The following is a 72,089-nucleotide window of genomic DNA, read 5'->3' as shown; positions in this document are numbered from 1 at the left end:
AGTTCTTGCAGAAGATAAGAGTGCAGCCCAGACTGGGATCCACCTGGCTGGAGAGCAGCTCTGTGGAAAGGGACCTGGGGGTCCTGGTGGACAGAAAGCTCAACACAAGCGAAGAGTGTGCTGCTGCGGCCAAGGCCAACAGGATGCTGGGTTGCATCAAAAAGGGCATCGCCAGCAGAGATAAAGAAGTCATTATCCCACTCTACTCAGCGCTTGTCAGGCCACACCTGGAGTACTGTGTACAGTTCTGGTCCCCACTATACAAAAAGGCTGTGGACAGGCTGGAAGGGGTCCAGAGAAGGGCCACCAAGATGATCAGAGGACTGGGAAGCTGCCATATGAGGATAGGCTGGGAGAACTGGGCTTGTTCAGCCTTGAGAAAAGGAGGCTCAGAGGGGATCTCATCACCATGTACCAGTACTTAAGGGGTAGCTACAAAGAAGATGGAGACTCCCTTTTTACACAGAGTCACATGGAGAGGACAAGGGGGAATGGACACAAGTTGCTTTTGGGGAATTCTGATTGGACACAAGAGGGAAATTTTTCACAGTGAGGACAGCCAACCATTGGAATAATCTCCCCAGAGAAGTGGTTGACTTGCACACTTTCAAGAGTCGTCTGGACAGGGCGCTGGGCCATCTTGTTTAGACAGTGCTCTTCCTAGAGAGGTTGGACTAGATGATCCCTGATGTCCCTTCCAACCTGGGATTCTGTGATTCTGTGAGGAAAAAGACAATGTTCTATTGTTATTTGTCCTTTTATCACCAGAAGATCAGTATGATCCTTCATTTAATTTTCATTATTTTCAAACAATCTATTAAAACGCTCTAGACATTAAAAAAATATAATTGGGCTTTCAATTTTGACATTTGGGATTCAATTTAGGATATTTTTCTCAGTAATTTTTTTTCCAAAGTAATTTGTTTTTCTTTTTGTTAAACTATATTTTTATTATAATACACAGCAGATTGAATGTATTCTTAAGATAACAGGGTATTAAATGACTCTGTAATTTAACCATTTTTGAAACCCTTGTACACTTCTAAGATGAACATTTTAATAAGAAATGTTTAAGACCAGTTTGCTATGTAAAGTCAGTCACAAGATTCTAGATTGTTTTTCACTTTGAGAAGCTTTTTATTTTAAAAAGTATTCTAAACAAACCTATGAGATTAAAAAATAAAGGATTTCTGAAGGCATTTTTCCCCCGTTTTTGTATAGAATACAGGAGACTTGGATTTAAATCCTTCTTTTCTTCTTTCTCAGTCTCAATGAATTATATTGTTCCATCCTTTAGCAACTTTGGGGCAAGCTAAAGAAACTATTTCCCCCCAGATTTTAGCCATTCACTGTATTTTTTCTGGGGGGATGGTGTGGAAGAGGGGGCAGGATGACTACAGGATGATAGCCCTTTGTAACTTCTTTTGTATGGTCACAGCTGTATGGTCCATGCTTCTGCTTGGTAGTTCAAGAAGCATTTATCACTAGACAAAAACAGTAGGTGATACCTGACTACACATGCACTTCGACTTATTAGACACCTATATGTGTTACTGTGCACTCATTTTAGAGCAAGTGAAAAAAACCCCACTCTGTTCAGAACAAGACTCATCTCACCCAAATTAGGTGTATGTAGGAATGATTACTGTAAAACTCATGACTACTTTGGCTTTCCCCTGAAGATGCATCATACCTCAGACTTTCTCCCATTCAATAAATGGTTTATGGCTCTTTAATTACTTTAAGTATCAAGTACTGATTGTTTCAACACCAGCAATGCCTGTAATCTCCATTTCTCTGAAGGCAATATATTAAAGAATGAATAAAAGCTTTTGTAGCTAGTTTCTGCTTCTTCCTGATACCTTGCAGCGTATAACTCTCTGTATTCATTGATGTAAGTCCAAAAGGTATTTTAGGTCATATATTCTAACTTCTGTTGTCTCACGTGTCATCCAGCCTCATCTAGTCACTCCTCTGTTGAATGTAGTAACTTGTATTTAATGTAAGGATAACTCTGAAGAAAATCTTTGGGAAGGAATGTAGTTTTAATGAGGAGATAGACAACCCAGTGCTGCTACTCTCAGACAGTGCTTTTATTTACACAACGCACTGTGCAGAGCAGAGCAGATCCTGTCTGCAGAGAGAAGGTCTCCCTTTTAGTCATTTGAGATAATATATAATCTTCTTACAGAAAAAAAAACCAACCTCCTAAAGCATGTTCTCATGAGAACTTCTTGTGCACATTTAGATAAAGGCAAGGCCATGCAGGTGGCATAATTGCCAGTACTCAGTGGGAGCTTCCTGCAGGCTCCTCTGAATGAATGGCTGAGTTTATCCTGCAGCCAAGGACTTTGTGCAGCACAACACAGGCCTGAAAGCCACGCTATATGTGCAGTACAGCACAGGCTTGCGCTTATTCAGGCTAACTGTTATATGGAATGCTAATGCCTAAACATGCAATGGTTTCTTGGTCAGGATCAATACAGTCCCCGAATATTTAAAAACATTTAATGAAAGGATTAGCAGAATAAAGAAAACACTGAGCATTAAATCAGTGTAGCAATCTCAGCTCATCAAGATCAAAGCCAAATAGTTCCCTTCTATTTCCTCCCTGATATGTTCACTAGACAGAAGTTTGGAGAAATTGTCTGAAAAGGGACAAGATCTAATCCAATACAGAGTACTACCCTGATGCTGGATGATCAGCTACCCAGAAAGCATTGTCCTTTTGTTTATAAAATTAAAGCTTTTTTTTTTTTTTTTTTTTTTCTATATTACACTTACAGCCTTGATCACTGACTTGGGACACATGGGGTTATAGAGAAATCCAACAAAATACCTAGTTTTCCAATTGTACATCTTGCATAGATGTGGGGATGGAAATGGTGAAAGACTCTTGCTTCATCTCTCTCTACTTGTGGATATGGTGAAAGATCTTATTAATTTAGTAATTAATATCCCAGAAAAAAGCAGGCTTATTTGTATAATAATATAAGAAAATAATAATAAGAAAAATGCATCTTCTTCTCAAGGTGCACTCTAAAAAATCAAGATCAAAATACATATTTTCATAAATATACATTTTTTCATAAAAAGCTGACAGACTCTAGATACTGAAAGAATTATAAATTACTGTATTTAAATCCATTGTTCATTTTAACATTATGCACATACACAGCATTATTTAAGAGCTGTAGAAAGCCACTGCACTGAAGATATTAATGACATAAAGCTGTCATGCAAAGGTTAACATGGGTTTTCTGAGGGTGATAAATATCCTATGGCCCTCTCTGACCAGCTTCAGAAATGAGTATTAGAGAAAATGAAGTTTTATATACATGTTTTTCTCACCTTGGCCTATACTTACACAGCCTAAATTCTTCCTATACCCCCACACCTATAATTTCTTTTTGCTGCCTCAGCTCAGCTGGAATATAGACTGGAGCCTGAACTACTTCTTACAGCTCTTCTGCAGACATGATGGACTCTGGCATTTCACATCTAACCTTGCAAATTTTGTTACTTATGCCCTTCATTGCTGCACACCTTGAACTTATTTAAATTGGACCTGTATGGTTTTTACTCTGAGCACAGAACTGATGATTGCCAAATTCCTACTCTTGTTATCCAGACTTTCGGAACCTCTGTTCTCCTCTGGGTGTGCTGTTGGCCAAGCATCCTGCAGCTGGCATGAGTAACAGCTATAGAACAAGTAATTTATGATTTAACCCCTCCTAGACCTTTGTTAATAACCAGAAGAGTAGCTGCCATTATATGATTTAAGATTCCTTAAGCAAACAGGAGGAGATGAAGTGAGCTTGGGAAAGTGTTTTTGGAAAGGCATAAGAAGAAACGTAATAGCTAAGGCAGGTGAAGAAAAAGCTGAAAGAAGTGGTTTATCAATGCCAAAAAGAAAACTGAAAGGACTCTCAAAGATGACGAGAATAACAAAACTGATTGTGTGAAGACTGAGTGTAAAGTAGCTGAATAATCATGGGAAGATGAAATACAAAATTCTGAGGTTCCTAAGACTCCCAGCAAGCCAGCATGTTCCCAAAATCTTGTGATATGGGGTAGTTCTGTATGTGTCCACTAATTTCACCTGCTGGAACATGACCTCTTTTTACCTCAACTGCTAAGTCCTAACTCCTCATTGCAAAGGTCTATCACTTTGGAAACTGCATTATTTCATACTGAATTCCTGATTTTTCTCAGGGTCTATCCAGTTGTTTCTAGCCTGTATAGATAGAGTTGGGAGGGATGTCTAGAGATCATGTGGTCCATCACCCTCTGCTCAAGCAAGGCCACCTAGAGGACGTTGCCCCAGATCAAGTCCAGATGTTTTCTGAGTATATCCAAGGGTGAAAACTCCATAATCTCTCTAAGTAACCTGTGTCAGATGTTCAGATGGAGCTTCCAGTGTTTCAGTTTGTGCCCATTGTCTCTTGTGTTGTCACTGGGCACCACTGAAAAGAGCCTGGATCTGTCTTCTTTGCACCCTCCCTTCAGGTATTTATATACATTAATTGGATGCCCCCAAGCCTTTCCTTCTCTAGGCTAAACAGTCCAAGATCTTTCAGCCTCTCCAGTCCCTTAATTATCTTCATGATCCATCACCGTAGCTCCATCTCTTTCTTGTACTGGGGAGCCCAGCTCTGGACACATACTCCAGGTGTGGCCTCAGCAGTGCTGAATAGAGGGGAAAGGTTACATTCCTCGACCTGCTGGCAACACTGATAAAAATGACTATAGCAAACATTATTGTTTAAACCACTTGTGTACATAGGAAGAACAATTTTATCCTAATAAGAATCTAAGAGAGAGTATTGCAAGACCCATAATGTAAACTTTAACACAAAGTCAATCTGCCACTCTTGGTGGGAATGGTGACTCTGACAGATTAAGACTGAAACAGTGATGATTTTAAGGATAAGTACAAAAAAACCCTTTGCAGTGCTTCAGCGAACCATGTAATATATATTCACATTCTGAGAAGGTGTTGCTGTCATGAAAGCTCAGTCCTGCTCAGTGACCTGCATATTCCAAAAGTATATGCCAAATCCATGCTCTACTAATATTATGCTTTAAAAAGCAGGTGGGGAGATCTGTACCCCTATTCCTCTTCAAGACGAGGATTCTGGAAAGGACCCACATGAAATCACTTTATGTTGGCACTTGTCCTATGGGACCTTCCTGGTAAAGGTGGCATGTTTTTATCTCTGGAGAAGTATCATACAACTCATCCATAAAGCAGAATCCCTCTCAAATCCTCACTATGGTAAATGGTTCATTCCAGAATACAGTATGTCTCATTTACTAATATAAGCATTTCTCACTAATATGCTTACTAGACAGAAATTTTGGAGAAATTATCCGAAAAGTTACATGATCTTATCCAATAAAGGATATTACTTTGATTCTGGATGATCAGCTACCCATATTCAAGTTGGGGAACAGCTAGCTAGGCAGTAGCTCTTCCACGGTGATTGTGATGTAGGCCAAATAAGCATCAGCAACATATGCTGTAGAAGGCTGACATAATTTTCTTGTGTACAAACAAGAGTACAACTTGCGAGGCATCAGAAACAATTCTTTTGTTGCTCAGCACTGGAGACTGCACTCCAAGAAAAACTCAGAGCCAAATGGAAAGAGTCCTGAGGAAATCAGAACCAACAGAAGCCTAGAAAATGTAATTTTATGGTGTTCAGCCAAAGAAGAAAAGCCCAAGGGAGAACATGAGAGCAGTTTTAAATTATGTAACACTGCTGTAAAGATGTAGGGAGTAATCTGTTTTCCATATCTGAGAGGGAGGTGGCAAGAAATAACGGTTTTAAATTGAAGCAGATTAGATATGAGGAGTATGAACTAGTATATAAAGAAGTTTTGCTTGTAAGAAGGCCTTCCAAAATGGTAGGTGAGGGCTCAGTGTATGGCATGTGTTCCAGCACCGGTGAAGACCTTTGAAACAGAGGCATGACTTAACAGATAATGATTTGCACTTTGAGTGTGATGGCTGTCACCACATAGACCTGACTGAATCAGGTGGGGTAGAAAAAGTCTACCCAAACTAGGTACACTGGTCCCAGCTAAAAGACTGGTTCCAACTGATGTAGCTACTAAAGTCCAAGTGGACTGGGAGGAGTTTGGAATAGTGTTGGTGTCAGGAAACTTGTAACCGGATCCAGCAGTGGTGCAACAGTCCTGGTATGTTAAAGAAGATAAATGCCACACAATTACATTATGTGCACAATGTGTATAACCCTGAGGTTTTATCTTCCGGAAGAACAAAATCGAAAACTAAAAATTTAAAGTTCCCTATCCAGTTCTACTCGTGTCAGTCTGGAACGTAAAGCTTATGTCACAGTTTGCTTATGGATAAACGCTGGGGCAGAGACACATCTAGCAAAAGCAACAACCTTTGGCTTGTTAAAAGGATAGTCATATCACTGCCATTTGCAGTAGTAATATGCTCATATGCTGTCAGCATGTGGTGGAGACACAACGATGGTTCAGTTCTAGCCATGGAGCAGTTCTGGTACATTTCTCATCATGCTAGTAACATATGCAGAAACAGTTCTGGTTGTGCAGATTCTGTTCCCACATGACTATTGGAGGGTTGGAAAAATTAATCAATGTACTTATCATAGTGCGCTACTAAAACCAGAGTAACATTTAACCACACAATTTGGTTTTAGAAATGTTTCTTGGTCACAGTGTCAGACACACAAATCACGGTTCTTTCTTCCCAGTGTTTGTTCCCCACTCCGATTTTTATAACAACTTCTGGAAGCATATAACTACTCTTATCAGTAGAAAAGAGGAATCTACTACCCGCTTCATCTTCCTATTAAGCTGTCATCAGGAGAAATGGCTCACTATTTTTTTTTAAAAGCCGTTTTCATTTTCAAAACACATTTCCATATCTAAAATATTATGAGACTCTTAATGTTAACGTTAAGACATTAAACAACATCTTTCTGCCTTGGGGGTAGGACTATGAAGTAAATACACTGTTTTGCTGCTGTTGATTTCAGGGCAGTCATTCTAGGTTATGGCTACTCCGACATGTAGCCTGATCTCTCTCTTTCCTCGGGCTGTCAAAAAACTCCTCTGTAACTTTGTCAAACTAAGCCGGAAGCAAACAGCTTAAGTATATATCACATAGCAACAGTGTGCTTCTTTTGCTTTGTTTTGTTAACATTTTTCATTAAAATAATAATTTCAACTCTTCTAAAAAGGTTGACAAATTCTATTCAGACAGATTTTCAGTGTAAAACTCACACTTGGTAAGGTCTTGATATCAAACCTCCCCCTTTTAATATATTTATAGCCCTTCACAATGTATTTTTCTCACACTTGTCCTTTTGAAATGCTGATCTGCTCTGCAGAACAGTTTTTTAAAAAATTAGTTATTCCAGGAGAATTGATCATGATTAAGAAGTGTTAAGATCTACCACTTGTCACTAATCACAGGCAGCATTGTTTGGTTGAGGCTAAGGGATATTACAAATGTCATAAAACCGGGCTAGGTAATGTAATGCCAAGATTTCTGCATCCCAATTAAACTGTATTTGATCACTATGGGAAGCCCTCATCATACATCTATAACCAGACAAGGTGAGATTTTGTTATGACCTTTCTTAAAAAATGGAAGTGCCAGCAAATTCTATTTCTACTGTAGAAGGTATTCTCAGAGGGACTATTTCTTCCCAAAAGATGTCTGCTCCTGTGCCTCTAGGCATAGAACAGGGAGTTGGGAATTGAACTTTATTACAGAATTCCTTCAAAGGGAATGTCCTAACCATGAATTTGTAGACTGCTTTAGGTGGGCTTGTGTGTGAGGAGGAGAAAATCGAGCTTCAGAAGTAATAACATCAGAGATAAAGAGAAAATGAGCACAGGCACCAAATCTGGTGGCTTCAGAACAGCTTAGGGCTGATGTATTTCTAAATCTGTTTAATATAAAATACACTGAGAGTCCTAGAAACAGATGCAAGAATCTATGGTTCCTTTTCCAATACAGGTCCCTGAACACCTGGCCATACATTTGTTTTTGGCTGAGGGCAGCTTTAAGTGTTCCATGCAAGTGGAAGATCTCCAGTGGGAGTGATGGAGTCAGCCACTTCCTGGTCTCCCTTTTTCACATGGAATTTTACAGGTCTCTCTTCTGTGCATGCCCAGAAGTGTTTGATTCCTAAGCAATCTGAGCAGTGCAAAACTTGCCTGGTGCCCTATCTCCCTGGGGGAGTTCAGGGCACTTTTCCGGAGAGCCTGTGGTGACCCTGTCAATGGAATGTCCTTCAAGGGAAATTCAAAGAAAATTATATTCATCCGGGCGCTAAAGCACAGCCTGGGAAAGGGAAGATATAGCTTAAGTTCCCTCAGACAGAGAGACCATGTTTTCCACTTCCTAGCAGGTGAGCACCTCTAAGAGTGTGCTATGTAATGAGTAATAGTGTCAGTATTTTAATAGGAGAGAATGTTCACTGATAAATATTATGTGAAAATCTGCAAATGTTTCCAAAATGAGATCCTCAGATATGATGCACAGAAATATGCCTAAAGATACTCATGCTGGTTGGACAAGAGCCAAGCATAAAAAACTTCTGGGCACACGATTTTAGGAGTGTGGGGACTTCAGTGTAAAAAACAAAGGTGCTTATTCTGATCAGGCATACCCTGGTTCTGATAGCAACTGAGTGTGCATTTTCAAGAGGACACTTTTGAAGGTAAATGCCTGGATTCCCCCTAAATCCTACATTAGATCTCCTTATATCTCGTTTTGAGTTGGTACTCTCAGCTCTGTGTTTTCACAAGAATGCTGAAAAAATAAATAAAGATGAGACAGGAAAAAAGCCATAAACCCACCTAAATGATGGAGGACACCTTTTACAGTGAGTGTTAAAAGATCTCTTTCACTTAGGTTATTCAAATAGTGTATGAAGAAGCAACTTGATTAAGTTTGCACACACCCTCATGGACAGAAAATACCAGTTAGAGGTACTGGTTAGAGGGTTAAAGGGTCTCTGACAGTGTCACAGAAAGGTGACAAAGACCAATTGCCAGAATCTGGAATCAGATACATGCAAATGAAATATTTGGTACATATTTCTGACATGATTGATTGGACAGTCTATGGAGGGAGTGTATTTTGCATCTCTTGATATCTGCATATGAATGTTATCTACCTTTTGGAAAGCTATGCTTACATTTTGTCAAACACAAGGTGCAGAAGTAACAGGAAGTCATTTAAAAAATGGTGTAATGGTCCATTCTAGTTTTAAATTTTAAGAATCTAATATCTTCCCTGTGTTTTCCTCATTCTGTGCTGAAAAAGCTCTAAAGCCGTGCAAGACAGAGGACTAACAGTAATATAAATTCATTGGCGAAAGCCATGTATAGCAGTTTTGCACACCCATCAAATTGCTCTGAATTAAATCTCTTTCCACTCTGAAAGCATAATATTTAGTGAAGTGATACCCTGTCCCCAGTATCCCACTGACATTGCACTGAGTGTGGCTCCAGGGACTGGGAATTTAGATTTACCCTCAACACGGCTCAGAGCACTGGGAAAATAAGAAAAAGTTTTTCCTCAGATTCTTAATGATATCTCATATATTTTTTATATATACAGGTTGTGCAGTCGTGAAGATAACACTGCAGTGCAGATTTCAAATTCAGTTTTCCAGTGCTGAACAATGATAACTTTAAATTGAGCAATGACAGCCGAGCAGATCAAATTTATTTGAAGAAGTGGGAGCTGCAATAAACCTTTGAATGCAGAGTAACTATCCTCAATACTAGAGTCTGGACTTGCCTATGATGAGCTAAATCCCGCAACTCTTACTCAAGACATTGATGGAGGTGGTTTGGGCTTTTAGTAGAGCAGCTGGTTTCCAAGGCGTGGGAAGAAACAGCCTCTGGAAAGCTGCTGCATATGCTTCTAGGCTCTTGGCTGTCCACACGTGGCAGGTGAATCCTTTCCTTTCTACTCGCCTGTTGGAAGTCCAGTGCCAGTCTCAGTGCCAATGCCTGGCCAGCCGCCATCCCTGCCCCCACTTCTGCATGCCCTGCTCTCAGAACCACTTTTGCTTGCTTGAACAATCCAAGTCTTCCTAAAACAAGACAGTCAGGTATCTTTGAGACCTCATTTATAAATCCACCCTCTCTTTCTCACCTTAATGATCGTATTTTGATGTATTAGTTGTTCTGGACTGGAGGTGAATCACTTGAACGAGTTAAGACCTGTCTTCCATTCATAATCTCTGTGGCCAGTCCACAGACCACTGGTGTGTCTGTAACAGTGTTGTCTTCACAGCAAGGCTCCTTAATAAGCTTGTGGTTTATACAGAAAAACAGATTTAATTTCCAGTACCTTTAACAGTGACTCCAAGCAGCATAACCCAGGAAGGCAGAAAGACTTTATTACACCCGTAAATCATGTCCACATGGGGGTTTTGTCAGTTTAGTGGTATCACTAGTCCTGCTAGTCAAGCTGTGCAGTGGTGCCATGGGCAGTCATGTGCAATACTTGGTTCAGGGTGTCAGAAGTATTTACTCTTAAAAAGATGGTGTTAATCTACCCTTGCAGATCAGGGCATGCTTTAAATATCTTGGCCTTGGGTTTTTACAGCGTCCCATGGAATTTTTCTGATGTAAAAACATTTGTCCAGGCTGAATGGTCAGGATGCAGGAGCAATTCTCTTGGCTTCAAATTGCAAAAACTACCTTTGTTCCAGACTTACAGTTTTAGAGAGAAAGGATGCCCTGGCCATTTATCATCAAATGTCAAGTTAAAATACTCAGTTGTAACTGATTATTATGACAATCGTGTTCAGTAGGTTTGGCTATAGATTTCACACAACATGATAGCAAATGGACATAATGAAAAATGGATATGGCAGAAAGTGGATATGGCAGACCAGGACAGTTAAAAAGGACAAGTCCCAAGCTGCTGTGCTTTGCCAGGGCATTCTGATAGCAGAAGGTATCCCCAGATCTGACCAGTTGTTTAGTGACTGGTCATTAAGTGGGATGAAATGTAGTAGTGTATGATCAAATGTGCAGTGTTCTTTGCAGCTGTGAGACAGGTGTCCCTGTCTTACAGGTTTATTGTTACAATCTGCTTAAATCTAAATGTTCATTTCATATGTCATTGAAATAATTACCAGCCTTTTCCAATATTTACTTTCCCATATTTTTAGGAACACTGAGGTAAGTCTTCTGATCCTCCACAGTACAGATTAGCTCTTATTCTGACAACACTTGTTCCATCTGTCACTGAACATAGTTTGCTTTTCATAAGGTCTGAATTAGCATTAGGATTTCTTTTCACTTCACCAGCTTACACTTTTCAACTGGTTGCATATATTAGCACAAATTAATTTTTTAAACTGTCTTTCTTTGGCTAATTTGTTTTACCTCGTAAAGCTGTAATAGTGCACCTCATTTGCCCCATGGTACAAACAGCTCAGCTGTCTTCACAGAAGTCTAAATGCTGTGACTGACCAGCCCCACCTGCTGAAGGAGGGAGCCCTGCAGAACCTGTGGGCTCTGAAGCACATTAAGCAGCTCCACTGAAGTCATATGTGTAACGGTAAGCATATGCTTAAATTACTTTTTGGAATTATCCCAGAAAGTTCAGTACTTTGGAAGACCAAGTCCAGAGCATTTTGGTTTACACCACACAGGCGAACAGGAACAGCTGTGGGGCTGCAGAATGCACAAGCATTTGCAGTGTTGATCTTAGCTCCTGGAGGCACTTACACTTTCTATAGGGAGCCTGGGTGAAAGATAGAAGGAGGGAGGGCAAGCCTTCTCCTTAACCTGGCTTCCAGGAACAGAAAATCAGAGAAACTGCTGTCATTGCCATCACTGCGGTCATAAGAAGGGACCCTAAACTGTGATCTGGCCCTTAAAATTACATCCTCCACCTCCAGTTGACAGAGCTTCCTCTCCAATCTAGCTAATCAGTAAACTTAATGCTGGATCCCACTAAGTGTGGAAGAGGCCAAGATGTGCATATATTTTCTCTCAAAGAGCTGCAGAAAAGGTAATAGTAGATTCTTTCCAACCAGATAAATATTTCAGTATTCAATGTAATATTTATAATGCTAAGATGTTGTATTAGTCTGTTAACTCAAGACATTTTTATGGGCCAGGCAGAGGGAAGACTATCTCTTCTCATATTCATTGCTGTGATCTTGCAATGGGGAGGAGGCAAAGGCCAGAAGTGTTTGACTTTTGCAGGCTGGTTGTGCCTAACATTGGACCTCCAGAAGCTGTGGACTGATTTTCAGGTGTGTTATGCTGAAACTACTGCTTTCCATGCAATCTAATATTTTCTCATTAATCATGTATTTCTTAGTCTAGGCATAGCTAGTTTTTTTCCTTTTTTTTTTTCTTTCTTTTTCTTTTTTTTTCTTTTTTTTTCTTTTGAGTAGGTCGTGACCCACAGCAGAGTCTCTTAGAGATCATAATAAATAATAATAAATACCAGTGTAAATCATCAGCTATTAAAAATCAAGCTATTTTTACTTACCTAACCACTTAAAAAGTGCTTGCTTATTTCTAGGCGTCCAGGTGAAAAGGATTGGCATGTTTCTTCTCCTGTTACACTTCCATGCACCTAAATTCATCCATGCAAATGAAAATATATAAAAAAATATTTTGAATGTACTTCCTAAATTTGCATTTCATGCAATACATTTTGTCAGTTAAAAACAATTATTTTATGCTAGACAGTAGAGGAGTTCATTTGAACCACTGGATTTTTTGTTGGGTAGATTCTTCAAAGCTATTTACTTGATCTTTTTTATGTGCATGCTGAAATGCATTTCACAAAGTGGCACGCAATGTTATAAGGTCTGCTTTCCCAAGCTTAATTCCAATCCCAGACTTCAAGGATCAAATGTTTCGAGCAGATAATAAGTCAGTTTTTGTTTTGTTAACTAGAGTTTTTCAGGACCCAAAAATTTGCTTAAAAAAAGTTAAATCACCGTAGCCATTGTATGATCATGCCTGCATAATTAGTATAAATTCTCTCGCACTGTATTCTGTTCTATTCTGATTTCAGTGCCATCAAGATAGCATCTGAATGCTAATACTGCAGTAAATGGCATAATATTTAGTACATATGGGTAGTCTATACATGTTCTACTTACAAGTAGACATATCAGGTGTGATTCATCTAATTGAATGCTGTGCATGTGATGCATGTGTGTAATCTGAATGGTCCCCTTAGACTTTTATAATCAGTGGAAGAGCAGTAACAGGGTATGATTCATCTCATTCTAATACAGATGTCTATAATAAATCATATTAATTGCCCCAGACATAGATTTTCCCCTCCTTAGCTCTAAAGGTCATCAGAAGGATGACAAAACCTTATTGCCCATTTCACCACAAATCTTCTACTGCACTATGTTAAATTACATGTTGGTGAGGCATGAAATAACAAATGGTGTCTTGGTTCAAAGTGCAGTGCTGCTTTTCTAGGAGCAAACAATATTTCCCAGTGTTACTGACTTTGAGTAGTAGTTTGAATAGACCTTTTAATATAAATAGGATAATTCCAGGAATACAGTATGAATTGATTTATGGCCAGGTATTATATCAGGTTACCTATAAAATATTGCTGAGCTGCAGCTGAGAATAAGCGAAACACTTGCACTCATTATTGCTGTTGGTCATCCTTCTATGGGGCACGACAGCCTGGTTCAAGTCTGCTGTGGTCACAAGCTAAGGATGGCTTTCCCATACCCCTAGGGGAATGTTGGCATTTAAATAGTGTTTAAACATAAAGTAGAAGAGGCAGACTCCCTTCCTCAATCACTTGATCCCATCACAACAGATCTACATACTTGAAGATTGGGACTGCACCAAGGTTTTTCAGAGATTACTGAGTGCTCATCACCAGACTGTTCATTACCAGACTGTTCATTAGTGTTGTTTGCAGCTTGCACCCACTGAAAATGTCATTGCAACTTGTTTCTTCTCCAAGAAACAGATGGTATTTTTCAACAGAAAATAATTCTCAACATTTTGGGAAATTCTTCTAGTAAAACAGAACAGTTCTTCAACCTACAGAACATTTTTACTTTATTGGAGTTTTGAACTGGATCCCTGAAAATACTCTAGTTTTTGAAATGTTTTCTTTCATGTTGATTGTTGGAGAAAATGGCTGGTAACTTAGATAGGTGGCTGCACCGTGAGCACTGCCTATGCAAAGGGTCCTCCATTGCAGAAGATGAATGCTCAGAAACTTGTAATATCTGTCTCCCTTAAGATGTATAAACTGGGGGCTAAACTCACAACAAATAGATCTGCAAAGAATTTCTAAAACTGTACTGTGCTGCTTTTCTATTTATTTAGACGCAGCTCTGATAGGTGGCTAGTTATCTTACGAAAAGTGAATTAAATGTACTGCCACAGTGTTATATTTAAAAAAGCTCATATTTCAGAATTAAATATTGAAACTTAGAAGAAAGGTTACTAAGACACAGAACCACAGAATGGTAGGAATGGGAAGGGACATCCAGAGATCATCTTGTCCAACCCCCCTGCTACAGCAGGTACACCTTCAGCAGGGGGCACAGGAACGTATCCAGGCAGATTTTGAACATCTCCAGAGAAGGAGACTCCACAACCTCTCTGGGCAGCCTGTTCCACTGCTCTGGCACCCTCACAGAAAAAAAGTTTTTCCTCATATTCAGGTAGAATTTTGTGTGTTCCAACTTGTGCCCATCGCCCCTTCTCCTGTCCTTTGGGCACTACTGAAGAGTCCAGCCCCATCCTCTTGACACCCACCCTTTAGATATTTACAAGCATCGATAAGATCCCCCTCAGTCTTCTCTTCTCCAGGCTGAACAAACCCAGGTCTCTCAGCCTTTCCTCATAAGAGAGATGCTCCAGTCCCCTGATCACCTTTGTAGCTCTCTGATGGACTCTCTCCAATAGTTCCCTGTCCTTCTTAAACTGGGGAACCCAGAACTGGATGCCATACTCCAAATGTGGTCTCACTAGGGTGGAGTAGAGGGGCAGGATAACCTCTCTCGACCTGCTGGCCACACTTCTCTTAATGCATCCCAGGACACTGTTGGCCTTCTTGGACACAAGGGCACGTTGCTGGCTCAGGGTCAGCTTGCTGTCCACCAGCACTCCCAGATCCTTCTCGACAGAGCCACTTTCAAGCAGTTCAGCCCCCAACCTGTACTGGTGCATGGGGTTGTTCCTCCCAGGTGCAGGACCTTGCACTTGCTTTTGTTGAATTTCATGAGTTTCCCCTCGGCCCAGCTCTCCAGCCTGTCCAGGTCTCACTGAATGGCAGCACAGCCTTCTGGTCACTCCTCCCAGTTTTGTACCATCAGCAAACTTGCTGTGGTTACACTCTGTCCCATCATCCAGGTCATTGACGAATATGTTGAACAGGACTGGACCCAGCACAGACCCCTGGGGAACACCACTAGTGACAGGCCTCCAACCAGACTCTGCTCCATTGATCATGACCCTCTGAGTTCTGTTGTTGAGCCAGTTATCAGTCCACCTCACTGTCCTCTCATCTAACCCACACTTCCTTAGCCTGCCTATGACATTTTCGTTTGTGCTTTTTGCTGGAGGTAGTTGGGTAAATTCACAAAGTTACATTATGCTGTAAAAATATAGTGAAAAGGAGGAGTTTCTGCTAGAACAGAAAAATAATATGAATTTCGCTCAATACGCTGTATCAGAGAGCTGGTTGTTAAAGTAGTGTAGAGACCAAAAAGCATAGTGAAAGTCTCCAATGAGCACAGTCTATGCTGCTACAGCTGGACTAGAGAGGGTGCTTGTGTTAGTCCAGTTATACTTGTAATACATGTCAAGGTACAGGCAAACTCTAGTGAACATGGTGCTCACAAGGACGTGTGAGGAAATGCCAAGGAGTGTGTACATTTTTTCAAAACTTTTATTACAATTCAGCAATTAATTTTTTCTCCTCCAAAATCAGATGGAAAAATCACAAGGTTAAGTGTTTCATTGATGCAATTGTAGATTTATAAGGATTAGGCCTTTAAGTCCAAATCCTCATGGGTTTCTTGTATGCAGAATCCTGAATGAGATGGAGAAAAGTAAACTTATTTTTCTTTCTGCTTGTATAGTTTTACTTCCAAAGCAGCAATATCACTATTTCAGTAGTTAAATTGCTTTTTTTTTATCCACACAAATCAGAAGGTATACAAAGCAGTACTGAAAAAACCAGGCCTTCCCCTCCTCTCATTTTCCTTTGTGCCACTAATGCTTACTGAATTTTTAGACTATACATATAAACTTTAGACAAAATGGCTTATGTCCCAGGAATGCAACTGTTAGTTCTCTCTCCAGCTGAAAGCAAGGATTTAATTTATTTTTTCTGGTTTGTGAGACTTAACCCCAATTTATTTAAATAGAGCAGATTATGAGACTATTCAAGTTACTTTTGTTCTGTCTTGCTGCTGGTCTAATGAATGGCAGCAGTTAAAAGCACCACTAATGAAAAAAATGGAAAAAACCCTCCTCAAGTTTAAATGAATACATTTGTTCTTAATTATTTTCTTTCTCTATTTTCCCTCTTCCTTAGTGAAAATGATTTCAAGGAGATGGTGTTCTGAATCTTCAAATACTGAAGAATTGCATCTTCCTCCTTGCTTTGTCTTATCTACTCTCTACTGTCCTCTGCCATGATTTCTGAATCACAGAAAAGGAGAGGGAGATGAATTTTGGGGGCTGTAACTAAAAAGGAGAGAGCTGAACTGGATGAGAAGGCATTTCTTTACTCCCTTCCCAGACCCCAGGGAAGGGTGCCAGCCCCTGGCTCCTTCCCTGACCAGCCCTGCCAAATCCTGGTGCTTTTGCCCATCTCCAGCGCCCATCTCATATTCCCAGTCCAGAAACCCTTCGCCACTCCTTGATGGCTGGAAGATACACTAGGAAGGGCTGTCTACCTGGGATGTTTAATATTGTTTGTCCTCACTTGTGCTCCTCTCCCTACCCCTCAGTGACATTGCTTTTAACTTCTTGACAATGGGCCCTATTTCAAAATGATCTTTCTCTGAGGTGTTTGTACATGAAGGAATCAGGAAATCCAGGCTTACAAACATGACTTTTGTTTTGATCCCACATCTTAAGCCAGACAAATGGCTTGAAATCTGGTCAGGTGCATCTTTGCTCAAATGTCAGCTTTACCCACTTATTTGCTAAAGTGATGGGTACAGGGTTAAGTGTTCTCATTCCTCCCACTTATCTTGTGGCTCCAGAGCTGGCAAAAGCCCCTCCAGATCTCAAACCACACAGGAGACAAAGCATATCACAAAGGTTTCATATCACAAAGCGAAGATAAAGTTTCATTTTCTTCCAGGAGTGATTTACAAAAAGCGAAGGAAATAATTCTGATATTCTAATTTCTCTACAGGATACCAGTAGATATGCCTGTCAAAGTATTCAAACATACTCCTAAATCCAGATGAATTAAATAGTCAGAAGCTGGTGTCTAAGTATTCTGCTGAATCAGAGCTGCAACTACAGTATATTTAGAACAGACAATATTTGCAATATTCAGAAATCTATTTTTCTAAAATGGCTGTGTCCACAGGAAGGTAAAGGACATCTCTACACAGTCTGTAACATGATTTATAACCACTGAGAATATCACTGCTCAAGTAAACAAGTGCAGAGACATTGTTATACAAATCCCATGTGGAAAGAATTCTTTAAAATAAATACCTAATTGAACCAAAATATCAGAAATACTTGTGAAAGAATGAAGAAACCATTACTTCTGTTTTAAAGACCTTATTAAAAATACTTTTACTAAGGCTTTTAGTACTTTTTACCTTTCAGTACAAATGGCCTAAACAAAACACAAGTATGATAGTCTTTATAACCCTCCTCTTACTTAGAGTATTGTATGAAAAAAACATATGGATGAAGTTTAAAGCTTAAGCTGAGACAGAACTTATTGGCCTAAACTGTTCATACAATTACACTGTTACTTTCAGAGGTGCTTCTTTTCAGTTTGTAGGGCAGGACACCCAATTAAGAAAGAGTTATTATCTCATGTCTAACCAAACAGAGAAAAAAAGTTGTTTTTTTATTTAGCGTCAGGAACAGGGTTGGGTCATTGTTAGCAACACGATGAAGGTTCATCATTATGAAGTCAATCTGCATAAGGACAAAACTAGAGCTTCCTTCAGTATCAGAGGCCTTTCTGGTGTACATCCTACAGGTTTTGGAGACTAATTCCAATTACATCCTTTGAAACGGGAAAGTACAATGGTAAGTAATGGTTCTCTGAACTTCACCTTCCCTAGAGCAATGGAGAAGGTAGCCACCTACAATAGTGTGGCATGGTCCATGTTAGAAGGCATCCTCTATCTGGTGAGGCAGTTCATACCTGGACACAGTCTCTCCTCTTTCACAGTGTGTGAATAGAGAACTTGTGGCACAACAGCGTGTCCAGTGGCAAACAATACGTGAACAAAATGAGGACCGGCTAGTTCCTCCTGCAGGGGAAGGCAAGACACCACTGATAATTAGGAAAAAAAAAAGGAACAAAACACACAAAAAAATTGTTATTTTATGAAACTCATGGCCTTTTTGGAATGAACAAACAATTCAAGAAAGCTCATGCAGTGTGTTCCTTATATTTTTCCAGTTTTGCTGGTGATGCCATAGAAACTAATTTCCTCTTCCACACAGTCCTGCAAAAATGCGGGTGAAAGTTTAAAAAGTCTAATTTGAGACATAATGTGGTTGCAACCTAAACAATTTGAATGTTGGGGTCCAGGCATTACACCTGTGGTTACAGATCCTTGGACCTGTGGACTCCCTGAAGGTCATATACAAAGTTCTTTGGCAGTTTATGTATTTCTACTAAAAGTCTAGGAATAGGCTTTCCTTTTTTTCTGCTTCTTTCAAGGACTCTGAAGACTCTAAGACAGGTTTTCACAACACCTCATAGGAATGGAGGAGAAACGGGAGTGTGCACTAGCAGACGCTCCTCTGAAGTAGTGTGATCCCAAGCTCTGTCTCCTAAGAAACCCTTAAGTCTAATGTTTAAAATAATAATAATGTATGTGCAAGACTGGTTAAATGATTGTGGTGATTGTCATTACCTGTGGATCAACACTAGGACACACATAGTTTAACTGAATTACTGAACCGTAAACACACTTTTAGCTTTACATAATACACTTAACTGTGTGGAAATGTTCCCCGCAAATATTCAAATATGCAAATGTGTTGCATGCACAAACAAATGGGAAATCACTGCGTTACTGAGGTTGCTGTTGGTTTGGATGGTGCTGATTCCCTTTGAAGGGCCACCCAGGTAATGCTGATTTTCTTTCAAGGCAGGAAGGAGCTGACAGACTGCATGAGGGACAGAAGCCACTACTGCTTTACAGCGGCATGGCCACGATAGAGGATCCTGGGGCAAATACATATATGGGTATAAACTCAGCCCTTTGAAATCCAGCTCCAGGAAATATTTCTGAAGGCAAGAATAGTCTTCCTGTTGTATTCCTCAACAAGATGACCTCTCAAGTGCTAATTACGTCGGCGACTATTTCCAAACACTTACCTGCTAGGAACTGCACACGGTCGTCATCTCTCTCTCTTTTCCCTCTGCCTTTAAGTTGAGTATGCCCTGTAAATTCATCTCTAGGTGGTAGTGGCATTTGGACAGAAGGTTTGGGCCCCAGTATCACAAATCACATAGTCTCATGCCTATATTGACTTCTGTGAGACTATCTACATGTTTAAAATGCAATAAGCCTGTTAAGTGCTTTTACTGGATAGGGAATGCTGCATATATCATACCATTACCAGCTCCTAAGCTATCCAATTTCACTTAGGCATCCAGTTTGCTCATGCAGCCAGTGGTTTGGGCTGGATGATGGGATTACTGTATTCATCATAATGTATGTAACAGGTGATACATTATTAAATCCCAAAGCTTTGACATTTAATTTTCTGGAAGCAGTTTCAGGTCCACAGTGTTCTGGAGAACAGTCAGGGTTGACTTCCTGATGGTTTGGAGTCTCTCAGCTGGAACGCTCTGATTTAATCACTGAATATTCTCCCCCTCAACTTATTAGCATAAGTTCAAATACAATAAAAGCTTAAAATGCTGAACTGGATATTGGTTGCAGCACAATGTTGATAGTCCTGATCAAAAATGTTGCATTTTAAACAAGTGTTACATGCAAAATAAATTAAAAAATTATCTGAAGGTATGAGTGTACCCCGTACCTGTACACAGATACTAGTCAGTAGATTCCAAGTATCTCAAATGAAACTTTTTAAAATTATAGTTTTGTGTAGCTTATACTTATGTGTGATGATGCAGTGGCAAAACTACAGAGAAAATACATATCACCAGCAGGGATATGATAGGCCTCAGTGTTCCAGTTTGATTCTGGTAATATTTCACCTTTACATGGCCTTCTATAGTTTTTCCCTAGACCCACAATAGCATTCTTCCTTCAGATCCAGATTTTCTTCACCAGTACTATTTCAACTAAAAGACATACTAAACCAGCTACTTTTCAGCTTTTAGAGTTATTTAAAATCCAGTATGATTGTAATATCTAAATTTTTCCCCATATCTATAGGCTTTTTTATTTTCCAATGAACTGCTTATTCTAGAATACATAATCAAGATCAGATATTCCAAAACATTGGAGAAAAAGAGTTATTTCTATCATATTCCTTTATCGACTTTCATTAACATAGAGGATTTACTAACTAGTAAATAAAATTTTGAACATTTACACAAATTTCTTTGAAATAGAATCATAGAATCGTTAAGGTTGGAAAAGACCCTTAAGATCATCGAGTCCAACTGCTAACCTATAATATATCCGTTTTATTTTCAGGTACTGACAGTTAAAGGAATATGGAGAAGGTGAGAAGATCCCTGAACTGTAAACTATTTTATTAGTGTCCCACACATGAGGACATTCACTGTCCTGTCAACCTTGCTGTTAGGATAATTTTGTGAAGTTGTGCTTCTGTGGTTCTGTTTCACATAGTGATCTGCTTTGATTCAAAAGGCCGGGAAAAGAAGAAAAAGAGCTGAAACCTATAAAGTCACAGTTGTAACTCAGAAGTGACATATGCAGACACAGATTGGAACAGTAAGCTAACAAACTTGCACTTAGCAGGGCCATATTTTGGTAATACTTGATAAGCCACTTTGTGTGCAGACCCTTAATCAATCAATCAATCAATCAATCAATCAATCAATCAATCAATCAATCAATTAATTTTAAATGACAAGGCCTGCAGGTAGAGATAAGACTTTTAATAGACTAATTCATACAGCTGGGAAAAGTTGACAACCTTTTCAGATCTGAACAAACCCTTACATGTTAAAATCTTACCATTTTGCAGCTGTCCCGTGGGGTTTCATGACGATATTTCCTCCACTTGTAAAGTTTATCTTGAGTATTTCCTTATACTCCTATGGTTACGATAACACCATCACAATTGTGTTATGAAGCATTTTCTTTGTCAAGCTTTGGCTTTATGCTATGAATAGTGATTTAAAACCCTTTAAACTCCTTTTTCTATATGTGTGAGGTCCTATGGGACTGGCAGATGTCACGTGATGGCAGGAGAAGACAGGGTAGTATCTCAATCCACAGTCTGGGAATGTGCAGCCCAGCCTTCTCCTGGGAAAGATGTTTTCTTCTTTCCTGTGTCATGGGTCCTGTAGTGGGTTCGCAGATCACAGAGCGGGATCACGAAGTGTGACCTCCACGGTGCTGCAAATAAAAGAATAAAAGGTCCATTTGGGATGGGACAAGATAGGAGCTAACTGCAAGTGTGAGGAGGAGTATCCTAAGTGTTTCAGATTCATCAGGTCTCTGAATAACAAGAATATTCTAGCCATAAAACCTCTGGTCCTAGTGAAATATTGTCTTTACTCAATAAAATGATAAGTGAACTGCTGAGGTAAGTGAAAGTAGTCTGAGAATAGAACACGATGCAAATAAAGACACAGTGTGGTGAACACCAAAACTGTGAACATCTCTCAAGAACATCAGATTTTCCAGTAGAATTTTTTTTCACCAATTTTCCGTATTAGCTGGCAAGGTCCTAATAATATCGCTTGATTACATTCTACTACTAGAAATCTTGTGGATTAAGTGTTGACAACAAGCTTTCTTCCAGCCCTCTTGAAATAAGTGAGAGTGCATACTGGGCAAACACCAAGTTCCTCTTGGCACTCGTAGTGAAACCAGTACTGAGCTCTTTCAGGACTGAACACCCTTCTTGGGGCTGTCTTGGAAGCAGGGATTTTGAGAAAAGAGAAGCAAAGGCATATCCCTGAAACATACAGTTATTTTTAAAACTTAGTTTTAATAATTTCCAGTGACGCACATTGTGAATTAACTTCTTTGTTTGCAAGGACATGTACAAAGGTTAATTCAAAAGTAGTCTTCCTCTGAAAGGGCCTTTTATGTCTCTCCCCTGCCTTTAATAGCTGCAGAAGCAAGTGCCAGATGAGACAACTGTAGGTAGGATAAAAATCAATAGTTAGTCCCTTCTGAGTCATCAGTAACTAAGTCTCTTTTGGTCATTAATTTACAGTTTCCATGACTTCACACAGTGTCAGATCCCAAATGCCTGCCACAGTTGTTCTATCTTCTTACTACCAGAGGACTACAGTTTTTTAAAATCCACTTTTGTCTCTATACATTTGGTTCATCTATGTAAAAATCATGTGAAAAAAAAAAAGCAATGGCACAGTAACAAAGAATATTTTTGCAGAGAATCCCTCCTCTAGAAGCTCTAACCTTTCACAGAGCAGTGCAGATCCTCTTACATCAGCTTGACACCGGTGCAATTCCAGCAACAAACCCACTTCTGAGTTACACTTTCATGAAGGAAGTGAAATCAGGCCTGTCTACTGCAACTGATAAAATCTACACATAGAAAATGCATTTTTCTTGGGAGAAGACCCTCCTTTCAAAAACTTGACTTGAGGATGCTTTCAATGATGGTGACATCCTGTTCTGCCATCTTGACTGCCACATATGTGCACCTCTGGAGATGCTTCTGGAAGTTCCCACTAAGTAGGATGTAGAGAAATGGATTAATGCTGCTGCTGGCATAGCTGAGGCATATGGATATGTAGTAGCTAACATAGAAGGTCAGAGTTGGCTGAGAAACCTGAAGGTTCATGAGCTGGATCCCTTGGAATGGGGCAGTGCTTACCACAAACACTGACCAGAGCAAGCACCATATTAGAGAGCCTCATGACTCTTTGCCTGGGGATACTGGTGGTCTAACTACAAAATGAAGAAGGATCCCTGGCACGGAAAGTCGAGTTGGGAAAATGATGTCATGGATTGAGTGCAGTTATTTGAGACCAAATTCACCTGCAGTGCAAGCAAAGGCCAGCTCTCAATGACTTAAAATTTGTTGCTTGCACATTATTTTTTCTTCTGCTTAGGCTGAATTTGATCCTGTGCCACACACATACAGGAGTGACTGAGAACTGTTTATATATGCTTGATGAAATACTGGCAATTATTTTAATTAAAAATGCTTGCTTTTTTTCAAAACAGGAGCTATATAGCTTTCCATACATTTTAATCTATGACTACATATTTTTTTTGATAAAAACTGGAACAGAAATATCAGGTTAAAACATGACTATTATTAAAGGAGACTTGGAGAAAAGAAGCAAATGGTCCTCCTATCTGAGGAATTCAAAACCACACCAAAATGGAAATAACTTTCCTCATTAATAGAAAATTTGTAGAAGCTGAAATTCAAAGCACATAGTCCTACAACCAAAACATGCTGATCAGGAGCTGCTGTCACAGAAACTGGGAAATTGTATTTTGTGTGTTTTATGTGTCAGTTTTCTTGTGCTGCCTAGGCTTCCCCAGGCTGTAAACAGTGGCTGGGGATCCTTGCGGGGCCTGGAGTCCCCTTTCCACAGGAGGGGCAAAGCACCCTGGAAGGACCTGACCTGCAGCCCCCTGGGCCATGGCGGCTGGTACCAGACCTAGCACCCAGATCCTCCCAGGGTTTTCTAATCCTCTAACTGAGAGCTTCGAGCCACAAGATCCCAATGGGCAGGTGTCCTCCTGCAGCCAGAAGTGCAGGATTGGGTCAAGCCTTTTTGTTGTCCTCAGATAAGCTGAGGACTTCAGCCATAACCGTCTCCTCAGCGTTTCCATCTAACTGGGTTATCTTGCTCCCTCCCCTGAATCCCATCCCTAATCTGTTTCCTGTGAACTTAATGCAGTGTCTGAAGCACTGAAAGTTACATGGTGCAGTGCCTAAATGCTGTTTTGGGACTAATCCTTTTGGCCTGTTACATATAAAACCTTTGTAGTATGAGCAAAGCATCTGAAATAGGAAGAAGCATGAATAATACCTTCCTGCTTTCTTGTTCTGCCAATACATCTCCCATGTGTAACATAAAATTAAAATATAGCAAATAAATATCAGTGGTAAAGGAAAAAAGAAAGTTGTTATAGTAAGATAAAGTGTGTACCTGTAAAACAAAATGCAAAAAGAACAAACAAGGTGATTACACGAAGACCATCTCATAGATGTAAAAAATAAATGACATTTTTCATAATGTGGTCTCTGATTTGCGATTCTTGATTAGAGATACATGGAGTTTGTTTTAGGTAGCAGCAAGTACCTAGAACTGCAAGAACTTTTCAGCATTAAAGTCTGTGCTTAGCTTTCCAAATTCTGTATGGTGTGCTTCTTCCAGCACCTGTATAGTGAAAATTCTTGCAAGCATTTGTGCAGGACCCAGTCTGCTTAGTCCCCTGGTATTTTGGTAGTCTGATAGTAGCACAGTTTTTTCAATCATTCTTGCATTGTTAGTGTAATCTAGTCTACACCATCTTTCCTAGTTGGTTTGTTGGTATTTTGCTATTAATCAAGTTATTTTGTTTCTATTTATTCTTTATCAACTGAAGAACTTCCATCAAAGAAGGAAAGTAGATTGTTTTGTTACAATTTGTACCTGACAAATAGACACAGAGTTTTTCTTATCCCTTTACAGATTGAGAGCTTAATAATTTGTTAAACTTTCTTGTTATTGAAGTTCATTTTTTCTTTACCTACCAGAGTCTCCTTTTACTTGTCTTCATACTTTTCTGTGTTAAAACCTCTAATGTGGAATTAAACAAGCCTCTGACAATTGGTCATGCCATCTGAAAGAGGATGGACTAGACTGAATTCCCAAAATCCTTTAACCCTGTTTTTCTTCTATTTTCTCTGATTTCTTTCAGGCTATTGGGAGTCTCACGTCCTTCACAAGTCCTTGAAAATAATCAGTCATATTTCATTTTTACTAATACCTTAAGTCTTCAACAATGATTTTCATCAAGCTTTGCTTACATTAAAATATTTAACTTCTGTACTGTTACGCATTTTTCCTTTTCTAGTGCTCCGGAGTTAGAATTAATTCCATTAAAAATCTGGTTGCAATCCAACTGGAGGGAGAGGGAAGGGAGGCTTGAACAAAAAAGGCTTTTAGGCTTTGTCTACACTAACAACTAGTACAAATGAGTAGTGACAATCTGTAAAGTGAAGTACTTGGTGCTTAGGACATGACACATTATACTCATGTTAGGGGGTTTAACTCTGAATTTTCTCTAATTGGATCCTGTGGATTGAGGACTGAGTACACAGCAGTGGTTGGAGTCCATTCATTGAGTTCCTGGAGCACTTTTTCCAGTCTGATTTCACCAAAAGAATACAGATCATGTGCTCTGAGACTGTTGAATAGTGTGAACTCATGTGTGGTAATTAGAGATAATTGGGATACTCACTCTAAAAATACCTTCTTTGTACGAATGAACATCCTAATATAAAAACACCTAGTATCGGCCAAATCTGCTCTCTGTTATGTAAGGTTTTAAAAATTTCCTTTTATGTCGCTTGCTAGTCATCACTCAACAAGCTAATCAAATTCAACAAATAGGCAGGAATCTGCTTGGTCATGAGATACTGGAAAATTATGTATGCAATCTGAGGTGTGTTTAACCTCTTCTGTCATCTATATCTTCAAAACATGACAGTCTGCCAGGTCAGAAAGGACAATAAGATCCCATTTGTGAGCAACAGTTACTTAAATGCAGCAAGAAAAGATAAGGAGAAACAGAAATTCTTCAGTTACATTTGTTATTTGGGAGCTATCTTGCTCAACTTGTTCATGCTAGGGCTGCCTCAATATTACCAATAAAATCTGAGAGGTAATGATTTGAATGATATGAGGCTCAGCTACAGCTTTTAATTCTATTCATTACATCCATCCATCCATCCATCCATCCATCCATCCATCCATCCATCCATCCATCCATCCATCCATCCATCCATCTGCCTCTCAGGGATGTCAAAGACAAAATGGGTGGTTTCCTCAGCACCAGCTGAAGAAATGATCACCCGAGCTTTGAAAGCTTACCAGAGAACATCATCAGGTGAGGTTAGATCAAAAGCACAACTTTCCAAACCATCTTTGAACTTTATTACTTCTGAGTAGGCCCACACAGGGAGCATCAGAATAAGTGATGCCACCCATAAACATAAATTGACTCGAATTGTGTTTGATCTTGTTCTTGGGTTAGGCGAAATGGCTGGACAAAAGAAAGGTACCTGTAAAAGCCAGTAACATAGTAATATAATAGAAAAACAATAAAATATTTAGGTTAATATTGTTGATCGTAAAATAAAAATTCTAATAGCCATCACAAGGGAAGGAAACAGCATTTTTCAAAAGTTGTCTTGTACAACATGCCAGAATGTCTTTTATTCAAGCAAATTCCTTAATGTTCAACAAATGTTGTTTTAACTGATCATGCTTTTGGTCACAACATTATTTAATTAATATGACAAGAGTTTTTAATAAATTATAGTAGATTATCATGTAGAAGCTAGAATTTAAAAACTCAGACATACAAGAAGCAAGCAGAGACAAAATCTGAGATGAAGTTAGTTCTGGAAAAGGACCGGAGATGATTTAATACAGGCAAGACTGCTATTTAAGAAAAATAGAAGTTTCAGATATATTTTAGCTCTAGGAGTGCTCAAGTCTGTTATAGTTTTAATTTAAATGTTAGTCTCCACAAAATTGAAGATAGAACTGAAAGACTTCACTACCTTAGAAGTAACCTTCAGTTAGCAGCAGCTTATGATACAAAACAAATTCAACTTCTTTTTCATGACCTTCACATTTTGTAAAATGTTGGGGTGAATAATCTGTCAGATCAAAATGGATTAAAGTAGGCAATCTTTGATCTAAAAGCAGAATACTAAACGCAACAATTCACATGTCATAAGAAAGAAGAGGAAGTTAAAGCAGGGTGTATTTTCCTTCTAATTTTTTCAGGATTGAGTAGGGTAGGTATGAAGTCCACTACATTTGGTACACTTTCATTTCCAGATGAGATCAGACTACCTACTAACACGACCACTGATTCACAGCTTAACAACTTGTTCGGGAAGAACAGTGTCAGATCACCTTAGAAAAAACTCAACAAAGGTAAAGAAACCTGACAATGAATTTCACCTTTTTTTCTTTCCATCCTTTGCACACACAGAATCTGGCACACTGGGACCAGCCATAGGCCTGGCCAAAAGGTACTGGGGGCAGACAGTATGCAACGAAGCCTGAAAACTTCCATTGCCCTGGGTCTTGTTACTGCTTTGTGGCTGTTGAACTCACTGCATTCTGCAAAGCTGTTTGGGGGAAGATGCAGCACTGTCCTGTGATATATTGGAGGTGGTATAACCACGAGACAAACAGAAACCAGCATCGAGCAACCTCATTTTGGTGCTCCACAGGCAATCTGCTGCAGATACAGCTCTCATCAGCATGGTCTCCTAGTAGAGACCCTCACAGAGGGATGATTCTCATCACATTGCTGCTAGCCTAAGAGTATGATCAGCTATGATCCCCTCTGATATGTGATGAGAGGTCTACCACTGAGGTCCTTGCTCTGCTAGTGGCATCTGTATCCATTGCCACCCAGGCTGTGGACTTATGGTTCTGTCTTGGACCCACATCCACTAACACACTCCCTGTGACAGGGAAAAGGTCAGGTGGAAGAACCCAAACTCTGGCAGCAGGAGCTGGTGGGTAAGTGAGGAACCATAACACTGAAGAGAAATGGGTGAGATGAAACTTACGGAGAAAACTCAATTCATCCATTTGTCAGTTCATAATTCTTAAATTAATAACAAGTGATACAGCTAAATGAAAGCTCAAAGTTTTACATAAAAAAGGAGGGAGGGATCTTTGGGGCTTTTGGGTTGTTTTTTTGGTAGAAAACATCTATTTTATGACCAGCCTTTACAAAATAGATCAAAAATTGAATTCTGTCATTTTTAATTAGATCACACATGCCTTTTTTTGTGCATAATGTTGGAAGAGTTTTGGGTAATAGCAGTGAAACACATCTCTCTTGTGAGAGATAGATTGACTCAGTTTGTTTTAAAAAGACAGAAAACTGAATCATAATCATAGAAACCTTTTGAAATGGTAATTTTCTGAAATTAACTGAGAATGAGTGATTTACTAGCTGCTATGAGAAGGGCATTATAAAGGAATGCAAACAATACTTGAAAATAATTTTCTTTGTGATTGGCTATTAGCATCTTCTCTACCAAATTCCATCCTGTTGACTTCATGTCAGTATTTAAAACTTGTACAAGTTGAAAAATGTTTAAATACTGGTAAAATTTTCACTGAATTTTAGTGCTTGTAGAGCAGAAAAGATCACAGAATCTCAGGTTGGAAGGGACATCAGAGATCATCTAGTCCAACCTTTCTAGGAAGAGCACAGGCTAGACAAGATGGCCCAGCGCCCTGTCCAGATGACTCTTGAAGGTGTCCAATGTGGCCAAGCCAACCTCTTCCCCGGGGAGATTATTCCAATGGTTGACTGTCCTCACTGTGGAAGATTTCCCTCTTGTGTCCAATCAGAATGTCCCCAAGAGCAACTTGTGTCCAATCCCCCTTGTCCTCTCCATGTGACTCTGTGTAAAAAGGGAGTCTCCATCTTCTTTGTAGCTACCCCTTAAGTACTGGTACATGGTGATGAGATCCCCTCTGAGCCTCCTTTTCTCAAGGCTGAACAAGCCCAGTTCTCCCAGCCTATCCTCATATGGCAGCTTCCCAGTCCTCTGATCATCTTGGTGGCCCTTCTCTGGACCCCTTCCAGCCTGTCCACAGCCTTTTTGTACAGCAGGCACCAGAACTGCACACAGTACTCCAGGGGTGGCCTGACAAGCGCTGAGTAGAGTGGGATAATGACTTCTTTATCTCTGCTGGTGATGCCCTTTTTGATGCAACCCAGCATCCTGTTGGCCTTGGCCGCAGCAGCACACTGTTCGCTTGTGTTGAGCTTTCTGTCCACCAGGACCCCCAGGTCCCTTTCCACAGAGCTGCTCTCCAGCCAAGTGGATCCCAGTCTGGGCTGCACTCCTGGATTATGTTTTCCCAGGTGCATGACCTTACAGTTCTCCTTGTTGAACTTCATAAGTTTCATGTTGGCCCACTCTTCCAGCCTATCCAGATTTCCCTGCAGAGCAGCTCTCCCTTCTGGAGTGTCTACTTCCCCACTCAATTTGGTGTCATCTGCAAAATTCATCAGGCTACACTTGATCCCGTTATCCAGAACACTTCAGAAGATGTTGAATAACATTGGGCCCAATATCAATCCCTGGGGGACTCTATTTGTGACAAGTTGCCACTTTGAAAAAGAGCTATTTACCACCACGTTTTGGGTGCGGCCGATTCCCCACCCACTGCACAGACCACTTGTCTAGGCCACAATGCATTAATTTCTTCAGGAAAAAAATGACAGCCCAATAAAAGAAGGCAGTGCAAGCTAATATGAATAGCATAATATGAATTTTAAGACAGTTTCTGGCACCACCTAAGACGGCATAGTTTTTCTAAAGGGTTATAATCTACACGTGGAATGCCACAGCACTTGTACTCAGCTAATTAAGAAATCTGATTTGGAAACGACATCATTCTTCCAGAAGACTTTTTTCCCCAGAAAGTAGTAGTTTTGGTGTGTTCTGAGCAAGGGCCATTAGAGATTAATTCTGTATCGCTCTCAAGCTGTACCTTAGCTAGAAATGAAAAACTATCTCTCAATCAGTGAACTATTTATATTGCTCACAGGTTAAGTGAAAAAATGCAGAAAAACCCCACAATAAAAGCCTGCAAGGAACAGTCTTTTTAATAATGTGATTCTTCCCTAAAATCACTTCATGAAAGAAAAACAGGTGCAGACATGTACTAGGTTTATTGAATTATTAGAAATAAAGGAACAGAGCTTGGTGGAGATATTCTAGATTTACATGATTAAAAACACAAGAAGCCAGACAGGCATACATAACACCAACTGCAATGTGTGCAAATTGAACATTGCTTTTTGCTTTCAGATACCCTGGTATGCATCTACATTTGCTCTACTAAAACCAGGAATGCTGCTGTGAATTTTCTTCAATGCAGTGTAGAGCAGAAGCTTAGTAAGTGACTGGCTGCTTACGAATGTGTTCACTAGGCCGAAACCTCAAGTTTAATTGGATTTAATAATCCAGTACTGGTACCAGTAAATAACCAGAAATATCATTAACTGGACAGCAGGAAACTTCAATACCTGTCATTCCTTTGCTGCGTTGCTGTATCTGTATTAATATATAGCCATACTTATACATTTTACATGATGTGAATATCTGATACAAATCAGAAGAACCTTGTCTATAGGTGCTGGCAAGACCTTGAAATGTTGTTCAAAGTCCTGGACTTGTTTTTCACAGATCAGGTTCACCAGCCTGTCAGAACAAGGTGCCTGCAGCACCTCGATTGCTTGGTATTGTTGCCCTTGGCGCAGTGAAGTTCAGGAACAAGTGCATAAGATCCAGAAAGATTCATATTTCATGTGATAATAAATTATTTTCAGTTTTGCTTGAATATGAGTATGAAAGAGAGTTCTTTCATTATTCAAGCTTTGCGACAACCAAGTTCTTTTCGCTAAATAAGGTTAAAGTAATGGCCATTATTGCTAGAATCAGCAAAAGGCTTTTCTGGCATATGATATCTTAAAGAGCTATGTCTAATTTCATGCAGTTATTCTTAATCCTCAAGATGGTGACAGAAAGAACAGAAATCCTCTACATTTGCAATGGTAGGACAGCTTTGTACCATTCTTGGTACAGCTACCTCTCCTATTTCACTGGCTGCCTCATGGAAATAGCTTCTGACACTGGTATTGCTTACAGGGTCACTGTAATTGAGTGTAATTTACAGGCTTCTCAAGTTCTTAAAACTTGCATTTACTCCCACTTTATACAAAATTTAACCACTTAGCACATGTAAGCACAGTATACTATGTATGCTTTGAGGTTGCTTTAATTTTTCAAGTGGTGCAAACACCACCATCTCCATGCAAAGTAAGGGAGCAATACTGCAACTCTTTTTAAAATTGGCAGCAGAGATGTTTCCAAAGAATGTTTACTGAAGAAAGTTACAATGGGCTTTACCAAAAAAATTCAGGGAATAAACTGTGAATTAAAGGAAGTATTTGTGAGAAAATGCAAGCGTGTAAGATGGAAATCAGGGGTGTGTGGGAAGCACAGAAAAGTGACATTAGTAGCTGATACGGAGTAAGAAGTGCACATAACCAGACACCCCTCTTCCTGCAGGCTGCAAGGAAGGTGACATGATATTCCATCCTTTGCTGTGCTTTTCATACGCCCCATGAGTCACCTCTTAGACATGCCTACTGCCTGCCATTTATGAGACTGAACTTTATTTCATGCCTACAGTTGGGTGATACAAAAACGCTTTAATGCTTTCATATGCTTCTGCTTAGCAGGAAGGTTTCAGTGAGATCTCCCTTCTGTTTCAAGCTGCTTAAGCTCACAAGGCACCTAACCACAAAAACATTGGTTATTTCTTATTAGCTCTTTCATTAAGAACCATGCATTGCACAAAGGTTTTTAAGACAGGTTCACATGCACAGAGGTTTTTTTCCAGGGACCGTAGCTGATGGCATATAATGACTTTGAGGGAAAAATCAAAGTCAAAAGAGAGGGTGTGGAAAGGTACAGCTGTCCTGAGTGGCCAGCTGGGAAAAGAAGTAATGGGGGGTCATCTCCAGACAAGCATCCATCTCTGAGTCTCTTCTCTAGTGCCATACATGGTTCCCCCAGTACCGCTTTTCTCTACAGTATCAACATAGTTTTCATCAGGACTAACTTTTCGCCAGTTGCTCCTGCCTATGATGCTGTTGGTGTTGCTGAGAGCACGCTTTCCTGAGGCTGCATGCTGACTTGCTGTTAAGTTGGTCCACTAATGTCAACCAGAATGTTTGACCAAGGGTAGGAAAAGGGAGGGGAAGAAGGGGTGATTCTCACGCTGGTGGCAGTCACTTCCCATGAGAACCCACCATAACAACGCAGTTGGGTTTGCAGGTGCAGGGCTGGGAGGATAACAGCACAAGATCCACAGCGTGGGAACAAGGGGAAAGTGCTGCCCCAGAGGCTCTGGGAAAGGCTGCTGTGGCAGCTTGGGTGACCGGGCGCAGAGCTGCCAGCAGAAAGCCAGCTACAGAGCTTCAGAGAGAAGGCTGTTAGCAATGCAAAAGGCTGACACTCTTAAGGCACCGTGTGACGTGTGGCTTAACAGATGATATTGCATTTGCTTAAAGAACCAGAGCCCAGCGCAGCTCAGGATTTATCAAGAGCGAATGTAACTCATTCTGATAGCAGCTACAGTCTAGTGGTTATCAGACTAACGTAGTTTGTAATAAAACTGTGTTAAAGGCCATTGAAAATCATTGCAGGAAAGAATGCCAAGTGCAAAGGAACCCCCTTAGCCTGGGATGGGTACTGAATCCACATCTTCCAGCTCCAGAGGTGCCCACCACTGCCTATGGGCTCGCTGAGCCTGGTTTCTTTTGCTGCGTAGACATTGTCTTCCTGGGTACACAGCTGAGTTTTCACAGGATTCTCACAAAAGTAAAGGACAGGTTACTAATGGTGCTGTTGAGGGTACTAAAACCTGGCCTGTACATCTGTGTTTTCCCCTATGTATTGTAAAATGACTTTTCACACTCTCTGGATCAATTATTTTGCTGGACATTTTCATATACTGATACGTGACTTTAGAGGATAATTTCCCTGGGTTTCTAGTTCCCATTTTTAATATTCATCTGAGCAAAAGAAAAAAAAAAGTCATTTAGTGAACTTAAAGATGAAAAGCAAGTCATTAGACTGAATGGAATGAAAACACCACCAGAAATTCAATTCGATGTAAGTGAAAATGATTCTTTTCTTGATAGAACTCAAACTTATTTCAGCCTGACGGTATTCTCACTTACCCTCCCCTAGACAATAAGAAATTAATCTCACCCTAAACACTTATCAAGCAGCTTTGTCTCCTTCCTTTTGCAGCAGTGGGTTCTATTGGTTGTTTCAATTTGCATGTAATTTTCAATCTTGCCTATTGTCTGATGATAAATTTGTGATATGAAACGTTGAGTGGTGCATTCGGGAAAACATGCTGTTTTGAAAATACGGGGTAATTTCCACTTCAGAGAGTGGAACTTAAAGGCAGACATGTGCCCTCATCTGACAAAGTAATTATCAGTAAGAAAAGGGTCTTTTGTTGAGAAAAGTCTGAAGAATACTTACTCGAAACAAACAATAATGGGGGTGTTTGAGCTGTGTCTCTGACACAGAGAGCTGGAGAAGGAGGCAGTGATGGAGCTTCCAGAGTTCTCAAAAAGTACAAAGCACCAGCTATGTGGTGCCTGCTACCCATGCCTATTACTGCATTTCTTTCTGCCTTTCTGCCAAACTTTCTGTTATAATGCTGCCTTGAGGAACATCTGTGAGACCAACCATCACCAAAGGTAGGTGGTACAATCATGAAAGCCAAGACAATACTTTGAAAGACAGAGTATTTCATGGGAGTATGTGCTCCTAGTTAAAGTTGTAGCTAACTGCATGTCATCTCCTCTGATTTCTAGCAAAGCCATAAACATCTGGTCATTCTTCTGTTATGCATACAGAACAAGTAGAAGGGAAACATGTCTTGGAGCTTGGATTTTTCCACACTTTTTTCTTCCTGCATCTGTACATATCTTAACCTGTCATATTTGACATCCTCCAGTCTAACATTATTACTATGTATTGCGTATTGTCACAATATAGTATGCTGGCACTATTATTATTATTACTATAACTAATTAGCATAAATTATCCAAATAATATTATTTATTAATTTCTTATCTGTATTGGCTTAAAATGTACTACTCTTAGGATTGCTCCAAGAGGCAGCAAAGTGTGCTACACTCAACGTCAAATAATGGGCTGCTCAGGAGATTGAGCTTTTAATAGGCTTTTACCTTTTCCTCTGTCTGGGGTGTTTGTGACTGCATGTGAAGTGAAGCAAGGAACAACAGGAAAAGGAGTGTGAAGAATGAGTAAATGGGTTAGTCTGTGGCAAATCAGGTGGTTCTGGTTTTAAATAGCTAAAAGCCCATAACTTTCATAGAGAAATGGTCCCACCCTACCAGTGACACTGCCTTGGTAAATATTCCTTAGAGCAACATTACATCAATGGGCAAGCCGGGAACTCATTTTCTCATGCCTGTCAGTCTTGGATCACCTGCCTGTTTCTTCTCAGCCTGGAGTTGCTTACTCCAGATTTATCTTCCCAGCCTCACCTCTCCATTTATGTGCCTGAAACCTTAAGAGGATAAGTTAAATAAATGTTTATGCAGCCCTCAAAATTGACTGGTACCCTATGTATCTCAGACTTTAGGCACTTTGCTCAGAGAACTTTTCCCATGCACAAACACACTTTGCAAATGGGGTATTCACAAAAAGCAATTATTTATTGGCTATTACAATAGACAACAGACCACCCCTGTATGGCACCTTTGAGTCTTTGCTGTACAGCTGTCAATGGGAGTGAAGGGGGACCTTCAGAATCCTTGATTCTTGTTAGTATTTTATACCTCTTCATGCCAGTGTTTCTCTTCTTGAACCTTTGAGATGCCAACTGTTTCCACCTCAACTGTCTTATCTATAGCTGCAATCTTACCTTTCTTAGCTCACACAGTTCTACTCTAGGTACTTTCTCACAGCTTAGCATTTAGGAATTTTCTTAGGAAGCTGAGACAAGATGATACAGCTGTACCATACCAAAAATACGCCTTGGGTCACAGACAACTGAATCCTCTCAAGAGGATTACACCTTTTCTTACAACCAAAGTTTGCAGAAGTAGTTGTCAGAAGCAGGTGCACTCTGTAAGAAGGGACCCAAACAGTGGCATTTTCCTATGACATGCTCCAGTGGAGTCATGTTACAGGGAATGAAGTATGCCTCACAGACTCCTGTCACAGAAAGGAAGTCTGGCACAGTTTTTACCAGCTGCATCTTGCATGCCATTAAGGAGTAGGGAGTGATGTGACTTCTGAATCTGCATTAGTTATTTTGAACATGTAAGTCTGGGCTCTTTTCTTAAAAAGTCATAGGCCAAGAAGTTCCTTTGCCATTGCAAACAAGTCACTAACACTGCTAATGTTCATATTCATTTTAAGTCAAGTGACTTATCGTGTAGGACATCATACCAGACCTCCTTTTCATCCATCTCACCATCTCTCCTGTCTCACCACAGACTGCAGCATAAGAGTATATCAGTATTTGGGACCAAGGAAATGTTGTCTGCAGCATACACAGTTGTGTTTTCACTTAGGCAAGTGATATTTTCATTGAAGAGTCAAATTTACTTTTGACAAACATGGAGGAAAATTATATTAGGATTGTTGTCTATGTGTGCCTTTGCGCATCCTTGTCCAGAGAACAGGTGGTGTAGGTTGCTTCTTAGGAAGCTTTTTTTAACTGATAGGCAAAATTCTGCTACCAAAGTTTAATTCAGGCTTAATTTATGTAATCTTGGCCTGTGGCATAGCAAGAATCTGTATTTAAAAAGGTGTCTGATGTCAATTTAGAAAACTTTATCATAAATTTTAATATGCATAGTCAACTTGCATAGGTCTTACGGCTTTCCTTAATGCTTTTATTTCATATTAAAGTGAGTAAAGAAAAGCAAACTTTTACACACTGTACCCCTCAGAATTAGACACCTAAAGCTCCATGGAGAGCACAGTTGGTTTTGCCACTTCTTAAGATCTTAGAAAAAAATTTGATTTGCAAAAAGAAATACTGAAATATTAAAGTTTTTGTTGGACCATTGCGTGACATAGTTCACTCCAATTATGAAGTAGAGGATTTATGGAAAGAAAAACATTATCCAGCAATATGACAAATATTAATTTGCATGTGGTAGTCATTATATTCAGCTAAGACTTCTTCCGAAGTGCCTTCCCACGTCCAACCTGCTCTGTCTTCCTTTTATTTTTGAGAAATGTGAAAGGGAACATGAAGTTGACCAATGCTGCATTAGCCATATCATTTACTAAGGTGTTATTATGTTTCTTGCTTGTATTGTGAATTTGGGATGATTTTACAGTCAAAGAAAATCTTATAAACTCTACTGATTTTTTTTTTTTTTTGCAAAATAGCTGATTTAATCTTTCCAATTAATGAAAGCTGCTGGGTGGATTCAGAGGTGTTTTTCTAAAACTATCAAGCACTAGACAGTTTGGGAGCTTGTTCTGTGAAAAACCTTTGTCTCTCTTGGATAAAGTGTCATAATTGGTATTAACAGTGATAAAACAAATGGGAGAGAAATAATCTGAAGAGCTTGCCATAGGCAAGTGTATCTGAAATGGAAAAACTTGCCTCAAAATAGAAAAGAAAGCACAGGCTTACCCTCAGTACTTTGGAAAAGACTCCAAATATCTATTTTAAGACACGTTTTACTTGGAATATAAACTATTTTTTATACCAGGTTTTGATATTCTGTCTTTCCTCATTGGGATGTCATGTCTTTTTCCTGCCTTAATACTTACTGTGTTTTGCTTAAAAAAAAATCTGTAAGCAGCAAGATTAAAGAAACTGCTATGTGTAAATTCTTTAGGAATATAGGAAAAGACTGTAATTTGTCACATTACTCACATGCAAATATATGACCAGAGCTTTCAAAATTGAACTTCAAAGGAATTGACAATTATTTCTTGGCTCTTTTTTAACTGCATGTCATCAAAATAAGACTTATAATACTATGCATCAGTGTAGCCTCTTTATGATAACTGTACTTTATCAATATCAAAATTATTGATAACTTTCAATTTTCTGCTTTCCGTTTTCTGATAATTTTTCTCTCCCTATCTTTAGTGACTACATTCCACCTCCATGGAAGGATGCTGTCTTTATGCCACAACTTCAATAGCAACCATCCTTCCCATTGGCTCTGTTTATTTATCAGAGATCATAAGTTCAAAGCTGCCTCTTGAATGTCTTCTTAACGATTGACTAGTACCTTGTCCTATGCAGGAAAAATTGTATCTTTCTTTTCCTCCATGCTCTCTCTGACATGTGAAGGAAGACCTCTTTGGTGCAAAGACAACTTTTCTTTCCTAAATTTGGTCCAATTTTTTATCTTAAACAAGAATTGTTAAAACAAATCTAGTTTTAGTGACATTAAGCTTTTACTAGAAGCTGCACCTCTAAAGATAAGCCCCAGAATGGTAATGTTGACGGTTACTATGATCCCTTAAGACCTTGTTCACAGCATGATATATTACTTGAATTACTACAGCTTTGCATAAACACAATCTGATATTATTTGTCCTTGGGTACAGAATGAAAACCTGAAACCACATACCTGTCCAAACTCATTGTGGTCATAATGGCACTGCATGTAAACTGGTTGCATGTGTCCAGGGAGGTAATGGTGCAAAGACGACTGCCAAAAACCCACTCGCCTCCACGTGCCCATTGGTGAATGAGAAAGGGCATGCCAATGATATGAACCAAATCTGCTATAGCCAGATTGCAGATTTATATATCTGGGATAGTTTTCTTCTGAGTTCTGAAAAGAATTGGAACACATGGAGACTATTACTCGACATAGTTATTGTACTGTTTTCCAAGTATACTGTTGATAGAGCAGACCTCAAAACGGAACCACACACAAATAAGTACACCATCAAAATCACTATTTTAGAGTTTAGCTACTTCAAACTAAACATTTTAGTCTCGACAAAAATATATTGTTCTTAATTTTGCTTTCCAGTGAGGCTGAATGTGCCATTTAATTTATTAACATCAGCACAATTATCCATATCCTTTGAAAATTATAAAGTGTTCAAAGTAAACACAGGTCTGATGGACATAGGAACTCTAGAAATATCAGCCTAGCAGAAATAGGAGGAGAGATCAGAGCTTTCCTGTGATGCAGCTGTCCCAGGGCTGAATCTTGCTTAACAATGCAGACAGGTGGTTCTCAAGTGCTCAAGGTAAAAAGGGAACTGGTGAAAGATGAATGATCCTCTGGGGAAAAAAACCAAACAACAGTATGCAATCAAGTATTTAAAGAAAGTCTAATCAAGTTTGTACATATATAGGGAACACAACTAAGTTAAAACTCTATGCACAGTTGTCATTTAAGTACTGAGAGTTTGGATTTGCCAGTTTCATAATGCCTATATCGCGTAGCTTTTGTGTGATATATATACTTTCCTAGCTTCATTGACCAAAATGTACATATTTTAGTACAACCCCCAGTTTAGGCTTGGAGGAATGTTATACATGCAGTTGAAAGAATTCCTGACTTTAAATTGTCTTATTCTGTACAAATCAAAGAAAGAAGCACAAAGCATCTTTGCAAAGCACTGATATTTATAAAATATTTTAAATTACATGACTTTATTAAAAAAGTCCTTATCCACAGCCTCCACGTAGAAATCACCTTACCTAAATTTACTTAGGAATTACATGTCTAGCCTAAGCCATTTGTTTAGGTTCCCTCTCAGTATTTCTAACCAATTATTTTTCCAGTCTACTGCAAAGTATCAGTTTATTTCTCATTCTTACTGGAAGAGACAGAAGAACCTGCAGCTGGGGGAACTCCACCTGACTGCCCACAAACCGCATTTAGAAGCCCAACTCTATGACCATGTTTTCCTAAATTGACCTGTGTGAGAAAAGGTCCTAATTACATATTTTTCATGTTGCCTTCACTGCATGCTACAAGCTATGAAATAACTATGTTTCTAAAGAAACAAATTTAAGCTAGAGGGAATGAGCCAGGCAAAAGTATTTTTTTTCAAACATTTTTAATAAACTACGAAGTATGATTCACAGTCATCTGGTTATGATGCTGAAACCAAAGCCAGACATCTATAAAGTATATCTGCTGGCACTAATGACTGGAGCTTGTGGAGAGAATGACGCATATGTGATCTTTTTCCTCCAGTGCCTTTAGCTTTGTGAACTTTGAAGGATGCAAAAACATCCAGGAAAAGAAAAGCACCAAACTGTGTTTCCTGCAAGGCGTCAAATGGTACCATTATGCTCAAACACACAGGTTTCAAAGCATCTGAAAACTGCCTCTACATGTCATTTCATTAAAAAGTTAAAATGGTTTTTTTTCTTCTTTATTTCATTCACATTAACAGGATAAATCATACTAAATTAGAAATTACTTTTGGACTCAGAATGAGAACCTCAAATTCTAAACTTGCGTACTTTATGTTAAATTTAATTGACAAAGAGTAGACATTGAACAGCTGTCCCATAGTTGATGTAAAGGGAAGTGTTGTAATATCCACTGTCTCATGCTTTACACTGAGGTTCAGAAAACGATGCCTTTTTAGATCAGTGTCCAGAGGCCAGGGCATGTATTTTCATCCAGATTTTCATAGTTTCTTGTGATGGCTCAGAGGCACAATATTTAAATGGTAACTTATGCAGTAAACTTTATAATCTCAAATAATTTTGGCCACATTTTACAGTTTATAACTTTCTTATATTTTATTAAGACAGTGGTGCTTGCCTTCTGCTAAAACTATCACTTTACCACCACCACCCCCCAAAAAAAGATGCAAACAAACATCAAAACTCAGGAAAATAATAGTCATAGCCTCAATTTCAAACTTCTTTCTTTCCATCCTTTCAGTGTTTTCTACCTTCTTGCCACCAACCTGTAAGCTTCTCAGCAGTTTCTGAAGCCACACATATTAGCTAGTCAATTCAGCCTTCCAGCCATGCCAATTCCCATCTCTGAAACACCATATGAAAAATGTACAAAAGCACAATTGCTGTTGTGCAAAATCTGTGAATATGTCAAATCTGCAATTAGACCTACCTTCTCTTCAATTCTACTTCTACAGATTAAACTCATTAAAAATGGATTTGAATGATACCAATTCATTAAAAAAAGAAGTGTTGAGCAGGCACAACAATGTGATAATCCATGTATTGGCTGTCACTCCAGTAACAACTTTGAGGAACACGGCAAGTGCATTATGTGTTGTCATCAGTCATTATTTATCCCCTCTGACTACATTATTTGCTGTCATCAGTATTTATTTATACCCTCCTGGACAGAAGGACTTCATTAACTAGAAGCTTAAGTGTTAATTTGGAAGTGATCTTTCAGGTCAAAGACAAGATGATTTATAAGTATCACACATTTAAGAACACAAGCACATACCCTTTCTTCAAAGAGGAAAGGTGAAAATGGCATCCCTTTTGGGCTAGGTCTGCAACGGCAAGTAGCACCAGCTTTAAGGCCACCCTCCCACCTAGGCCTGTCCTTCTCTACAGAATCTAACCGTCCCAGCAAACCAAATTGACTTGGAGGAAGCTTTTTTAAATTTCCAGCTCTGATATTAACCATAGTCCACTTCCCTTCTGCTCTCATACTTGGAGTTTACCTAGATCCTCTATCCCTGAGAAAAGCAGGTTCAACAGCAGCAGTCCTATACCTACTTAACACTATCTTGTAGGCCTTTTGTGCTCGTAAGCATGTACTCTGCTCCCTCTTGGAACATTTCTGTCTATGTTATTTTCCCCTAGTGGCTGAAAAAACATCTCAATAATTTATCAGGAAAGACTTGTACTATCTTTTCTCCTTGTAATTGAAGGTTGAATTATTCTTAGCTAAATTTACCAATTTGAGATTTAGTCCTCTAAAGTCTCCAAGCAATCTTGACTCCTATAATCACTGCAGAGCAACAGAACAGGTGCTGGAGCATGTCCAGAGAAGGGCAATGATGCTGCTGAAGGGTCTGGAGAGCAGGTCTTATGAGGAGAGGTTGAGGGAGCTGGGGTTTTTTAGTCTGGAAGAGGAGGCTGAGGGGAGACCTTATCGCTCTCTACAGCTACCTGAAAGGAGGCTGTAGTGAGATGGGTGTTGGTCTCTTCTCCCAAGTTACTAGTGATAGAACGAGAGGAAATGGCTTCAAGCTGCATCAGGGGAGGTTTAGATTGGATATAAGGAAAAATTTATTTACTGAAAGAGTGGTCAGGCACTGGAATAGTCTGTCCAGAGAGGTGGTGGAGTCACTGTCCCTGGAGGTGTTAGAAAAGTATGTAGACGTGGCAGTTCAGGGCACGGTTTGAGGAGATATGGTAGCATTGGGTTGACGGTTGGACTTGATGATCCTAGAGGTCTTTTCCAACCTTAATGATTCTATGACTCAATGAACTCTGGGGGAAATTTATCCTGTCTTAGCTCCACATTAACCCATTTCTCCTGAAAATCTTTTCAGGAAACTTGTGTCTTATCAACATCGCATAGTACCATCTACAATTTAATAAATAAATAAATAAATAAATTTCCATGTGATCATGGGAAGTCCCACATTTCGAACGTGAACTGGTTTTTTATTTCTGAAACAAATCTGAAACAGAATCATAGAAATTAGAGTAAATTGACAGCATACTGTCTCAGTGCAGAGACACATAACTTTCCCATCTCAGTGAGGAATAAAGAGAACAGCTGAGATATGTTGTAGGGCACTGGGTACGTTGTTTAACATCTTGGGGTTTTTTTCCTAGATTTAGGAAAAGCAGGAACCTAAGACTGGAAGAGACAACCCTTGTCACAGACCTGAGTCATCGGCTGTCACAGGCAACAAGATAAGCAAAGACCTCCTCGTAACAGAGTAATTTCATCTCAGAAATAATGATTTTACTTCCACTACTCCTACTGAAGGCTATTGCAGGACACCACTGTTCTAAAAGGTAAAAATCACCTTCCAGTTATCAGCCTTTAACAGCTCCTGACTACAGTCTACCCAATTGCTCTTGTATCAGTATTGGCCTTTAGTTTAAACAGTCCTTTACCCTTTCTGCTGTATTTGATCCTGATTCATAGAGAGCAAGCACACAACTCTGAGCCTTTTTTTTTAAAACAAACAAACAAACAAACAAACAAGCAAAACCCACAACAAATTTAGATGAATTTTCTTAGTTCTCCATTCTTCTGGTAATTTTTCTTTTCGGTTCTGATTCCAGTCTGAATATCTTACCTTTCGGGAAACAGCTGGTGAGAGTATTATTTCAGGCCTTGTATGAGCCTGGAGAATGGCATTAGCATTTCCTTCTTTCTTCCAGAAAGGCAGAGCCTTACACATATTACAGCTGTGTGCGCTTCTCACACAGCTTTAGCCTATTGACAGCCCACAGATTTTTTTCCTCTGTTGTTTTCTAACCGACAGCAGTGCTTCCTATTTATATAAAAAAAAAAGAATAAATAATTATAATTATATAAATAAATTATATAAATAAATTATAATTATATAAATAAAAAAATAATAAGAAAAAATTCTATGGCTGTGTGATTTGTTCTAGTAAAAGTTACTGCATGATTTCTATTGCCCTAGTACCTCCTCTATTCTTTATCTGGTTCTTTCTCTATGACAGTCTTCTACTCCTTCACATCAGCCACATCTCCCCAGCATACATCATTAGGAATACTATTGACATACTCTTATGCTTTGCCTCAGCTATGTGAGGGAAAATATGAAATCTGCCTGGCCCTGTGATCAGTCCCTGAAAGTTCCACATTAACCCGTTTCTCCTGTAAATCTTTTCAGGAAATGTTTCTTATCAACATCGCATAGTACCAACCACACTTTAATGAATGAATGAATGAATTAAATAAATAAAATGGCGGAAAAAATTCTTATGCTATAATACTTGAACTCATTACATTGTTCTTTAGCTGGGTTAATAACGTCCAACATGATAACATATAAAATCTGATAACATAAAATCTCTGATCTGGATAGTTTAGCTGTACATAGCGGTTTCAAAAATTTTCTACTGGTGACTACATTCAGTTGCAAATACACCTTCTCCAGCTGAAGACTCAGAATGCAAGTAATAAACATTGTGACACTTATTTGCAATCTCTATTTTAGGAAACACTATTTTACCACTTTCTATTAGCAATCTTATTAAAAATCAAGTTACTCTGAAAAGCTGTACTCATAGATAATTGAAATTGTATTTGATTCCCTTTTCTTTTCTGTAACATACTCTTCCTTAAAAATACAAAGCCAGACTAATGCAGCTAATTGGAGTTGTCTGGATCATATTTTCCCTCTCCACACAAAGACATAACCATTCTCCCACCAGCTGGTCCAACAAAGTCAGTAGGTTTGCATAAAACGTTTGCTAGCAGAACTGCAGTTTTGGGGACCAGTTTTTCAAGGTTGCTGGGATGAGGATTATTAGGTTCTTCTGGCTGAAACTGAACTCTCGCAGCATTTCTCCACCATTTTCTTTTTAATTAAATAGCAACGTGTCTCAACTCCCTCCATTTTTCCCTAGGGATAAAATTCATTCACAAGAGGAGAGCCAGCCAAAAGTAATTGAGTTACTAGTTTTTAAATTAAATCTCAGTGCATAGGCATATATAACATGTAACTTTCATTATGACTTCTAGCTATTTTCTCCCAGTAAACTGCAGACAATATAAGTTTAGATCACACGTAAAAATGTTTATCCCTATCTGGCAAACCTGTAAACAAAATTGGGGAGCTGAAATTCCAAGGTTCTTTCTTTACTGTGTTCTACCATCAATAAAGCATTTGCTACTGGAAAGTAAATAACTTTCTAGTTAATTAGAGACATAATCTAGCTTCTTTCTCTCTTAAAAGAATTGACTATAGAATGCTAAAAAAATTTAAATGTTTGCATGAGAAACTGTGTTCAATAAAGAGCAAAGACACAACTTGGAAGCAGAGCCTTTAAGTAGAATCCGATCTGTTTAGTGAAAGGTGAGATTTTGACATGGTTATTTTTCATAATGTAGCTACATTTTAAATGTGCATACATCTGCAGAGTCTGAGGTTTGCAGCTGCCTTTTTTAGTGTTGGTAACTACCACATTAATATTTTAAAGCACTATTTTCAATTTCCTTTCTTGTGTACAAATGTTGGTGCCCATAAATTTGAACTCAAATACGGTTTAAATTATATTCTTTTTTTCCAAGTCATTGTCTGTGTCTGTTCCCTCTGTCTCTCATATTTTTATTTAAGCTAGACAAAGGCTTTTCACCAGGGACAAAAAAATATTTGTTCCTTCTCAGTTTCCTTCCATTCTATTATTTTAGAGACTCTATAATTAATTTTTAGAAACTCAGTGATTTCTTTTTTCCTTTCTATTCATTCATACATTTAAAAAGTCGTATTACCATTATGTTCACTTATGTTCACAGACATAGTGTTTACACATTTCCTCTCTTCTGCATTCAGATTATGAGCTACAATGTTCTTGAGTGTAGCAGGCATTGGATTTCTGGTAGTTTCAAAAGGAAGTTTGGTAAACCTCAGGGGCTGATGGGCACTTAGTCCTAGGTTGGCCTTTGGAAATCTTTCCTTTAAAAGCACAGTATGTAGGGGTGGAGTCCTTCTATTAATCCTTGTAGTGTGCGCCATATATTAGCCTTATGCTGTCATAAATCTTTATGTTAAATTTGCACTGAAGAGAAAAACCACTTTTTCAAGATACATGCTTATGGATTTAGTTTGTGGTAGTTTCAGCCTTTTGACATAAAATTCTTTTTTCTATAGAAAAAGAAATCTTGTTAAAATTAAGAGACTAGAAGATATTTTCTTGCACGAAGGATGGCTGGCTCAGATTTTATGACCCCAAAAACTTCAGCAACTTCAGCAATCTTACCTTCTCAGAATACAACAAAAATATATTGAGGTATTAATTCCTGTGATGTGAGAATCCTTGACTGGCACTAAGGCCCTTGTTTCTAGAAGTAAGGTGATACCGGAAAAAATCGGTGAGTTCTAGGAAGCTGCTGTAAATGGACAAAAGTTAGATAAAGCTCTGTTATTAAAATAATCTGAGGTAAAAGTGCAGTTTTTAAAGGAGAAAAAAGGTTTATTTCAGCTGGTGTTAAAAAGAACTTTGTAAAACACTGTAGTGCCTGGCTAGTATCATAACTAAAGTTTAAAGTTCAGTCTAGCTTTTGCGTATGCTAGTGGGAAGATAGCTGCCAATTATAATGGAGCCAGGGAAGAAGGCATGTATTTTTGTTTCCTTGAATATGAAGTCAGTCATGCACTTAAGTGCTTTCTCACAGCAGAAAAGGCTAAGCAGGCATACATTACCACTATCTGTAGTCATGATTTAATTTTATTTTTAATGCGAAGTAAATGTCAATGACTAAACGAAACATGAAAAACTTGCTATCCTTGTCTTTGCTGGGCAATTCACTTCCTTAGTGTAGTCATTGTTTATTTTTTCAGCAATAAATCTTGGAAAATGTGTTAAATTCCATACCTTATTATTTTCAACACAATGAGACTATTTCCAACTAAGCCTGTCAAAGAGAGAATCCCAATCAGACAAGGAAGGAGGATTGTCTCTGCAGCACCAATCACTTGGTAATGGTGCCATCCACTCCAAGATCTGTTAAAGAAGCCTGGTGTACTCTTCTGACAGGGAGGGTGAAATTCATTCATTCTTCAGTGACTTTACGACTCAGTTCTGTAGTAGCAAGAGAAAATAAATCACTTGTGGACTAATAATTTGAATATCATATGTAAACTCTGGTAGCTAAATGTACATTACTGTTTAATGATCATCTGAATTTAATAAAAACCTTTCACCAAAAGATTTGTTAAATTCAGGATCGGACATAAAAGAACTTTTCCAGCTCCGCATGATCTACCACATGCACAAGAAGCTGGGAGGGGACACAGCTGGGACAGCTGACCCCAACTGACCAATGGGGTATTCCATACCATATGACGTCATGCTCAGTATATAAAGCTGGGGGAAAAAGAAGGAAGGAGGGGATGTTCAGAGTGATGGCATTTGTCTTCCCAAGTAACCGTTACGCGTGATGGAGCCCTGCTTTCCTGGAGATGGCTGAACACCTGCCTGCCCATGGGAAGTAGCGAATGAATGCCTTGTTTTGCTTTGCTTCCATGTGCAGCTTTTGCTTTACCTATTAAACTGTCTTTATCTCAACCCATGAGTTTTCTCACTTTTGCTTTTCTGATTTTATCCCCCATCCCACTGGGGTGGGAGTGAGCGAGTGGCTGCGTGGTGCTTAGTTGCTGACTGGGGCTAAACTACGACAATCTTGTGTCTGAATTTCCTCTGACAAGCTGTTACCATACAAAAATAGAAGGTTGAGTGAGTAAGGAAAGCATCTTCGCTAACCTAAGTTCAGCTATAAAAGTGAAACCCCTATAGTCAGCATTGTGAAGATAAACACGGGTGTCTTCTCATGGGCCCTAGTGATCAAGTAGTATAATTCTTTCTTGTACCTCTCTTCCTGTAAACTCCGGCAAGGAAATAAACTCTTGCAAACGTAGCAAAAGCTATGGTGGCTCTGTAAGTCAAGGTAATATACTAAATGATAGAATCATAGAATCATTTAGGTGGAAAAGTCCTTTAAGATCATCAAGTCCAACTGTTAACCTAGCACTGCCAAGTCCACCACTAAACCGTGTCCCTGGTAGGTGGTACTTACCAAGTACCAGTGTAAGCATGGCACCGAAGCTTACAACCCAACCTGTTGTTCCCCTATGACATAGCAAGCCACCATCTGCAGCAAAATCAACAGAACTCCCTTACAGGAAGAATGAGAATTATGGGGGAAATTCAAACCAGTAATTTTTCATCACTTATGGTCACAGAAACTAGCTGCAGACAAATTCGCCATGACAGTGACACAAATTCAGAAACCTCAAAAGCTGAGAAAAGAGGAAGCTGGCTCCTTGGTTGCTTAAGTATGCAAGAATACATATTTAGGACATGGAGTAGGGCTTCTTCTTGAGGTCTGGATCAAACTGGCTAATGAAACTGAGTAAAGATTTTCATAGAATAGTTGCAGCTTAATGAGCGTATAAGATTTCTCCTGTATATACTTTTGTATATTTTGTATGTTTTGAGTCAGAAACTTATGTTGTTTAATTAGGGAAAGTCATCTTTTGTCTCATGTATTTTGATCCTTTGTCTTCCCCTTTTCTCCATTGCCTTTATTCTAGGAAAACTAGAAGATGTGGCTTTAATTCTTGCTTCTGCCACTGATTCAATGCACGACCTCAGGCATGTTTGTTACATTTTTTGCGGCCCAGCTAGTCCATCTGCAAAATGTGGACAATTATGAAGTTTTTCTTAAACCTCAGTAAAATTTAAAAAATCCAGAGCCAGAAAATATTCTTTATACTGGTATTCTATTTACATCTTACAAATACAGTATAGTCTCAATTACAATGCTACCTAGTCATAAGGGCTCTAATAAAGAGTGGGAAAACCAGAGTGTAATGGGTATAACCTGTGCTTGTATAAGGCAACTGTAAACTGACCCGGGCTACTGTCAGTAGGAGTTCTTACATTGCCTTTAGCAGCCTTTAGGCACCATTTGCAGAGTCATATACTGCAAGTTCTTAAGTAGTTCTTTGATTTTTATTCCTTATTAAAATAAATAAATACTTACATGACTATTTATACTATTCTGCTTGATCAAATAGCACATACAGCTTTGAGTATATTTATAATTCACATTAGGAATTCATTGATTCTTCTTCACACTGTAATTTTAACTTTCTCTTAACTCTGAGGCAATTAGAATATTTATTACTTATTGGACATTCCTGACTATACAGTACTTAAAAGAAGTGTAAGGTTAAGTTCCAGCCAGTGTCTAAGGCATTTGACTGAATGTCTCCTTATTGCACATGCAACAGTACCTCAGGGATCTTGAAAATGAGACATCTGTGCTTGAACACACTTAAGAATAAAAAGAAGACAAAAGAAGAAACTGGTGATTCCTACAGTTTGATTGAGACAGTTTCTGGCACAAAAACTCTCTACACCTGTTGTAGACAGTTGTAGTTCTTTCTACAACTACCTGAAAGGAGGTTGTAGTGAGATGGGTGTTGGTCTCTTCTCCCAAGTTACTAGTGATAGAACGAGAGGAAATGGCTTCAAGCTGCATCAGGGGAGGTTTAGATTGGATATTAGGAAAAATTTCTTCACTGAGAGAGTGGTCAGGCACTGGAATAGTCTGCCCAGAGAGGTGGTGGAGTCACTGTCCCTGGAGGTGTTAGAAAAGTATGTAGACATGGCAGTTCAGGGCATGGTTTGAGGAGATATGGTAGCATTGGGTTGATGGTTGGACTTGATGATCCTAGAGGTCTTTTCCAACCTTAATGATTCTATGATTCAATGATTATATAAAAGAGGCTATGTCCAGGAAAAGACAGAGGTAACCTTTCCAGAGAACATGTTAGATTTGCACCAGATGTGAGTATGGTATAAGTAGCTTGTTTTAGATAATTTCTCTTATGTGGCAGATTATCTCCTCTCTTGTACATTGTATCTCTCTAGAATAACTACTTCAAATTTGAATTCACCCTCTTTAACCAATATATGACTACATTTGAAAGTATTCCCATCAGAGTGTAGAGAAGAAAATAGCAACCTCTGGACTGGAAGAGGACAGCCAACGATTAGGTAAAAATATATTTGGGATGTTTGGAATAAGGGCAAACTTCTTGACATTCAGTATCTTGGACAAAAATCTTGCAAGAATCTATTTAAAACTAGGTACTGATTCTGGATGAGCTCTTAGATTTGTTTTGTTTGTTCTACTATAAAAGACTTGTAAGAGCTAACATGTCAATGTTTATTGGAAAATATGCTTATTGCTTTTAGAGTGACCTCAGGTAATTAATTTTTCTCAGCTGGGAATTACTGTCAGTCATTTAGTAACTTGTGTGAAGTAGGCATATTTCCGGCAGTGCAGGATGCTGAGTATAAGCAGGTAGAGAATGATACTCAGAATCTTTTGGGAAGATGGAAATGGAACATAGTTATTCTGGTTTTGAAGCTCATGGTCAAAGCTTGGGGAAAAATCATCTGTGAAATCACTCCTTTTCTAAAATTACTTCTCCAGTGTTGAACTGTGTTTTGAATCTCAATCAGTAAAGGCATGAATTCTGCAAATGCCTGGTACCTTTTAATCCTTTTTTGTGGTTGTGGAAAGAAATTACTTTACACAGTACATAAGAAAACAAAACCGAAAGAGAACAAATTAGGAAAAGAGGAGAAAGAAAGGTTTGGGAAAGGAAAAGAGCCCTGAGCTTGCAAGTCTGAAGACCATAACTTAAGAGCAGAAATCTGAAACTTACGGAAACTTGTTTGAATCAGTTACATAAGAATGTGGGGCATCCAGAAATCCCCCAGATTTCTGAATCTATTCAGAAACCTGCCCAATGGAGCAAGTGAGAATGCTGATGACTTTTTTTATATCCATTTCAAGATGAGATCACTGAACTCTGACTTTACAAAGGCTAAGAATTATCTTTCCCTTTTTCTTGGCATGGAAATAAAGGTGGAAAAAAGTTAACTGGTTATTTGTCTAAGGTCAACTGGTTATTGTTGTCAGGAAATTACTGTTATTTGTGCTGAAGTATGCTATTCGTTCTACTTTTTATTAACCTTTTTCATTATCTACTTCCAAAATATTGAAACACATTCATTTCTTGCCTTCTTATGCTTCCTTTAGCATTTTGCTAAGATCTCACTGTTAAAGGTTCTTAAAAAAATCCTGCCTACAAATTGTTTAAAATAAGTATTTACATCTTGGAATAGACATACTTAATTTCAAAGAGACTAGCTACAACCCTGAAGCTGGTAAGGAACTAAGTGGAGGTGCACAAAGATGGGTTTTTACCCCAAATTTTACAAAATCCTATAGGTAAACTTTAGTAAAGATATGGATGAAACCCATCTCTGAAGCTGAAGGCCTTGAAGCAGCACATATATTTAAACAGTTTACATGGCTTTCTCTAAGAGTGGTTACAGGATACTTCCCTGACATAGTACTAAGTTTCAGAATGAGCAATGAACTGGACATCAAGTCAAATGAGAATGCAGAAACAATCTGTGGCCTGCTTAGGGTCTGTCCCCTTGGGATGTTATCACAGAACTGGGAGAATTGCGACTTGTGCTTCTTCTATATTCCCGTCTCACCATACATGCAGTTCCATTGTATCTTTGCCCCCACATAAGCAATCTGATGGACGAAAATTCAGGACCAAGTCATAGCTAAAGTGGTATCACATTTCCTTGTCAAGTATAATCTTCCTTGGTCTTTGTGTGTGGTGCAGTGCCTACCACTAGGAGAGGAAAGAAACTTTCTGAATGTTCCTCCTTTACTCACAACAGACTCTTTGCCTTTCCTTGGCTACCCATGCGGTCTACTGCCTATTGGGTTGTATCAGAGATAACTGCAGATAACCTGGGTTTATGCTGTTCACAAATACTCACCTAGGAGAACAGCTGTAACTTTCCAAACCAATATTAAAATTTTCATGTTGTTAATAAGACTTCCTATCCAAAATAATAACCCTGGATTAACAAACCACTGTAGTGCAGACAAACAACTATAACGTCTATGCCTTTGATAGATAGTTTGGGTTGGTTTTTTGGGTTTGGTGGGTTTTTTTGTTTGGATTTTTTTTTTTGGGGGGAGGGGAGAGGAATGTAGCAACAGAACCCTCGAAATTACTGAAAATATTTCTTGGTATGTGACATTTTCATTGAGTCATAGAATTTTAATGGTATCATTGCAGAAGCTCTGCTTGGAAATTTCTATGTAAGACCAATATAAATTCAATAAAAGAACTGCTTCCACAGAATTTTTCCATAAATCCCTAACTACTCCTTAGCTGGTATTACAGAGCAGATGTTTATTAAATCTGAGTTAAACTATTAAAGGAAGATATTTTTCCTCACATGGTATGACTTGACTTCACATGAGCCTGGTATCAAAATTCAAGAAAGTAAAGCAAAGTGACAGGCGAAAGTGTATTTAAACACAACAATCCCATTTGATTTTTAACCCTGATTTTAAGGCTTGATGGTTATGCTGCACAATAGCTTTAAAAAAAACCCCTATACTTTTTTTTTTTTAACTCAATTTCTGCTGCAAATTAAAGATATTTGGTTCTTCTTCAATAAATGTGAGGCAATGAATGACCATCAGAAAAAGTCGCCTGTCTCATTCCAATGAGTAGGAAAGACTGGAAAATTATAATTATTTTAAGAAGTGGAATTTCTGACTTAAAACATAGCTGTCATATCACACAAACCTTTTGTTAGCCTTCATATTTTCTGTTTTATAAAACCACCATCTGAAGCACTTTGCCTTAAATAATGGCACAGCATCGTTCTCTCCAAGACAGGCTTGGAGGGATGCCGACTCTCATCGTTCTCCCAGGCAATTAACCTTCTTCAACATTTACTGAAGGCATATGCATACCTTTCCACTAAAGAAAACCATCCATCCAAAAGTGGAAGTTTTTCTTTTGTTGTTGCTGTGGGGTTCTTTTGGTTTTTGGTTTTTGGTTTTTGTTTTTTTTTTTCTCATTGAAAAATCAAAAGGAAAAAGAAAGAAATCCCTCACGGCTGATGTAGCACACAGAGTACAAAAGTTTACAAAATTGCAGCATGCAAAAGTGCACAAAAGTGCCACTGTTGGCCCCGCACAGCCCTCTATGGGAGAGTGCCTTCCCTCTCCCCCCGACCCACCCACCCCCGGGGCACCCCGGCACCCCGCTCCCCCAGCATCCCAACACCCCGCTCCCCTGGCATCCCAGCACCCCAACACCCGGCTCCCCCAGGGCACCCTGCCGCCCCACTCCCCTGGCACCCTGCTCCCCTGGCATCCCACCACCCTGCTCTCCCGGGGCACCCCAACACCCCGCTCCTCCGGCATCCCAGCACCCCAACGCCTGGCTCCCCGCCACCCCGCTCCCCCGGGGCACCCCACCATCCCGCTACCTCGGCATCCCACCACCCCGCTCCCCCGGCACCCCACCACCCTGCTCTCCCAGCATCCCACCACCCCGCTTCCCCGGGGCACCCCAACACCCCGCTCCTCCGGCATCCTAGCACCCCAGCGCCCAGCTCCTCACCACCCCGCTCCCCCGGGGCACCCACCACCCCGCTACCTCGGCATCCCACCACCCCGCTCCCCCGGGGCACCCCAACACCCCGCTCCTCCGGCACCCCAGCACCCCAACGCCCGGCTCCCCACGACCCCGCTCCCCCGGCCCCACAGCATCCCGCTCTCCCGCACCCCACCACCCCGCTGCCCCGGGGCACCCAGCCTGCCCGCTCCCCCGGCCCCCCACTGCCCGGAGCCCCCGCCCAGGTGTCCCGCTGCCCCGGCTCCCCGCCGCCCGAAAGCTGCCCCCCTTCCCGGAGGGAGCAGCCGGCCGGAGCGCGGCGGGGGGTGAGCGGTGCCTCCCCCGGGCCCCGCACAAGCGCTCACCTGTAGCCGCGCCCTGCGCCCGCCCGCCCCGGAGCCCGGGGCTGCCCCTTTGGCCAGCGGCCTTCGGCCGGACGCGGGGGACCGGCGCGTTGCACCCGCCACGCAGCCCGCGGCTGTGCCCGTCTCCTTGCGCTTACACAAATGTGAAAGATAGAAAAAAATATAGAAAAAACCCCATCACGATGTAACCCTGGGGAAAACGAACAAACCCCCACTCTGTGGAAGAAGTTTAAAGATCATAGGAAAACAAGATACCTCTTTTACAGCCTACTCCGAGTTCCAGAGTACTTACATCTTCACAGTTTTAAGCCTCCCTGACATTTCAGGGAATCCTTACGAAACAGGAAAAAGGAACAGAGGGAAATGGCCATATCTGCATAACGTCACAATAACTGTCAAAAACCCTGGCAGTTGCTGAACTATACTAAAGCAGAGGTGGCTGGACAGCTCTGGTCCAGACTTTTCAAATTACAACATCTGGTTCTTGTTCTGATATGCAAAGGTAGTGACTTAATTTTATTATTATTTTTTTTTTAATTCCCCCTCTCATACAAGTGCGTGAATGCATGCTTTGTTTTAACTGTAGAGTTAGTCCATTTTTTTTTTTCTAGTAAATTTTCATGGGGTATATGCGATAAATATCTGAATGGAAGACTCTTGAAGCCAAGACAAAACAGTACTGTAGTGCTGACAGAAGTTTATTGTCAGAACTGCCTTTCACACTTAATTATGGCAAAAGAATATTTCAAATTTGATGGAAAACTATTTTTGCTGAAACATTCCTGATTTCTCTCATTTCAAAGACACATCTCAGTTGACTAGATTCAGAATCATCATTACCATTTCAGCTCCTGTAGAAAAAAAAAAATCTTACCCAAAAGTTCCAAATTATCTTCAAAAACCAGACACTCCCCCTACACCCTCTCAGAGAACTGGCACTCACATAAGAGTATAAGAAACATGAACAGATTCAGTAGCATGGACACATGACAAAGGCTGCCAGAAAAAGTATAATCAATTTAGGAAACACCACTAAATGTAAGTTTTACACTCAAAAGGAAGAGAAAGCCTCAGTGGTGTATTCCTCAGCAATATGCCCCTTTCCAGCCCTGTGCTCTGGAAGTGAGTTTCTCAGACTCCTGCCAGCTACCTTGTCCTGCCCATGACTGAGCCAGCCCAGTTGCCTTTAGCTGTCCTTGATACTCCTACCGGAGGTTTCTGCCTCCTCAGACGTGCCAACATAACTGCAGGTTTCATCCCTCCATTCCCTGGTTCCTGTCAAAAGATCAGGGTTAGAGAAGTTCGCTATTAAAATGAATCCTGTGAAACCTACAGAACCAGGTGAGAGGGGTAATTACACACCTAACACTTGCAGATCTGTGAGAAAAGTAACCCTGGCAAAACAATAACAAAAGAAAACAAAAGAAAACAAAACAAAACAAAACCCCAAACAAACAAACAAAACCCCAAAACAACCCCAGCATTGATCAGAGGCCTCTGTGAAGAAAAGTCCAAGTAGGCCTGGGTAAATGTAGAGTCAGGCAGCCAAAAACAAGGACCGTAGTTCATATTTAGGGAGTGGAAGTGTCTGTCACAGGATGTAGTATCTTTGGAAGGGATTATAGGGGGAGAGATGAATGTAGGTCATTCTGGAAAATCAAACAAACACAGGCTCTCGGGTGAGACGGTGCAGGTAAGTGGCTAATACAGTCCCTAGATACATAAACATTAATAGCAATAGGAGGGAGAGGAGGAGAGATACTCTTTATTTGGTATGGGGTACTGTGCCCTGTTCATGTTTTTACAGCATAGCAGAAGTCACAGAAGATCTAAAAGCAAGATGAGAATTTTAAGAATGGAAAACAGGCGTGTAGAGAAAGACGAAGAGGGGATACACATGACTGAATCTCTTTTCTTTAGAAAAAAAAAGATTAGAAGCTTTTAAGTTCATCAGGTTATGAATATCAACATAAGAAAAGTTTTAGAAGAAAAAGCTCTCTGTCCAGCAGATGGTAATACAATTAAACTGAGAGTCTGAAAAGTGAATTAGAGAAAAACCACAGTGGAAATAAAACATCAATTTATAGCTAAGACCTGGTGGTTAGTAGCCATTTGAACAACTCACCAAGTTGAAAGGTAGGCTCTGCAACAATGAAGCAATTATTAAAGCAGTTCAGATGTTTTTTTCTGAAATCTGCATTCTTGCTCAAATGAGGATTAACTGCAAATAGCATATTTTGCAATATTTTACAGAAGGGCAGATGGCCGCTCACAGTTTCTTTACCAGCTTTCTAATCCGAGAGAAAGCTGACGCAGTAGTTAGGTGTGGTACTTACCCCTTTGGATGCAGCTTTGAATGTAGATTCACATGCTTTGACTTTGTAGATATGGTGGCAGAATGGAAATCTTTGCACTTATGATAGTTTGCGATGCTGAGTACCTTAAAGCAAATAAGACTACAAATATGAGAATACCTACTGAGAGGTGAATTGAGGCCAGGCTACCAGAGAGTTTCCATGTCTTATTCAAAACAATTACTGCTTTACCCTTTTCTCCAGGCATGGTGTAACTAAAGCAATTCTAAAAAAGTTTTTCCTTTCAAAAGGGAAACTTAAACCTCTAGAAAATTACTCCAAGGTGAAATTATGATGTCAGTTTGTAAATGTAGTAAACTATTTATCGTGTACTGCGATAAAGCTCAAAACCTGGCAGCTGTGAAAGCTTTTATTTGCTTTTTATTTTATTTGCTTCTTTTAACCATTATGTGCCCATACATTGCTTAATATCTTTCTATTTTTAATCTGCAGTAGGAACAACTGACAGTTGTGTTTGATTCCTAACAGCTTTGACTCATATCTGTGACATGCTACAAGTTAACAAATCCTTAACTGATCTGAACTCCACACAAAACATTGTATCTGCTTTGGGGCAAGTAATGGAAGAAAAACATGGGCTTGCAGGTGATCTGGGGGCTGTTTACCTGCAACAGAGCACTAAGAGGAGTAAGTGTTTTGAATTAAGATTTAACTGGAGCAGGGACTGGTACTCTGGACACTTTGGTTACTCATTCTTTCTCTTGCTCTCCTTTTGGTACAGTGATTTTTAGTTATTTCATGAGAACTGGAACAGCATGGGGAGGAGATGGCAGACTAGCCAGCTCAGAGTGCCCACGTGGTTAAGCCATGCTCATCACAAACTCCCTTGGGCAGCAGAGATTAATTTATTCCAAGTCTACCAAATCCAGGAGAGTTATCCAGCATCTCTATGATCATAGAATTAATGTCATGATCATCACCTCTGCTTTCTAAGACAGGTAATTAAGCCATAAATTATTGTGGAGGTGGCGTGGAGGGAGAAGAATGGATGGCACTAGGGATACGCTTCATGGGTGGAGGGTGCTGCCTCTCTCCCGTGGGTGTTGGGAACCTCATTCCCCCAGAGGAGCAGGTGATAAGCCCTTCTCTTTGGCATGTCTGGCTTCTGTAGTTTCTGGGTTTTGGCACAGAGGTTTCCTCATGCGGCACATGGAAATTTTGTGTGGTAGTCTATGATGGAAGTTGTGACCTTTTTGTGCATATGTTAGCCTGAGAAATGGTTAAGAAGAAAGTTAATTTAAAAAGAAAAAGAAAAAAGAGTTTGACTTAGAATTTTTCCCCTGGCTGGAGTTCAGCTGAAGGCTTCCACTTTCTCTAAGGCTATCTATCGGTATATTGACAGAACAGCCTCATTGTAATTTGGATTTATTGTTATAAGCTCTTCCCTCCCACCCCCCAAGCAGTTTCACTTGAAACAACTTTTCTTTGAAGGAAGAACAAGTTTCTGTGGATAGTCTTTGGTTTTGGTCCTAGTCTCTAGTTCTCTCTCACTGGTATTTTAGAACTGAATAGCAAATGTCATGCATAATTCACAGGAGTTTAGCTTGCTTATTATTTGTCTCCCAAGGTGCTGAAACACTCCAGATTTTACTTCTCTGAAAACATCACACCTTTCTTGACCAGGTTTTCTTTATCAGGTTAGAGAAGAGGGCTTAAACATCTGCTTTTTCTAGGTAATGACATGTGTGACACCCTGTTTCTTTGCAGACACATTTCTACACAGAAGGAGGGTCTGTTGTTTCATAGGACTATTCAGTACAAACCCTCAAATACCTACAGTCTGTTTTCCCATTTCCCCATGAAAAAAGACTGTTAAAAGCAGTAATACAGCTGCTCACTGTTTCCATCTACTGCTCTGAATACAACTCCCTTCTCACCTATGCAACGCAGGCAGGATGCTCCACAGGGCTACATCCAATAACTATAAGAAGTCAATACCACCAGGTGGTGCTGCTTAACATAGTTTCCCACATCTTTTTTATCCCCGAGTGAAGTAGTCTAAAGAAGTTCTACCCAATAGCTAATCTGAGTTTGCTCAGTTTTATAAAGAAGCCATTCTCTTTGCAGAGGAGAGAGTAGGAGAGCATTTTCTCTGCCTAGGTACCTGAGAAGAATCAATACCTGAGCCAAATTGCCTGATACGTGAGCATTTTTGAAAGATGGAAAGTACACGTGCATTATAACCACCACTATCCCAGACAAAGTAAATACATTTCACTACTACTTCTGCCAAGCCAAGCCAAGCCAAGCCAAGCCAAGCCAAGCCACCATGCAGTGTCCAGCCATCACCTTCTCTTGGAGAGAGAGTGATGGGTAGCAAAGAGTTTGAATACTGAGTTTGGAGAAAAGGTTAATAAAATAAAATATTTGTTAATAAGTTTTCCCTATCCAGATAGCAGTGTTCCAGGTACATACGATTTAAAGGGAAAACTGGAGGAATTGGAATAAAGGCAATAGTTGCCACCTCTAGGGAAAGCACAGATTGTACTTTCATGACTCTGCATTCTTGCGTGATTCCTTTAGCTACTCCTACTGCTCCAATGTGCCTGAGGGTGAAAAAGCAATATAATCCTGGTGTTTTTTATTGACCATGTATAATCATATATGTGTTCCTTTTCTGGGTTAAGTATAGGTGGCCCATCCACCTTGGTAAAGACCACTGATAATTGTCTTTTTGGCAGGAACGGTGACACATCATGATACCAAGTCCCAATTCGTCCCTACTTACTCTCGCTCTCATTACCCAAGCTTTTGTCGCCCTCAGCAGCTCCCACCTTATATAGATAGAGAGGAAAGGTCAGTTTATTTTAAAATCATCATATAACACATTTACAATCAAACATTAAAATCTGAGAACGGTTCTTTACTAGCAAACATATGTGCACTGAAGAGAATAGTGCTCAATTTGATAACTGGTGAGCTAACATTTCCTTCCCGGAACTAGAGAGTCTGAGTTCTTGCAATTATTTGTAGTTGCCCTGATACCATTTTCTACCTATGCCTAGCAGAAATCCCATAAATTTAATTATATTATCATTAGTCACTTCCTGCACTTGATCTTTTAGGTGTTGGTATTTCTTAACCTTTCCACTGCTGCATCTGCCAAAGATGTTAATTCACTTTCATACCTAACTGTGATGTCAACAACCAGGGATTTGTCTTCTTTAACAAATACTGAGTCAGGTTTATAAAGTTCATTCTGTTCATCTCTCAGCAGTGGCTCTTGGAATACTACCCAGTCCTTTTTCGCACCCTCAGCCAACAATTCATAGAAGTGATTGTGCCTTTTAATCCTGGCATCCCATACTGCTGGGAAATATCCAATAATATGTGCACAGGACTCATTCTCCACTTGACAATGTTGACAAGATTTAATTTTACTTTCTTGTCTATCCCTTGCTAGAAGTTCTCTCATCGGGTAGATGTTGGCTCTCAACTGTAATGCGGTGATGAGATTTCTGTGGGGAATGCCCCTATAAAACTCTAACCAGTCATTACTGATCTTATCCTCTTGAAGCTGGAAATGCCACAGACCTGGGAAACCACCTTGGTCCAGATTTCAAGGTCATGTTTCCTCCAGTTACAAGGCCTTGGAAAGATGGCTGTTGCAGCAGGTATCTGCCATTCTGAGAATGGTTCCTCACTGCTGGGCTCCTCAGATATCACCATTACTGTTCTCAGGTCCCACATAGGTGGACCTTTTCCCTTATCCCCTCCTGCTGCAACCCATAGTTTTTCAAATTCTTTCTCAAGTCCCTTTTCTTGAGCCACCACTCATACAATCTCGTCTGAAGTCTGTGCAACTCTGTGTAGCCTTTGGACCTTTGCGATGGGAATCATCCATAATAATCTCAGGTTTACTCCCCAAGCTCTTTTTATTTGAAAAATATCTAATTGGAGGGAGCTATTATTAATTCTGAAGTGTGCACTAGTATCATGAGATGAGAAATATTTATTGAAAATACAGTACCAAAAGTTAATTAATTCCTCTGTGCTCTTACCTTTTTTTTTTATTTAATGAATTGGTACTTCAAAATGTCTCGACTCATTTGTACATTTCTTGAGTTAATGTTTTCACAGCAAACAATTGTTTATTGCTTGAATCTGTATTTTCTATATTACCATTAGCCAGAAGCAAGGGCACATTATGTAAAAAAATAAATCTGTTTCTAGTGATCTTTTCTGAGAGCAAAGGTTTCAGAGACATTAAGAGAGATATGTTAATACCATCCTTAATATTTTGAGAGAAATATGAAAGGTCATTCAGGTATTCATTATCCTGTTTGGTTTTTTTTTCTCCTTCAGGATGACTTTTATTATTTATGCCTCAGATCATTTATGATTTTATAGCCAAAGAACCTGAAAGAATGTGCATGAAAAGTCATGATTTGAGACTTGATGAGGCTACTTTCTTTGCTGACGTGGAGTCAAAGATATACCCTCAGCATTTATTTACATACTTTCCTGCACAGCAGCAGTCATATATAACATAACTTCAGAGCCAAGCACTCTGGTGCTGTGCCTAAGAAACACCTCCTCCCCTTTACCACTTGTCTTTTTGGAGTCATAAGTTTTTTTCATTATGTCTCTATCTGGCAGTTTCACAGAAATTCCTTCCCAGAAGTTCTTTATTGATTTATATTTTTTCTTTTTAATGTTGATTTTTATTTAAATTGGCAGCATGATACTACTTCATGTTAGGCAAATCAGAGCATACCTGGAAAATAAACAAGGCTTATGGAGAACAAGTCTGCAGCCTCTAAGAGAACCCCGTAGAGTCAGAACCCACTTTATTTAACCATCTGTTCACCTCCTCACACAGTTTATGATCTTGGCTTTGGGGTATAACCTCTGGCCAGCTGGGATAAGCTGTGTCAGCAAGCTACCACCTTCAGGTCAGCACACCCAAAATAATGCTCAAGCATATTCTACCTGCTCACAAGCTTAATGAGACCCCATCTGCAGTCATGACAATATTGTCCTGGTGGTGAGAAGGTCCAATGAACAGTGCCAGTGTCAGTACCAATGAGCAAATTCTTTATGACCAAATTTATGATCTGCCCTCTTAATTTTAACCTTTTGCAACATCAGGACATCTGTGGAGCAGGTTTCAGATGCTCTCTTCTATCAGCCCTTGCCAATGGAAACCAGTGTGACAACTGTTCTGTGCACGTGAACGAGGTCAAATATGTATTTTTATGGGGGCTGTTACTTGGCTAGGCAAAATACACACATAGTTAGGTGTTTTTAGTAAAAATAAAATAAAGTATTTCCCTTTAAAACCCTTAGATGTATCCCTGGCAACATTATAAAGGAACTATGTTTTCAGTCACACCAAGGTCTTGACTATGCTGCAGGTAAGTTCTTGTCAGTTCCCGTGACTGATATAACAATCACTGGCACAGCAGAACTAGTACAGGCTATAAATTGGAAATGGGAAAGCTTTCACTTTGAACCAGTAAAGAGGCTAGAAATCTATGCCAATTCAATCTTTTTTCAGCTGCATTTGTCTGGCTTAAACAGTAAATTCCAGTTACACATAGGTCCTCCTTCTGGTGTGCGCACCTGATGTCTTTAGATGTGTGTTACTAAACACTAGTTCCTGTATACAAAAGTATCCTTCTAACTGTGCTGCACTTAGTTTTATGAATCTTTCTCCTTCTCCACATTTATCTGTCTTAATTATTTTCTTGATGTTGAGAGATCTGAGGGATGTCAGTTTTCTGCCTTGATAAGGGGTCTACACATTTCCACTTCTGCCAGCAGCGGTGCCTGTGTGGCTGAGACCTAATAACTCTCTGCAGCTCTGGTTTGTGACAGCCAGCTCGTCTTAAGCAAAGGAATAAAATAAGAATCAGAGTTCCTCAGGAAGGCCAGTAGGACAAGGATAAAAGGCTAACTCAAAATGAGGTGAAAATGTGTCACTCAGAAGGCAAGAGTCCACAACAAAGTGGACTGCTTTATACTGCAGTAGGAAAAGCAGTTGTATACATAGAATGATGTATATACAAATATGTATAGAGTTTGAATTAGCTAGGCACTTTGTGACATACTTTTTTCTGCACTGAAAATGTAGGGAGATTGTTTCTCTTAATAGTTTTTTATTTCTAGACCATTGCTGTTCTTCAAAATATCAAGCTACCACTCCTACTTTAATCAAGCTACCACTCCTTACTCTGTTCTAATGAAAGAGAATTGTGTTTGCCTATAATGAATGATAATATGAAACACTCATACGACCTTATTAGTTAGAAGAAATGATCAAAAACTTTAGGCACCAGTAGTTATTTTTAAGCACTTAACAATGGGATCTTCAATCCTAAGGAAAAATTTTGAAAGCATCTCCTGAATAATGAGAACAGGAAAAGTACTTCTTAATTAGAAAAGTTCAGTACTTGTAGCTGCTGGCAACTACCATCGAAGAGAAAATGCAATCATAATCATAATTGTATTTCAAACTTCATCTTGATGTGAGATCTGTAAGTCTTAGCAGTTAATAAGTTTTTAGATTTTTGTCTGCAGGAAACTGGAAGGTATTTCTTTTGAGTTCAGTGGATTTCTACAAGCCCACGGTGAAAATTTATTTTAAGAACAGTGAAACAATTTCTAACAGGTAGCACATGCTTGGATAGCTCTGCAGTCATTTAACTTTGCTGATGGATATTAACTTCCTTGATAAGAAATTCAGATTATATCTAAATCTGGTAATGGTAATTCATATCGCTTCTAGGAGAAGGCAATTTATTTCAGTTCAGGAAAAAAAATTTTCTTTAGACTACTTAAAATAAAAATCTTTAGAAATCAGAACTATTTTGAAGAAATTACATTGTAACTAAATATTCAGAATAAATAGTTCTCACAGCTTTTCAGACTCTTCCTAGAAGGTTTAAAGTTTAAAGAAACATCCCCATTTCTTTATAGCACCTCAAATAAAATCTAACATGTTTTTAATACTCTAATGTTAAAATATAAAGTCATAATTAAAATATCTCAAGTTATTTTCAATTATATTGGTAGCTTAGATTGTAATGTTTACTTAGGTGAAACATTGCAATTACTAATGAGTAGTTTTAGTTCTTCAGCACAACCAAATATATTCCTATAACTATCACTGTATTAAAATGGAACAGAATAAAACAGAAGAATCAAATATAGAGAACAAATATGGTCATACAACTCTGCAGCTATTTTAGAACATGACAAATGTGCCTTTTCAGGCTTAAAGGTACAGAGAACATTTGTACATATATTTAAAAACTTACTGAAAAGCAAACAAATTGCTTCAGTAGCTTCCTCTGCCTTCTGCAGCTGCGTGTTTTCCTTGTACGCCATAATACCTGCCTCTTGGAGGAAACAAATCTACTGAGAAACCTTTCACATAACTGAAGATCTGTGTCAAGAATACTCTCTTTCATTGGCTGAGAAAATCTAATTCTTTCACTGAACCTTGTTGGCCATGTTTTCCAAACTTCTGTCACTCTTGCTGTTCAATGAATTGCCCCCAGTGTGTGCTATCCCCTTACTGGCATAGAAAATGTAAGAGAAGGGGGCTACTGCTGAGAACAGGAAAAAAATACACTGTGCAAAATACACTGTTTGCAACAATCCTAGAGAGGATGCATTTCACCTCTAAAACAATTCATGGTGTTACCAGTTCAACACATTTTACTTGCAAAATAATTAAAAATAAACCAAGTGCTTTATTCTAAAATTAAATGCGCCTGTGCTGGCAAACGAGGTGTAACTGTTCTGCTCTAATACAAAGAAATTTTTTATTTCCAAAGTGAATTATACTAAACTGAAGGTCCACTTACACCACAATAAAGACAGTCTATACACAATTATTAGAAACAATCAATTACAGTTTCTTATTTGGGCAAACCAAAGTCTTTTTTTTTTATTGTGATGCATGATGCCAAATAATTGAGTGGCCTCTGATTGTCAGGAAAGAATGTAAGAAACCAGGGACTGCTAGCTTACAGACAATCCCTGGACATTTCCCTTTGGACTTCCACACAAGTTCCTTTGGTAACTGGTGTGACTGGGTAGGACACCAGCATTACAGTGAGGGTTGCTTCATACTGGGGGGGTTGTCCTCTGACCAGTGTATTTTCATCCGGTGGAAATGTAGCGATAATAACCTAATTATTCCACCAGCCCAAAGACATCCTGCCCTCAGGGGGACCTAGTATGTGTTCCAGAAGTTTGTTTGCTTGTTTACAATTGAAAAGGACAGTCTGTAATACCAGTATCCCTGCAAACATAAGCAATTTACAGTTAAGCTTGCACTTGTGCTCTCCTTCAAGTCCAAGGGAAGTTTCAGTTCTCACCCCACAATACAGTTAATGGTGAAACTTTCCCCCTTTCTTCCTCTCCTGTCCCTCACATGACAAAGCAGTCACCAGCAAAGGGTTTAAATGCTGTCATAGATACACCAGCAATGCACCCTTGTCCCCGCAGAGATGTCTTCTGCATTGTGTGCCTGACTTCCACAGCCTGTGGTTTCATTTCTGGTTCTGATTTAAAAGAAACAAAAGATTATTGGCATATTTTCTGGGGGTTTTGAGCCTGTCAGTGTATTAAACATCCATCCTCAGTGAATAATTACAAAAGGAGGCGTATCCAGAAACTTAGTCAGAGGATTAGCTAGCTTTTTGGAGCCTGAGCCATGGTTGAGCTTTGCCATGAGTTCTTAGACATGTCTAAACTGTGTATCTTTTGAGCATATTCAGAGTCACAAAGCAAAAACTTTCAGAAGTTCAGGTGTCACCAAATTTCAAAAACATTGATGAGGGAGGTTTTTCAGGACTCTGGTATTAGCTTCAGTAGTCTGCATTCTAGCAGTACCCTGAATTTCATTCACTGGACCTGACCCTTACATGTATGTTTCAGAAATGTAAAAAGAACCATAAGAATAAAAGAGTATTAAGAGTATCAGTATTTGCTAATTTAATCTAGTGTCCTGACTTCAGCAATGGCTTAGAACAAAATGACATTTTGAAAGCTCTAGTACTCATCCTCTGTAAAGATGTAATAATTTGTTTGGTGCTGTGAAGAAACAAGGCAATCTCCCTAGTGGTCACTGAATGAGCTGAAGTATGGGCCTGATGCCTTTTATTATCTAGAGATAACAGAGCACACCTTGTTTTCTCCCTTAATTTTAGATCATCAAAGCTCCATATTTTTACTACCTTGCTTAGTTCAAACTGTATGTAGTGGTCACTGATGTGTTTTGCTTGAATAAAATATCATAGCCAAGTTTTGTATAATACAGTATATTCTCTGGCAGGGAAGGCCAGAGGGCTTAAGAGAAATGGCGACATGAATTGTTACACAACAGGCATCAGCCCTAGAAAGCATTTTCGAGACCAGCCAAGTCTTCTTATTGAATACTGAAATGTGTTTATATGCAGACTAGTGCAGCCTGCCTATAACTTACTGCAGTAAATTAATATATTCTGTGACACTAGCTAATTAAACCAAACTTGTGACCTTCTCATAATTAGGAATTGCAATAATTTCAGTGGTTTATGAACCACTAAACAGTTACAAAAAGCAGGAAAGAGAATCTATTATAGACCTACCATTTGATACATTACAACTTGATGAAGCTTTTAATTGGTGCATTCTAATTTTGGTTGCAAAGCTTAGCATAATTGTGGTAGCAGAAAGTACGATCAATTAATTGCAGCCAGCGCATTGAACATGCCTCAGAAGATACACTTACCATTTTAGGGCAAATAAAGCTAGACAGGCAAAATAACAAGATAATTACCGAGGACAGGGTGAAGTTTTTTTAATTATCTTTAAAAAATCACAAATAAAAAGACCTGATTTTTGAACAACACCACATGTACTATACTATTAATTTAGAAAATGTGTGACAATGTGATGTTTTACCCCACGTTAATGTGATTTATAGTGTAACTTAAAGTATTGTGGCTTTACACAGTCCAAGAAAAATCTGAATATAAGAACAGATGTCATTGACAGAAATGACAAGAGTACAGCATACTCACATAAGAACTTCTTATGTATATAATGCAAAGGGACATTGTAATCCTTTTGCTTAGACTTCTGCAAAACAGAGGAGGAGAGGACCATGTTTAGGGGAATAGTTTCTCTGCCATGACTGTGCAGACTCCTTTAAAGATGTGCAGCCTCCCCAGTCAGCACAGAGCCAAATCTCCCTTTAACAGGCTAGATGTAGACATGGGATACTTTTCACATATTTTCCAGTGATGCTGTACTGCATAAGCATCTCAGTTCATAGTGATGGGACATTTCACCTTTTGTACAATGGCATTAACTAAAACACTTGCCCAGGAATGGGAAACCTGGGTTCTGAGCATATCTCAAGCTTAGCAGGTATATGCCCCCATTGCCAGGAAATTGTGCTATTCATCAATGTGTAGATATGTGGAGTGCCCAGTGGGCCAGTGCTGCTGTTCAGGCTGAGTCACTGTGTCACCAAGAATACAAGAATCATGGAACAGAAATGTGGGAAAGAGGACACCTGATTCTTACTTTTTCTTTAGGATTCTTAGATGAGGTAGGAGAGGTCTACAGTGTTGCCCTACTCCTAGTATGTTTTTCAGATTTTATCTTATCATCTTTTAGATGAATGGACTTTCCAATAAAGGCTATGAAAGTCAAGTGAAAATTAGGCTCTATAACTTTTTTATACCAAATACAGTGGCCAGCTTCAAGAGTTAGTGATCAAAAGAGTTCAGGGGCCAAACCAGAACAGTCTGGAGCACAGGGGTTGCTCCTAGCAGAATGCCATGGATACTAGGATGTAGGAGACTTTGGTTTCACCTCACTACCCATGGGTGGAGATCCTGCAACTGAGATCTACACTTCTGAAATAAATGTGAAGTTATTATGACCTAAGTCATAAGATAAATCACCTCTGTTACTTAAGAGCTAACCATGCTATGAGTTAACCATTAGATATTATTTTAGAATGGGTTAGTACAACTAGATAGCCTGAAACTCATGTAGCTACAGTCACTATAGACTTTCCTGTAGAATTCATATACGAGGCGGATACCTACATTAAGTGGACTGGATCATCTTCCACAGGTTCTTGACTTTCCTAAATGCATTGGCTGAGGGAGTCCACCTTATATTGCATCTTCTTTGATGGATGGAAGGTATAATCAAAACCTCCTTCATCCCTCCAATGAATATATAAACACAAATGAATTCTATCCCTTCCTTTTACCCCTGGATTATGTATGTGAAATGTAGATTCATTCCCATTGCAGAATATATGCTGTGTGTGGTAAGCATTTTTAATAGCCTGAGTTTCTACTGCAGAGTCAAAAGGAAAGAGACTGTAAAAAAGAATACAATTTATAATGTGGTTATTTGACAGCTCAGTCCAAAGATTACTAAAGCTCTTGAGGGTTTTTCCATCAACATATTTGGAATTAGGCCACTAATGACTAGGAGGAAGGGAATTTGGAACCTAAGCTTGTTTAGTTGAATTTTATTTGAATCTAAGTAATGTTAGCTGTGGATTAGAACTCACTAGTATGTGTGGCCACTGCAATAAGACTTCGTGCAAGGGGAATTTTTTCTATTAAGTGGCCAGTGTACTAAAAGGGTGGAGTGCACAGAATATAGCTACAAGTACCTAGTGGGTTAAAGACAAAGAAATGTGATAGATGTGTTTGGGGAGAATATACATGCAGTGAACAGCATGGAATGACACTTTATCTCTTCCATGTATTTGACCAAATTAAAACAAAATAAGAAACCCAATCTCTGTATCTCATCTTCACTGAGAAAGTGCTCTATGCTTTTTTAAAGAAGATAAACAAAGACCTCCCGTTTGGACAGGGGAGTGTATGTGAAGGGATTTTCTTTATGCATTCCCATTTTACTAACCATGTAGGGGTCTTTTTTTTTACCTGCTGGCTATGTTTAAGAAATTAATTTTGATTGATCATTTGTTTATTTTCTTTCTAATTAACACCATTAAATCTTTGTTGTTCTCTATCAGTAAAAAGGCTAAAACCAGAAGGGTGACGATTTTTAACTGTGACTTAGAACCTATCACATCCCACATGCGATTATTATGAAAGCGTAAGACGGTATCTGAATGCTTTTTAGGGCTTGAATTTTGTACCCAACCAACAGAATTGTACACCAAGTATTCCAATGGCATAAGGAAAGGAATTCTTAAAGACCATATTAAATCACAGTGCTGTGATTCTCTTACTTCTTTTTTTTTTTCCAATGCTTACTTTTTTCTTATCAAAGTTATGTTGTTTTGTTTCATTGGTTGTTTGCTTGCTTTTCTGGTAGGCAAGTTTTCAGGGCTATGACTTCTTTAATAAGAAAATACTCTCAATCCTACTAGTAAATTTAAGGCCAATACTCATCCTAACACAGATCCCAGAGTTCCAGTCCAGAGATTAATGAACAGTTCACTATTTTATATCAGTTTTTAGCAGTATGGGGGTTAGCATGTTGATAGAATCTGGACTAAATTAGTTCTGTTCAGAAGTAATGAAAAGCAAAGAACAAAATGAAGGAAAGTTATTCTGTGGCAGAAACATTAAATTATTCAGAGAAAAGTTACAGACAGTACAAGGTAGAAAAAAAAACCACATTAGAAGTGTGTTCTAAGGCATATGGAAATCTCTTTATCTTCACTGGGTTTTCGATTATCCTCTGCAGAGAAAGAAAGAAGCAGCCTAGCTCAGGGACAAGCACATACTGTTGCTGCATCAGCTATATGCTCAAGATAAAGCATGCCTGGGCCTGAGGAAGAGGAAAGGTATGCAAACGGTCTGTGACAATCTGGTCACTGGAGTGCAGAGTATGGCAACACACCCAGATCTACTACAACTAGCACATAATTCATCCATTATACCCACCAGCTGATGAGCCTCCCGCCCACTTTGCTGTAAATTTGGATTACTTATGGGGAACTCCAGATGATTATAAAAGGTAATGTTCTCTCTAGTCACCTGAAAAAAATAGATTCCAGATTTTCTACTTAATCATTTTACTACTTGGCAGTAAATGCTATTTTTGCTGTGCAGGCTATTGCAGAAACACCTAATTGATTCACCACCATCAGTGTGTTACATCATACTCAGCAATAAACAGCTTGATTCCAACCCAAACCAGCTTTTGTAGCCAGTATACCAGAAAAACTTCTGTGAAACCATCTGTGACTGTCAGATCTAATGGGTTTGAGGCATGCACTGCTAAAGTGAGCAAGAGTCATCATAAACAAAGGCTGGGAAACTGCATAGTTAAAAGTCAGAGTGGATAAATTCTTTCAGTTCTGTTAGCCCAGCAGGTGACTTTATTCAACTGGTTGCTCATCCTCTGCATCTTTGCAGTGAACTTTGCCCACAGGGACCACTATTAATGTAAGGTAATATTGATTTGTTAATATTAAATGAAAATGATACTTGAATTTCTCCTTTGCATCCATTATTTATCTTTGTGATTAAGTTAAAAAAATGCATAACTAGATCAGAACTCATGGTCCTGAAATTTGGGAATCCTTTCTGATGTCCTCTGTGATATATACAGTCAAATTTCATGATGTCCTTCTGGCCACACCAATATGGCTCCAGTTCACAATAAGGATACTCCAATATAAAGAAGCTGCTTGACCAAGTCAGCTAATATTATACATTTATTTCGGTTTTATGTGGCCAGATCTCCAATTGCCTTTGAAAATATTCCTTTAACAGGATGTGTATTATTGCACAGCACCATATTAAACAATCTCATTACTTTTGCATAGTCACATTTTCAAAGGTAGGAAATGCCAGAACAAATTGTGCATATATACCATAATGAAGGCTACAGATGTTATGAATAGTCATATTATTTAATAAACATTATGAGCAGTTATTTAATGAATTATGGCATTATGAATATACATGTTGTATTTTTTCAGATGTATATGGTCAATAATATTTTCAGGAGTCACTGATTTTTGCTACCAGACTCCAGGAACAGAGGTGAGAACTGAGAGCTCGGTAGATGTTCTCTTCAGTTCTCACAGGTGAGATTCAGGGAAAATGAATGCTGTGAAATGGTGTCACCAATAAGCTTTTGGCTTTCTCGAACATGTAGTAATATTGTCTTGGCCAAGGATACATTCTGCCTCATAAGAAAGGGGAAAAGCAACTTTGTCTGCCTGTCTGCTAATCTAGTGACTAATGCTTTAAACCAGGGGCAGAGAGCAGCATATGAAAGTCCACACAACAGTCTGAAGGTCTAAAACTAGGGGAGATTGATTCACTGTCCTGCTTTTTGTGTTTTCTCCCATTTCTCTATCATGATTAAATTTATCTATCAAACTTAAATGCCTGGATAGTAATGCAAGTGTGAAAAAAAAGCAAGAGGCACTGGGATGCTTAATGTATGACCAAAACTATAACCGAACCAGCAGTGCAAAAAAGTGAGTGGTGAGGTAACTCTGATGACTGGCTGTTTCATAGAAAATGTATAGCTTGTTCAGAATGACAGGTGAGAGAGAAGGAAATATTAGGCATTCAAACACTTTATCACTCATACTTCAGGTACACCATATTGACATATCTACAGCTGCTGAAGATCTGAGTTAGAAAGAAGTGGTTGAGAATCAAAAGGTTGAAGTGGTTGAGAAGCAGTCTGGGCAACAGTGGTGGTGATGAATACAGTAAGAACTTGTGATTCACAGAAACCAGCAAAAGAAAGAACTGCATTTCAAGAATAAACAATTAAGTAAACTCAGAGAATGAGTAACAAGATCTGCTGAAATTACTGTCACTCTTAGCTTGATATCTCCCAAAACTGTTCCCAGAAAAAGCAGCAGTGCACCAATTGGAGCTTCTGTTCTGAGAGCAGGCATATGGACTATCACTATTCCTTGAGGTTGCTCCTCAATGAATAAAGTTCTTTGGAGGTACATTGTCTTTATGGACCTTACTACTAACGTATTTTGCAAGATACTCTCCTCTTTATACATCCCAGTGTGATCTTTGGATTTCGTTTCTCTTTTTGCAGCATCAGCAGCATAATATTGCAAACATATGTCAGCTTGTGAACCACTATAATCTGCATATTGTTTCCTAAGTAATGTCCTGACAGCTTCCCACCCTCCCCCATATATATTTAGATTATTATTATTGTCCATATGCGACACTTGATGGAGCACAGGGCAAAAAATATATGTTGAAAAGGGAGAAAAATAAACTTTCTTAGGAGAAAGTCCATCTAAAGACAGAACTCTTCTTCAAGCCTTGCTTTATGCTGTTACTGCAAAATGGAGGTAGGCTCATCCATGAACACATACTGCTAGGCTGAGACACAGGTTAGTCAGCAAGGATGGCAACCATCTTCTTGTGGCTGTGAATGTACAAGCAGCCATACACAGAATGGAGAAGCAGCTTCTGAATTTCTGAGTGAAAAATCTAGCCATACTTGAGTGAGAAGGGGATATTCTCTAATAAGATACATGGCAACAGTTATATTGACCGGAGCAGCATAAGCTCCAACCAGAAGTGGAAAAATGCCTTGGGGGACTTGCTGTACTAATTCTCCAAGGCAATGACCCATTGGGTCACCATGCAGCCACGCACCTACAAAACCTGCTTAGATGCAAGGTAATGTGCCAATCACTTTAAATTGACAATCAGGTAGAACATAATTCAAGTGCATAACCTCTGACACTCCTTTTGGCTGTTTTCAGCCAACTGGTGACCCGAAGGTGTCCTCAGTTCTCTTTCCTACCTTAGGGATCCCATTTTAATGAACTAAGATGGAGGTAATTAGATGTAGTAGAACAGATGGATTGAGAAAGAATGTTGACAAGCTGAACTGGACTGAGAAAATATAGGTGCATGGCTTCAAAAATGTTTGCTGGCCAGCCTTCAGCTGAATGATCTTCTGAAGATCCCCTGTGATCCCCTGTGATTCTTCACTGTCTGAAGAATCTAATTATAAATGGCTGCAATGGTTGTAGGTGGATTGAGACATTCATTTGAGATGAATGGTCCTTTGACGCAATGTGCTCTTTTATACCAGATTTTGTCTCCTTTGTGCAAAACCCATGAGGCTATGGCCATTGAGAACTAAGGTCTGTCGGCACTAAGGTAGTACCTACTTTCTTCCTACATGATTTTGCCCCAGAGAAATGATAATGTCATAGGGGGACAAATTTCACCATATGACTTACACTGTTCTTTCTTAGGCGTTATACCAGTAAAGGAACATTGATCATGAATCCTTCCATATTTTAAGTGGAATTAGTTTTCATTAGCAATTCAGCAGAGTGGTTGACAGAAAAGATTTCTGTTTGCAATGTGTCTTTTTTTTTGGCTAAAAGAGAAGTTTCAGCTGGGGTCACTGGACAGTCCCCAAATAATAAATCATGATCCTGGACTAATGGAGAATAAGTCTTCAGTTTATGGGAGAACATACCTGGAAATGATTTCCAAGACAGTCAGCAAGATGGAAAAATTATCTTTGCTGTAAGGAGAATTGCCCATATTCTAATTGAATAACATAATGGTTTTTTATGTAGTGTCTATTTTACATAAGATACACAATAATTTATTTACTAGAGAAGGGACGGACACTCAAATCTTCCTTCTTTCCAGGGAAACATGCTCACCAGTCATCTGTGAAACTAATTTTTCTCCTATGACAGCATCTCCAAGTGACTACTAATTGCATGACTGGCAAAGACAACTGCAGTTTCAACCTCTGAAGCCACTTCCTTCAGTTAGCACCCCACAGGCTCACCACCAGGCAGACTGCTATAATATGTGGGTACTCTTAGATTAGACTTTTCACTCTCCTCATGCCTCTTTTAAGTCTCCTTGTTGCTGTTTAAGCTCACAACTTATTCCCAGGAAACAGAAAGCATGGGGACATACACCCCAGGCATTAGCTCTGCTCCATTAGAATGGTTTAAAGAACATATACTGGCAGA

At 39.3% G+C, this 72,089-nt stretch overlaps 1 protein-coding gene across 1 annotated transcript; it reads right to left on the bottom strand.

The window, feature by feature from the left end:
* Positions 1-22,989: 22,989 nt before the first annotated feature.
* MCHR2 (melanin concentrating hormone receptor 2) lies at positions 22,990-45,939 on the bottom strand. The gene is given in 7 exon segments (XM_064448632.1): positions 22,990-23,248; positions 23,250-23,312; positions 24,413-24,532; positions 26,462-26,618; positions 26,621-26,652; positions 37,815-38,021; positions 45,743-45,939. Coding segments are annotated over 7 exon segments (1,020 nt in total). The 5' UTR covers positions 45,925-45,939.
* Positions 45,940-72,089: the final 26,150 nt, after the last annotated feature.

This window comes from Phalacrocorax carbo, chromosome 3 (genome assembly GCF_963921805.1).
Source record: "Phalacrocorax carbo chromosome 3, bPhaCar2.1, whole genome shotgun sequence".
NCBI classification, from domain to species: Eukaryota; Metazoa; Chordata; class Aves; order Suliformes; family Phalacrocoracidae; genus Phalacrocorax; species Phalacrocorax carbo.
Note: the sequence above shows the minus strand (reverse complement) of the source record. Positions and strands in the feature narration are given on the sequence as shown.